Source organism: Eptatretus burgeri, chromosome 9 (assembly GCF_056783735.1).
Source record: "Eptatretus burgeri isolate ZD-2024b chromosome 9, Ebu_testis_v1, whole genome shotgun sequence".
NCBI lineage: Eukaryota > Metazoa > Chordata > Myxini > Myxiniformes > Myxinidae > Eptatretus > Eptatretus burgeri.
This window is the reverse complement of record NC_140969.1, coordinates 60985421-61057509: the sequence shown is the minus strand read 5'-3', so window position 1 is coordinate 61057509 and position 72089 is coordinate 60985421. Positions and strand designations below refer to the sequence as shown.

The 72089-nt window shown below is 43.8% G+C and overlaps 1 protein-coding gene and 1 long non-coding RNA gene across 7 annotated transcripts in view; both read right to left on the bottom strand.

Moving 5' to 3' along the window:
* Positions 1-13736: 13736 nt before the first annotated feature.
* On the bottom strand, positions 13737-49374 carry LOC147020190 (uncharacterized). Its single transcript, XR_015061692.1, has 4 exons — positions 47359-49374; positions 46092-46240; positions 22032-22119; positions 13737-14070 (listed from the first exon to the last, which is right to left on the bottom strand). It is a non-coding gene; the product is annotated as an uncharacterized LOC147020190 (long non-coding RNA).
* Positions 49375-58426: 9052 nt separating this feature from the next.
* Positions 58427-72089, bottom strand: part of LOC147020189 (HMG box-containing protein 1-like) — a 111506-nt gene continuing 97843 nt past the window's right edge. For 4 of the 6 annotated variants that reach the window (XM_085895309.1, XM_085895307.1, XM_085895310.1 and 1 more), the window contains 2 exons: positions 60390-60406; positions 58427-60095 (listed from right to left, as the gene is read on the bottom strand). In XM_085895309.1, coding sequence (XP_085751435.1) covers positions 60046-60095; positions 60390-60406 — 67 coding nt within the window. In that variant the 3' untranslated portion in view covers positions 58427-60045. Of the gene's footprint in view, positions 60407-72089 lie in introns of all 6 variants that reach the window. The other 2 variants (XR_015061690.1, XM_085895308.1) reach the window with 2 other exon arrangements.

Below are 72089 nucleotides of genomic sequence, written 5' to 3'. Positions count from 1 at the left end.
CGTTCACTTTCTCAAACATCTCAATCAAATCTTCTCATAATCACCTCCTTTCTCATGTATAAAGTAAAGTCTCCTTCAGCCGCTCCTCATAGCTAAGTCGAGCTCTCTCCGGAATCAATGTACCACTCCTACGCCGAACCCTCTCGATGGCGGCTTTGCATGTCCTTCCTCAGACGTGGTGACCAAAACTGAACACAATATTCCACATGAGGCCTCAATAAAATCCTGTCACAGTGTTAAAGCTATCTCTTTTGAATTATATAGATATTAAAAAAAAGTGTTGCCTGGATTTATACAAGTGGCAAGCATGACTGGTTTCTCAATACAAATGTGATAAAATGCTCCTAACTTGTCAGGAGACAGCAATATGGGTCTCAGCTGAACAAAATATGAAAGACAAACTTTGGGAAGGGGTAGGTGTAAAAAAATAAAAAAAATAAATAAATGAAAAGTGGAAAGGTTGCTTAGTGAAATTGAAAGCCCTCTGTGACACCATCATCAGCTCATTTCACATCACTGGACTGGAAGCCATTTAAGAGATCAAAATGACAAAGAACAGAGACATCAAATGAGATGGACAAAGTCAGCTTCTCAAACTTCTTAAAAGAAAAACCAACAAAGAGCGATTCATTACCCTCTGGTCAAAATGCTCTTTAAACTGTGCTGAATGCAGAAGGAGGAATGAAATATAGCGCTGCTGAATTAAAATGAGATAGCAGAGATAAATGGAACACCAGCAGACCATACAAGATTGATTCAGTTATCTGTTGGCAGGAGCGTCTCACAATTAAACACAGAGCCAGAGAACATTTGATCAGAGAGAATAGCACTTGAAGTTAAATTTGGGGGCAACAATCACTAAGAGTTTATAATAAGGCTACCAAGGAATTAGAGCAATGTATGGCAAGATGACATCTACCACTCCCCCAAATCACCCCCTCTCCTCCCCTCCCCCCTGTCATCCCAAGATAGATGTTCAGTGCTATGAACGTCTACACCAGAAAGTTCTCTGGCGGAAGACATAGCAGACAATCTTAGATGATAAACGTTCTGTATACTGAACAAAGGGACGGACGAGTGTGCACATGTGTACACACACCAATTAAGCGACCATACCAATTAATGTGGCAACCCTGAGATGCAGAGCCGGTTACGACCCTCCTGATTCTGAACAGTTGGAGTAAACAGGCCTTTTTACCAAACACGAGTGATACAGGACTCTTAATTACCAATCCTTAAATTCTGAAACTGGGGCAGCAGTCAGAGTATGTGAACACATTGAGATGTCACATCGAGTAAGTGATGATCGACTCGATGGTGCAGTTGCCAAAAATGTATGATGAAGAAATTAATTGTGAAGCAGAGAACAAAGTATATAGCAGAAATCGACTCTACAATAGTCATGTAGCACAGTGATGGTAATAAACAGTTGGGCAAGATGATGTCTGTGCAAAGTATTCCTGTTTAGAGTTACGTCAGCATCACCATGAGGGATCACAGGACCTTTAAGGTTCTTTTCTCGATCAATATCCAAACTTGCAGATGAGTAGCAAACCACAAGCTGTACAGACTGCATGGCACACAACAAAATCAACTCTTGAATCCTCATTCAAGAAGGTACAGGTGGTGGACAAAATAATGGAAACACCAATGTAAAGTCACTTAATAGGGCGTTGGTCCACCACGTGTGGGCAGTACGGCCTGTGTGCGCCGTGCCATAGAGTCCACCAGCGTCTGGAATTCTGCAGGAGGGAAGTGGTACCATTCTTCCACGAGAAAGTCAATCAACTCACACCTATTTGATGGAGGTGGAAAATGCTGTTTCAAGTGTTGTTCCAGAATATCCCATAAATGCTCGATTGGGTTCAGATCTGGTGAATGAGAAGGCCATGAAATAGGGATAACATCAGTGTCATGCTCATCACACCAATGGGTGATCACTTGTACTTTGTGGATGGGGGCATTGTCATTCTGGAAGACACCCCTCCCGGCAGGAAAGAAATACTGCAGCATGGGGTGAAGATGATCACTCAGTACCATTAAGCAATGATTGGCATTGACCTTGCCTTCTAAGGGAATGACTGCACCCAAACAATGCCAGGAAAATGCGCCCTACAACATTACAGAACCCCCAGAACCCTTCACTGTTGGAACCAACACTCAGGATTGTACAGTTCTTTAAGTTGGCCCGTTTGTCAAGAACATGGTGAAGGATGATTTTTCTGACCAGATCGCATTTCTCCACTGCTTGGTAGTCCAACACCTGTGCCTTTGCACCACTGGACTCTCGAGTCCGACGATATATCAATATACTGGTTATATCGATATAATTTTCCATATCGATCGACCGGTATTGGAATTTTGAATATACCGGTATACCGTAAAAAAATCGATATGAAAAAAACCCCGGTATATCACCAACAAATCGAAAGAAAGGTGTCTACAATTTTTAAATACTGTACATGATTTTAAAATCTTTGATGCGCTCGGTGTCTCGGCAAAACATGGGGCAAGAACAGTGGAACATCTGTCGTCAAGACGTAACAGGAAGTAAGTAAAGGCGCGGTCACACCTTGACGTTTTAGCCAGTGATGGCAACGTATTAAAATGTATGTAAAACGCTGGCTTACGTTGAACTTTTGATGTTTTTTTTTTAAAGATTTGGACGTATTCATAGCGACTTGGTCTTATGTATAACGCATTAGTAACGGACACAGAACGTTTTGTTGTGTTATAGATAACTTATACCAACGAATGCTGAACCTGTTGTCGGCCTACACAACCGATGCCCAACGATAGTCTAACTTCGGCATAGCGCGTTGCACGCATCGCCGACGATGTCGTGACGTAGCCTATTAAAAGGCTGACGCACAACGATTCGAATCATAACTGCCGTAGAAATGGAAGTGACAACATCGCGGTCACACCTTGGCGATCTTGCCAGCGTATGCCGACCTAAGAAAAATGTGTCTAAAACGTTGGGGCACGTCAAATACGGTATGAGTAAGTTTGGTATACGTGAGTAGAACGCTAAAGTACGCTATCATATGTCGTAGTAAGTAGAGTACATCAAGAAATTTTAAACATGTTCAAAATTTTACGACGTACTCGGCGTATGGCACACGTTCCACATGCGATGGGGATAAGTTTTACACGCGATATGTGGACGCTTACACACGTCCACAAAGGCTACTTATAAGCTACTCATAAGTCGAAACGTGTCGCGGTAATGTCTTTTTTACGCGAAACTTATTTCTAACTTATGTTTGACGTGCTTTGAACCAATTCTTTACGTAGCCCCAACACATATCGACGTATGTAGACGTATTCCAATGACGTCTTCCGGTCGACAAAAAAAAAAAAATGAACGTGTTTCTAGCTTACAACTGCCATATAAAGACGTGTTCCCAGCGGTTTTGGGAATTGGTTTATAAAAATGCTGTTCATAAAAGGGGAACCCAACAGTGTTTTCGAGTCCTTTTTGAGTCGATGTCCATGTCAGCATGAACAGTATCAGTATCAGTATCAGTATTAGTATTAGTAGTAGTTTGTTCATGTTGGCAGTAGTAGGTGAGTGTGAGGGGGAGGGTATGGGTTATGATGGATCGTCCTTGCGTCCGCGTGTCCACGGGTAGGAGATATCTTTTCACCATTGTTCGAAGTTATGGGGCTTTTTCAACAATGAGCTATAGCTTGTTTTTACGATTTAGGTCTATTCATAATGGGTTGGACAAATGCACAATGAACTAATAATGTGTATAGAGCGCTTTGATTACTTATAGATACGATATACCAACGAATAATTATCGTGAAGCCGGCGTTCACAAACTATGCCCAACGATAGCCTAACTTATCCATATCGTGCGGCAGTTTATCTTTGCCGGTGACGTGGGGTTTGCTATTCATAGGCTGCCACTCAACGATTTAAGTGGCTGCATCTCCACTATTGAAAGTAGGCGCTTGCGCTCAAAAATTTGATTTTTTTTTACACTCAACGACTTTTAAACGGTACCACTCAGCTATTTTCATTGTTTACAATGAACGATTTAAATTGCTGTCACTCGCCTTTGTTTTTTGATGCTGGAGTTTGGAAATTTGAAGCGTTTCTTCTGAACGTGTTAAAACGCTCAAACTCGACTATTTTAAATAGACGCTGCCGATGGACAATTGGAATCATAGCCAAGCTCGACATCGAAGTGTGAACATCCTCGTCATGCCGAAGAAAAGTTTGAAGAATGCTGCAAATAAGTGTCTTGGCCGTGGCCGTGGACGTTGACGCAAGGATGATCCATTATACCGACGTCTTTCAGCCTATGAGTAACTTAAAAGTAACATCTGTCGACGTGTGGCAACGATCGCGTAACGTGTCAACAACACGTTAATCATAGGTTAGAAATAAGTTTTGGGTACGCTAAACATTACCTCGGCGTGTCTCAACTTATGATTAACTTACAAGTAGCATGTGTTGACGTCTGTCAACGATCGCAGACCGTGCCTACAACTTGTGGCCAGCGTAGCGGAACGTGCGAGTCATACGCCGGCATACGTCGTGAAATTTCAAGCATGAAAAAATTTGAGGACAACCAAAAAGTACAACGTTTAAAGCCAACGTACAACGACGTATGGCAGCGTTTTTCAGCGTGCTCTCAATGTTATCAAAACTTACCCATAACGTATTCAACGTGTGCCAGCGTTTTAGAAAAAAAATTCTAAAATCGGCATACGTTGGCTAAAACGTCAAGGTGTGACCGGGCCTTACGGACAGTAGGTTTTAACTTTTAACAGGAAAGAAATGTTATTTTTGCCTTGGCTGTACCGGTGCTTTTCCTAACAGATGCCATTAAATAATTTGAGACAGGAACACTTCCACCTTGCCGCTGGAAATCACTCCCACATGAGCAATAGCCAGGTAAGAGGTCACAAGACTTGTAGAAACAGAATGTCTCAACCAAGGATACTCCAAATAACTGAATTGATCCCCACTGAAGGTGAGATTGATGGACAATAAACCTTTGAGTTCCTCCTCCATTTGAAGGAAGAATACCCCCCCCCCCAAGCATGACACAAAGCAATGCAATCCCAGCGAAGCCACTTCACAACAACGTTTCTACTGCTGTGCTTCTTCCTTTATCTCACCGCGTTCACATACCATACATTGACCTATCCTTTATGGCTCTATCTGTCTTTTAATCACTCTCAGCAATCATCTTTTATGTCTCACGTCACAGGCCTGTCCATCACCTGTCAAGGGGTAATCACACGGCTATCCTTTGGTTGAAGACTACAACTTGTTTGGGAATTATTCAACTTGTCTGGTCAAATCCATGCCCTGCCACAAAGCTGTGCCGCTGTCCAACAATGACAGATTCTGACCGATGGTGAGATGCTAGTTATGTGCAATTTTTTATGATGATTATCAACCTAATTCGTATTTCTCTCCTATTTACTTAATCATCATGGCAAATACCAAATTATTCAAAAAATAAACAATAATAATTACACATTTGAGTTGTATTCTATGTCCCAGAGCAACAATAATTACATTATCAACCACTCCACTATATCAGTAAAACATCGCCAATAAAATAGATATTTTCATTTTTGCAACAACATCTAAGTTTAGTATGAAATCCAGCTCAGTTGCATTCTGAAAAAACACAGAACCGCTCACTATTAGAACCGGTGTCAGATGCCACACCGCAGCATCGGTCAGTCTACCTACTTGCATTTGGATGTCTAGTCTTGTCACTAGTCAGTCTACCTACTAGCATTTGGATGTCTAGTCTTGTCACTAGTCAGTCTACCTACTAGCATTTGGATGTCTAGTCTTGTCACTAGTCAGTCTACCTACTCGCATTTGGATGCCTTTCGTTAGCAAATTGCCAGCCCACCTGCTGGGAAAAAATAATCAACCACAGAAGCGTTTCCAACTCCCTAACCATCGATGTTGATAAGCGGTATTTTATATTAAACAAAAACAAAAACAGAAGGTTAAAACAACACATGTACTTTGGTCAAAGACCAACACAGTGAAACAAAGTTTGTCAAGCAAATACACAAAAGTAAGCAGAAATCTGTTGCACTCAAGCAATCTTTATCCACAGATTAAAGTCTTTCGTTAGCACTCCAGAATTGTTATTCTTGATTTTGTGTGGATGGGGGCATTGGTATGTACTCTGACTGCCGCCATGTCATTGGAAAAAAAAATCTATATTGCACAACATCAAGTAACAGCTGGGTGTGAACCATTTAGGTTCTAGAAGGTTCCAACCAGTGACTTGGTAGACTCCAAGCAAGATGCCTTCGAGTCCGAGTGTGTGTGTTTTAATGACTTGTATACTAGTTCAAGTTCAAGTACAAGCAAAGGAGGTTTGAATTTGAGTCCCTAAATGTATCTAAGAAAACATAAACAAGGAATCAGGACATTATTTCAAGTTGGATGTTTTTTTTCCGATTAGAGGAGAGTTTCCTTAAACACCCTTCATCTACTGTTTACAAATGTGAATGCCTTACTCGGACGTACCTATGATTTTGTATTTCGGATACCTCTACTAAAAAGCCAACTTCAATGGGTTTATTATAGGGAAGAACCTACCAAAATTGCTAATTACATTAATCATGGGATATACCAACTTATCTTAGAGATAACGTAAATCTGCTGGAGCAGCACAATTATAAAATGCCTGCAAGAGATAAGGGGAAAAGATGTCAAAACTCAAAGCAGGCATGATATACAATAACCATTCCTTTCGTGTCGTGAGGCACATAGGAGGGCCGAGGTACTCATTTACCGACCTCGGAAAGATGATAGGCAGAGTCAACCCACCTGCAGGGCCTCCACTAGGTATGTGGGTGGCACCCCGCAAAACCACGCGTGGGGGGGCCCCTTCAATCCGAGGATCAATCAAACGACGACAGATCTTCAGGTGAAGAATATATTTATCGCAAAGAGTCATTACACGAAGAACTGATGTCCTGCAAGTACTTCCACTAGTTTGAGGAAGTACTGGAAATTTGAGGTTGAAACCGAAAAAAACAAAATAACCGATTTTCTTCAACCTTGAATTTGCAATGAATTCTTTTTTTCAAATTTACAGCACTTCCTGCAGTGAACAGAAGTATTCTGTGGCTTAAGCTCTGTGTCAGCCGTGTCATTGGAAAAAAAAAAATCTATATTGCACAAATGGACTTTTGAGATGCTTGGAAAAAATTGCAAGCCGACGTCGGGGGGGTCATCTTTGTGAGGGACTGCATCTGCAGGCTCCACAGCCACCTAACGGGGGCACCACCCACCTGGTGTTTTTTATGGCATGACAAGGGCTTGGACTCAGGGCCTTGAGATCTGCACCAGCCGCCTTAACGGTTAAGCCAGCGATATAGAGAGTACATAATTATTCGGCAGGTGCAAAAAACAAAATCGTTAATCAGCTTTCCCATCCTGTGGCTAAAGCTTCCTTTCACATGCTCACGCAGAAAATACACCATTAAGCAACAATTGCAACTTCAGCAAATTCCCAGTAATTTTCATGGAGGACAGCCAGCCACGTCTTTTCTTGATTTGGCTGAAACCAACATGCAATGTCAAATATAGGTTTTGTAGGGAACGGTAAGTATAGACTCGGTTGCATTCACAGAAATTGCTAGAAATTAATTCAACGCACATTTACTGCTTAAATGGTATATTTATTTTCCGACAAAAATATGGGGTTGAAAATTTGAGTAACGATCAGATGTAGTGATTCTTAGTTTTTGAAATTATAGTGTTGCTTCATTTTAATGATCGAGTGTGTACGGCAGGCGGATTATATATATATATATATATATATATATATATATATATATATATATATATATATATATATATATATATATCACAGTATGCAAGATGTTTTATGAAGAAGAGACATTCAAAAGACAATATAAATATTCTGCACCTTTGTTGCTGCGCGAGGCAATTCCAGGCGTCTCAAAGTGCCTGAGGAAGAATAATGAAAAGTAAAGTAGTCAATTGCAGCATCACTCATTTATGCCCCTGAGGTTCCTGATGATGTATGTGATAAAAGTATCAGCACGACGAGAGAAAACTTTTGCAGACATGAATGCGAAAGCTCATGCTTATCAAAAACAAAATGTGGCTTCATGATAGTAGTTGAAACCACTGACCACAAAAATACCCCCCAAAAAATTTGTACATAGAATCAAGGCTCGTGGAATAGTTAGAACTCTGAATGGATCAGGACGCAACACAACAAAAGGAACAGCGGAGAGAGGGGAGAAACACCAACAGCAGAGTTGAAAGCCAAGATTGAGGCAAAACTTGGACAAACAATTGGTGTGGGGAGGAATGAGGGGCAGGAGAGGATACATGGGGGTGTACAGGATGGATACAGAAGGAAACTCTCAGGAGGGAAACTGGAAATTTGGAAGGAGGAGGAATTGGAGTGGGGTTGCCAGACGATCATTTCAGAAATAGAGTGATAGTACAAGATTTGTCAAGATTGCCGGACTGCATCGAAAGCTCGCGATATGTCAAGGGAGATGGTCCTGATCTCATGTCTGACATCGAAAGCCTCCATCCATTGTCAGGTGAGTAGAAGCAGCACATCCATGCTGAAGTGACCTGGTCTTAATCCAAATTTGTGATCCGTGTTGACGCTATTGGAGAAAATGGAGGATTTAATATCATCCGCGATGATGAATTCCTTGACCTTGCTGATGATGTGAAGTGAACTCGTATTTATGTAATTCAGTGATATTGGAAATTGGTGCATCATAACGTTCTTGCAACAAATCAAAGACCGGGACATGAGAAGAGGGAGACAAATTTCCAGAGAAATAGGGAAAGGTATTAATGGGTGGAGATAAACTCAAGAGGCAGAAATGGAAGAGGCCATGACGTGCCAGTAGTGACAGTGTTGATGTCCTGGAGGGAAGAGCCCGCAACTAGTCGTTTTAGGATGCACGAGAAAATACGGCTTGCAATTATTCGAGGGAATTGGCAGAAAAAGGAACGTAGGTCAGTGTTAGATATGGGGAGGGGAACAAGGTATGGGTTTGACCGGGAAAGATGGCAGTGAGGGAAAGTGAGTGGTTGGGGTGAGAGCAGAGAGGCAGGAGCACGGGAGGAGCAACTCCAGAGGAAAGACAGTAAAAGACTGAAATGACACAAACCTACATGCAGCGAGTAAGAAGTACAGACGGACCCAGTCTCGTGTCACGATGTGCCATTGGCAATGGAGGCCATTCATTCCAAGGCCATAAGGGAAGCAAAATGGTAAGTGAAAGCACAAACACATAGTGGGAAGCCATATTATATATCACTTCCGATGAAGGTATTTGCACATCATGACAGCATGATGAGAGCTGACAAAGAGCTTTAACCTGCAGAGTATTGAGGGTCAGCTTTGGAGGCCAACATTGACATGTAATCTATCCAAGGTGGGTTGTAGCTTTCTTCACGAAGAGGAGGTGAGCTATTGCTGGCACGATGGCCAAATTCTAAATTCCTGCAATACATAACCTTAGCCAAGCGTCAGGCCTGGGCAGCCAGTTCGTGAAAGACTGTGTCAAGCTTCCCCCGGCACACCCAAGAACATGAGATGTAAGGCACGAGAGTTGATTGTGAGGCACGAGAGCTCCAATGACTTTAACTCTCCCAGAGGGTGATCATAGCATGATCATAAGGAAGCAAAAATGGGAAATATGTCACTTCCCCTCCATAAAAAGACACATTTCAGGTGTATTAACAGTTGCTGAGGGCTGGCAGGATGTCCTGAACTCTACAGGTACCCAAAGTCACCTCTGAGCCATCTAGCATGGGTTCAAATTCCGGCCCAGCTATAAACTGTCACCCTGATGTTTCACAGGCAGGGTGATTCATCAATGTGCGTGCCGTCCCTAGGATGGATGACTGGACATGCAAACTGCCGGCATTAGTTGGTGAGTGTCAAAGATCTCACGGTGTGCTTCGCAAAGAATAGGCGAGCTATCGCCGGCACCACGGACAATTCACAAATTCCTGCTCTAACCCACAGGAGGAGCTGCATCAGCATCACAGCCACGCTCACAGCAATGCTGCAAACCAGGAGCCACAGGCTGCACACATAATGAATGAATGAATGAACAGTTGCTCATTTCCTGAAGATCAGCAGACAGGGATGCTCGCTCGCTCCTTCAGCCTTTCTGGCACGGGGGCGAGGAACTGTCCCGTATATATTGAAGTCGTCCACAAAATTATACAACGCATATTTCAAATGTAAGAGGTCGTTATTGCAGACCAACAACAGGATTAGATCCAAAAAAAAGCAACAACGATGGATGTGAGACTTTTCAGGTAGAGCATGGGAGGAAATTCATTACAAAGGGTCCCACTGATTTAATCACAGAACATATGAGCCAAGGATGGAATCGTGTTAGCTGACAATTTGTAAATCAAGGAAGGATGCTCAGATGTCAAGTAGGATGGCCCTAACGTCTTGTGTGAGGTTCAGGAAATCCATTTTTCACAGAGTACACGAATACAGCTTGTCCAGAATTGAATGACCTCGGTGAAAGTCAAACTCGTTGATCAGACAGATGTACAAGAAATTAGTCTTAAGGTCTGCTGCGATGGTCAGTTTGTAATTGCTTCACTTAGGATGCGGAGAATGCTTACCCATCTGTCGTTGAGAGTCCACTTTGGAATCATTCTCTGCATTGGGGTAACATCGTTAACTTTCTAAGAATGTAGGCAGACGATTCTCAGAAAGACCAGGAAAAAAAAAGAAGAGCACAGAAAGGAGTCGACATAGCAGGTGTATAACTGGAGGTTTAAAGTCTTGATTTCATGAGTGTCCAGTAATATTGGAAGATCCAACATTAACTAATAAATTATATCGACCTTTGTGGAAGACAAGAACACATGCAAAAGGGAGTTTTCAGTTATGAGAGGGTGGAGAGAGTGGTTCAGGAGGAGGAGGAGGAGGAGGAGGGGGGATGGATATGGAGAGATAATAATGTTTTGCAACCTTGGCCTTTTCTAGAGACAGTTAAGGCAGTCGACCTTAGCCTGAGTGAGCAGTGTCTATCATAAGTCATAACTGTCCTTCAATAGTCAAAGAACAAATGAGATTAATGTACCGGAGATAGACTGGAAGGCCACTCGGTAGAGCGCATACCTCTGCCGCACAATCCCTGATCCAGTCGAGCATATTAGGTCCAATAAATTTTTGATATGTCATCTATATACATGACAGAGATGGCTGTCCTTTTGTGTGTTCGTGGTTTATGTCGATTGCATCGAACCTCACACATGCCGATGCATTTGCCTCCTGGCAAGATTGAATCATGTATCCTGCAGGCTTATTATAAAATGAGATTCGAAATCTGATTCCATATCTACCTCCACCACCGAAGGTGAAGGAGGTAATGGTTTCACCACTTTCTGTCTGTTTGTTTGTCTGTATCTTTGTTTGTATGCACGATATCTCAAAAAGTCGTGGACGGATTCGGACATAACTCAGTGGACATATTGGGCGTGTGACGCGGAAGAAATGTTTCAATTTTGGTGAACATCCGGATGTGGATCTGAGAATTTTTTAAGCCATTTTTCACCATTGAGAGATAGGGCTAAACGAATATATGGCACAATAACTCAAAAAAGTTGTGGACGGATTCAGATGAAACTTGGTGGACACGTTGAGTGTGTGTGGACGGACGAAGTGAAGATCCGAATACGGATCTGGATACGATAATTATTTAATTTTGAAAGTCATTCTTCACCATTGAGAGACGGGGCCAAAAAAACGATGTAGTTCTGTTTCGCAAGACATTTCAAAAATGTGTTGGGCTCGATATGTTCTCGTGGATCAGGCATGACGTGGAGGAGCTATGCGCTCAATGAGTGTCCTTCTAGTTTGTATCATTTTCATGGACCATACATACGATTTACAGAGAATCGATGCTGCCGAAGCAGTTTCTTGGCAAAGGTTGTACTGGGTGGTTTGTCCTTTCCTTCCCAACTGTAGTTAGAGCAGGAATTTGAAATTTGTTCATGGTGCAGGTGATAGCTCACCGACTCTTTGAAAAGGACACCATGGGGTCTTTAATGTTCATCAACCAACACCGGCAGCCAGAACGCCCAGTTTAACGTCCACCGATGGAGGATACACACATTACTGACTCACCCCACCTGTGAAAACACCAGGATGACAGTTTATACCTGGAACATGATTCGAACCCAGGCTTCACAGCTTAGAGGTGAGTGTGGTTACCTCTTGGCCATCCTGCCAGCCCTTTTTTTTTTTTCATTTCGACACAAATTCAAGACATCATAATCATGTTTCATGGAAGCATTTTTACTTCTCTCTCTTTTTTTTTCTCCCTTCTTTACATGTGCCAATGAAGGTGGACATAAGTTATGTATCCACCCTTGTCCGCCAGTCTGTCTGTGGACAGGATATCTCAAAAGGTTATGGATGGATTCGGACAAAATTTGGTGGACAGGTTGGGAGTGTGACAAGGCTGAATAGATTCGATTTTGGTGAAGATCCACATCTGAATATTAGAATTTTTAGATCCTCGTGGAGGATCTCTAAGTCTTACTCACGTTGTTGTTCATCATATTTTTCTTGTGGACTTTTTTGTTTCACAGCCTACAGTGTTCATCGAAACTTCCTGAAACTTGGCGTATATATGTAAAAATACCCTGCGCAGACAATAACCATCTCCGATTTTGAAAATTCCTCCTCGAAAAAAAAGTTATGACGTCAAAATATCTCCGCTAATGGAAATCGCCGAAAAAATTATCTCCGAAACTAGGCAAGCTTTTTGAATTCTGTTTGTGGGAATCGAACAGGGCATTAGCAGAGATGAATTGCCATACATATGATACATCATTATGACGTCATATCAATTTTTATGACGTCATTCCTATTTTTTTGACATTTTTTGTTTCACAACCCAGAATTTTCATCGGATCTTCGTGAAACTTGCTATGTATATGCAGAAAGCCCACGCGCAGACAGTAACCATCTCCGATTTTGGAAATTCTTCCTAGAAAAAAAGTTGACATCATAATATCGCCGCGAATGGAAATCGCCTATATACCATTATCTCCGAAACTAGGCAAGCTGTTTGAATTTTGTTTTGCGGGAATCAAGCCAGGCATTAGCACAGATAATTTATCGCAAACCTGATACATCACAATGACGTCATATTCGTTTTTATGACGTCATCATTAAGAGGACGAGGATCTTAGCTCATTTGAGCTTGTTTTAAGTGAATCTTCACCATTGAGAGATAGGGTCAACAACGATATGGCATGATATTTCAAAAAGTTGTCAACGAGTTATGACAAAACTTGGTGGATGAGTTGTTTAGGTGACAAGAACAAGCCGATTCGATTTTGGCTCAGACCCGGATTCAGATCCGACCTAACAGTGGCATACAAAACGTAAACTGTTCAGCCTGGCGAAGGTATGCGCGTGACCGAGTGCGGATGTAGTCTCACTTGTTTCACACTGAAGGCATGAACAGACCCATCATTTAAATTGTAAAGTAAGCCTATATGACGTCACAAATCTATCTCCACCAACAGCAAACTCAAAGAACCTCTCATATGAAGGTAATGGAACAGTTGCTAGTTTTATCGACGAATGTGGTTATCCAGGAAGTCACGTATGATGCATGGCAAACATTAAACTTCGTTTCCCACCAAATGTGGACTTTAAGGGAGCTGTTAGCCATTGGTAGTGCAATGTAAACCGAAGACTAGAAGAAATTAAAGCTAAAAAACAAGCTCCATGACAGATTTTAATTCAACTCAGAACAATCAATAGTTTCACTTGCCTGTAGCAGCGGAGCCTGTTCAGACTTTTGCAGCAATCACTCAGGTTTTGCTTTTCCAACATCTCTCTGGTCCTCGGGCCATCCACGACAACTACGTTTCCTCCTCTTAAATACCCTCGTAACGATTCTAGAACCATGGAAGTAATACTGCACAAGCTACTTGGGGCAAAAAAGTGCTGTCGATCTGCTTCCTCTATGTGGTTGCACCGAATCAAGAAGGATCCTCAGGCAGCGCAGCGGTATCTGCAAGCGCATCAAATGAAGTCATAACTTTGGCACATAATTCCAGATAACATGATTTACTCAAACTTCAGATATTCGTCTTAAGTGACATGCTCAAAGTCAAACTTTTCAGACAATTTAGATTATTCCGACGCTTCTCGAGACTCCCGAGGAGAAACATCAAAACAAGTCACAGCTTTTGCGTTCACATCTTAAACAACAAAAAGGACAAAATAAATTGAGGAATATTGTGTGTGGTGGAGTATTACATTGATGTTTTTACTTTAACAGTCTCATCGCCATGAGTGACATGAATGAGAGCGATGAACGGACCGGGATGACGTGCCTGGAACGAGGTGAGGATGGTGTTCAGTGGAATGGATCGGGTTCGTATGTTTTTCCCCAACGCACCACGATCACCATCCTGACAATTTTACTTTCATCACCAGCTGTAAAGATGCCACGTGCCCCTTCTCATCGTCCGATTTGTTTTATTCCTTTTGATGTTATTGCCCTTCTGGAGTTATGCCATCATTTTGAGCATCTGAAGATCCACATTTCTCCGTCGTACAAAAACTCACATTCCACTGAACTGATGCCAGGCCAGACAGATATGTCATCTTCTCCTCATGTGTGTTAATCTGCTAACAAGATCATTTTCACACACTCCATCACCGCCGCAGGTAGAGGCCGAGGTGATATCTCATCTTCTCAGCACTAATCTTGACCTTTTTTCCATTGCCTGAAACCAGACCCAGCTGTCCGTCTCGACTCAAAATTGATATTGAACCAAACCATGAACACCCTTGAGATGAAATGTATCATAGTACCATCAACAGCAAGGATAAGGGAGTTGGTGGGACAGAGGATAAATAAATAAATAAATAAATAAATTTTGTGTCGCAGGTTGTGACCACAGTGCGGTCATTCTCGTTCTCTTGTTTTTTTAATGCAACATGGCCAACACCAAGATGGTCATTCTCGTTCTTTTCGGCCAACACCAGGCTTACAATAGCATCATATTAATGTTGTAACAAAACAATGTAAAGATAATACTAATAATATCCCACCTCCTCAAGGGGTTTTCGCCTTTTTGGGTAAAGGCCGTGTTGAGGCGTATAAATAGCTTATCGTGGCGTTTTTCCAAAGCCGCTTCTCTTCTTCTTCTTCTTCTTTCGGCTGCTCCCGTTAGGGGTCGCCACAGCGGATCATCCGTAAGATCCGCATAGTGATTTGGCACATGTTTTACGCCGGATGCCCTTCCTGACACAACCCTGGTCGCCTCTTACGACACAGGGATATGGTACACCTATTTTAACCGGGGTATACACCGGCCCAGTACACTGGTACTCATTTCGCCGACCTCGGAAGGATGACAGGCTGAGTCAACCCCCTGGTGTATTAATTCAGTGGCCCAACGGGGCTTGAACTCAGGACCTTTTGGATCCCAAGCCGCTACCCTAACCACTGCGCCAACACCAGGCTACTTTTCCAAAGCCGCTTGTAAAAACAAAATTAATAATAATGTTAAAATAATTAATAACGACTAGTTAGTAAGTAGAGCACTTACCTCGGCCAGGCTGAATAGTTTACGTTTTGTACCACAATGAAAGGCAGGATCTAGATCTCGACCTGGACCAAAATCGAATCAGCTTCGTCTCGTCACCGAAAGCAACTCATCGTCCAAGTTTTTTTTTCATAACTAGTACACAACTTTTGAAATAGCATGCCATATAACATTTTTGGCCTATCTCTCAATCGCGAAGAATTACTTCAAACAATTATAGTATCCGCATCTGGATCCGGTTCCGGATCTTCACCAAAACCTAATCAATCGGTCCATGTCACACACGTAACCTGTTCACCAAATTTCTCCCAAATCTGTCTACAACCTGTTGAGATATCCTGCTCACAGACAAATAGATCGAGGTGAAAATATTCGGTGGGAGCACTACACTGGCTTGCACGACTATCCGCGGTCCACCGTCGACCAATAATGCTACATTTCGATGAACTAGTACGTGCCCGTATGTGCAAAAAAAAAAGAAAAAAAAGGATTGTGACGTCAATCGTGATGTCATAGCACCGTGTCCTGTCATTGGTTTGGTAAATGAATGGCCATAATGTGGGAACCACTTGTCGGATTAATATCAAACCTTGAAAAGGCACATCCTCAGGTCCCCAGCAATATACCTGGCAAGTTTCGATTAGATCGGACCAGTGGTTGTCGAGAAACAGCGGTCACAGACAGACAGACAGAGAGACAGACACACAGAGATTGCTGGAATTATAGATAGATTACGAATTATGTTGAAATCCTTCTTTTTTTTTCCAAAGGAATTTTTAAAATTCATAACTGAAGACGTCAAACAAAACACCGTCATAGTTGAAAGAGGTTACATGTCAGGAAAACCTGCAAAAAGGACATTCAAATCGAAATCCATTGGTTGTAAAAGTATTCAGCCCCTCAGGTCAGGATTTGGTGGAAGCACCTTTTGTAGCATTGACTACTACGAGTCGTTTTTGGTAGGTGTAGGTCTCTACCAGCTTTACACAGTGAGATGGTGACATCTTCACCCATTCTTCACGTGAAAATTGCTCGAGTTCCGCCACGTTTGATGGGGATTGTCGATGGACTACAGTCTCGTCATAAATGTTCAATTGGGTTCCAGTCAGGACTTTGAGTGGGCCACTCAAGATCATTGATTTTATTATTATTCAGCCACTCCAGTGTGGCTTCAGCTTTGTGCTTCGTGTCGTTGTCCTGCTGAAATGTAAATCTCATAGCCAGTTTCAAATTCACGGCTGACTCAAGCAGGTTTTCATCAAGGATTGTCCTGTACTTTGCACCGTCCATTGTTCCTTCTATCCTGACAAGCTTGCCAGTCCCTGCTGATGAAAAGTAGCCTCATAGCATGACTCTGCCACCACCATGCTTGACCGTATCATAGGTGTTGACTGGTGATGTGCAGTGTTCGGCTTGCACCAGACGTAACGTTTTGAATTTAGACCAAAAAGTTCAATTTTTGTCTCGTCTGACCAGAAAACTTTTCTCCATATGCCTGCAGTATCATGAAGATGCTTTGTTTTTTTTGAAAACTCTATGTGAGAGCTTTTAGATGTGTATTTTTCAGTAATGGCTTCTTTCTTGCCACCTGTCCATCGAGGCCAGATTTGTGAAGGGAATGTGATATTGTTGATTTATGAACAGTGACCTCCATCTCAGATTTATGAACAGTGACCTCCATCTCAGATTTATGAACAGTGACCTCCATGCAGATCTTGCAAAGTCATCGTTGGGTTTACATTGACATCCCGAACCAGCTTCCTGCTTGCCCGGCTGCTGAATTTGTATGGGCGACCTGATTGGGGTAGAGTCTGGGTAGTATGATCCGTCTTCCACTTCTTAATGATGGATTTCTCCGTACTCAAAGGGATAATGAGTGACTTTTTAAATATTTTATAACCCTCTCCTGAACGGTGCTTCTCCACCGATTCATGTCGGACTTCTTTGGAAAGCTTCTTTGGAAAGCTCCTTGGTCTTCATCTTTGCCTTGTTGGTTGACCAAGTGAGTTGCACCTTAAAACTCCTTAGATAAGTGTGGGAGCTTCATTTCTAAGTTAAACCACTGATTACATACAGGTGAAACCTGTTACACTTATTTTGTAAACTTTCAAACAAATAATTTGCCTCTGAAGTGATGTAGGGTGAATTTGACAAAGGGTTTGAATACTTATGCGACTGAAGAATCATCTGATTTTCTCTAGTAATCTCACTTATTCACATTTTGAGCTCTTTATCACTTTGGAGTGGTTTGTGGGACATCGACTCGCAGTTTTGGAGATGGAAGCATTATTGATAGATGTCACATGACGTCACACATCTGGGCACTTCATATAATATGCCGTCATCTTTATGGGCAAAAAGACCAATCGATAACACGATACATCTATATTTGTAGCCGCAAGAGATCGTTAACAATGGTGAAGCCACGCAGTGTTGTTAAGCTGTCACAACAGATCTAATTGGGACAATAAATCGCATTATTCAATTCGTGCCATGATCAGCCATCAAAGAGAAGTGACCGAGAGGTTGTCGGAACATCATCTTGTATGATCTTTTGGAGGAACAAAAAGGAACCTTCTGTATCTGTGATATCCATTTCATGGGACAGAATGTTAACTAGCTTAATCTCATACCCTCAGTAACCTGGGGCTTTCACACCGATTCATTATCAATAGTCGAGAAAGGGTTCATGGCTCATACCAACCCTGAAGGGTCACTCGATTGAAGGTGGCAGAAATTTTGTAATTTTTCAGGATGCCGGCGATAACTCGCATCCTTTTCGGGAAAGACACCGTGGGATGTTTAACAAACACCAGCTGGCACCAAATCAGTGCTGGCAAATGGGTTACCTGGCTTCGAGATGTGAGCCTAGGTTAGATGGTTAAAAGGTAAACGCACTTACCATGAGGCTTTCTTGTGAGCCCACTTTCATTTTATGTAGCTTGTTCGGAGTGCTGGCGATAACTCACCGACGTTTCACTTAAGATAACATGGGATATTTAACATCAATCAAGTAATGCTCGCAGATGGAACAACCAGCTTAATCTACATCAAGGATTGTGCCTTTTTGACCCAAACCCCTCTTTTGGAAACGCTCAATTAACAGTTTAAATTCATGTTGGGAATCGAACCTGGACTAGACAGCAAAAGTAAGTGTGCTACCCACGCACCATCCTGTAGCCTGTAGGACATCTATCTATAATTCCAGCAATCTCTGTGTGTCTGTGTGTGTGTGTGTCTGTGTGTGTGTCTGTGTGTGTCCGCTGTTTCTCGACAACCACCGGTCCGATCTAATTGAAACTTGCCAGCTATATTGCTGGGGACCTGAGGATGTGCCTTTTCAAGGTTTGATATTAATCGGACATGTGGTTCCCAAGTTAGGGCCATTTATTTACCAAACCAATGACAGGACACGTTGCTGCGGAGGCGTGGCCGATGGGGAAAGGGCACCATTTAGTTACCGTGGCATAGGAGTGCCAATGCTAAATGGCAGCGAATGTCATGGCAAGCAAAGACAGGGAGGTAAACTTGATTTTAATTAACTCTGTGTGTAAGTATCACAGCAGTTGTTACTTCAATGCAAGCGATAATTCGTGGAATGATGTGAACATTCCGTACGGGCACGCACCACTTCCGGATAGTGATGACTTTGTGTATTCTAATAATTTCTCGATTTCTTATCCGCATTTATAGATAAACACAATGCCCCAATTCAGTCGTCGTTTACGAGAGCGAAGGAACGGCCTGTGTGGTTGTTTGAAAGTTTTTTTGGGGGGGGGTTTGCACATACGGGCACGTACTAGTTCATTTTAAATAAGTTGTTCCTCCATCATAAACTGACAAGACAGACGGACAGACATAAACCAATTATTTTACCCCGCTTTTCACTTCACGTGTGTGGGGTAATAATCAATGGCAAATTAATATTAACACGCCACCGTCCATATAATACATCGCGTGAAGAATCAGCCGGACATCAAGAATTTCATCTTTGGAGGACATTTTTTTTCCATTCAAAATGCTGCATCGGAAATAACGAAAATAATAATATTATCAACGTTATTGCAAATAATAATATTGCAGCATCGACGGCTCAACTAAAGTCGAGCTCGTCGCGGTGGAAGATTAAAGTCCCACAATGTCCGAGCGACTCAACTGAGGAGATGTTCCGAATTAATGGCGGACAACGTGCGTGTGGGTCGTGAGGACAGACACGAAAACCTTGCAGCTTTTACCCCAACGGGTTTATTTCCCGAAGTACAACCAATGAAACCCAGTGGTGATTGAATCATGAGGAGAAGGCAGCGGGTTGGGAGGGAAGGAATGGAATGCAAGTAATAAATAATTACGTACAATGTGGTAAAAATGAATAAAACAAAACTAAGGCACCACACACAGGACTCAGACGGGGAAAAGGGAACAAAAATCAGGGGACTCAGCTCTGGCCGCAGTGGGGACGAGCAGGTGATGACGAGAGATGAGGAGCAAGATGGCGAGGCAAGCAGATGGTGACCAGGACAATGAGGAGACGAAGCACATGGGCAGGTGGACGAAAAGGGGCAGAGGCAGGTAGGCAGGACAAACAGGCACAGGACGAAGACAGGTACAGGCAGGCAGAGGCTGGAAGACTTCGTGAGAGAAAGCTCAGTCTGGATTCTCATTAGCAGTCTTTTTTTCCCCGTTGTGTTCCCCATTCTCCTCAGACCAACTCTCCTCCTCAGGCTTTTCCTCAGAAGTTGACGGTTCTCCTCGGACTTAATCTTTCTCCTCCGAACTTGATGTACCTCTCTCACGCACCTCCAACCACCCTGTTCTCCTCAGACCAGACTGCGACATTTTTCCTCAGGCCCACCAACTGCCCGATGAGCTCCTCCCTTTCCTCTCTCTGGGCAACGCTCCACCCCTCCCAGGTGATCCATTCACACTGCCCCTCGGGAGGCGTTCACAGCTCCACACCCCCCTCCTTTTGTGCCAAGTCTCCTAGCGCCTCCGGTAGAGGTTGACACAGAGGTTATACACATGATTTCCTTAACCATAATCCCTAATTATTACCTCGCATCACCCCCTGTATGGTGCAAATGCAAATAAGACAATCCTTTCAGTGAACATTTCCCTAATTATACATCGAGATGGCAACCTAGCCGCATACGGACCATTCTACTCGATACATTCCTACCTGCTCTATGGGAATATCTACCCCCCCACAAGCTCCCCCCTTCCCCAGAGTAACAATATTATTGATTTTCTATCTATAATTCCAGCAATCTCTGTCTGTCTATCTGTCTGTCTGTCTGTCTGTCTGTGACTGCTGTTTCTCGACAATCACTGGTCCGATCTAATTGAAACTTGCCAGGTATATTGCTGGGGACCTGTGGATGCGCCGTTTCAAGGTTTGATATTAATCGGACAAGTGGTTTCCAAGTTATGGCCATTTATTTACCAAACCAATGACAGGACACATTGCTATGACATCACAATTGATGTCACAATTTTTTTCTTTTTCTTTTGCACATACGGGCACGCACATACGGGCACGCACGTACAGGCACGCACTAGTAATAATAATAATAATAGTAAGGATAATGCCACCACCACACTCCCACTTATCCACCCCCCACCTCCTCCACCAACCCCCCAGATGAATCAAAAGCATCACACATTATAGTGCTCTCTGGAGTGCAGCCTTCCATGCGGAGTGTCCAGCATGCTGTTTTTCCTGTCACTTCCTGGTAGCCCATGCCTTTTATAACCTGCCGTATCAGCATCACGGATGACAATTTATACCCCTCCCCTCAGCTTTTCCATTGGTCTCAGCCCCGACCGGTGGGCTGGGCTTACACACTTACCATCACGAATAGGGTTCCTTCATATCCAGGACTCTTTTCCTGCCTAAACTCAGGGTTTATGGCCCACTGCAGCACAAAAATGATACACTTACACAAAAAAGAGGTCAAACTAGAGGGGGAGCACTTGGTAGAGTGCAAAACCTCCACCGCCAATACTGCAGGGTCACTCAAATGAACCTGATATCCCATTCATTGTCGGTCAAAACGGATCGGACTCCACTGAATCACGATTGAATAAACTAAACTAGATCGATGTACATGTAGAAATGCCAAAAAATCGAAATTTTTTTGAAAAAAAAAGGTGCAATTTTTTTTTCTCTGACAATTTTTTTTTTTTGGTTGGAAATCACTTAAAACATGCAGAAATGCAAAAAAAAAAAGATTCAAATATTTTTTCAAAATGGCCGCCAGAGCGGCCATATTGGACTTTGGACCAAGTCCAAAATCTAATGACATGATCCTTGGACCATACCAAATCCCCCCACCAAGATTCGTCGAAATCCGTTCAGCAGTTTTTCCGTAATACTGTTCACAAACAAACAAACAAGCAGTCATAGACTGGTACTTACGAAATTGTCAACTTGACCTCTGACATTGTCTAATAAAAGCTGTCTCCAGAGAAGGTAGCGATGCAAACCAGAAGTTTCTACGAAGATTCTGTACAAAACCATCAAAAATCGTAACGTCGACCGAAGCAAAAATCTCCATTTCTCCACGCAATTATTTTATCAAAGTCACAAAACCGTAATATTCGGCCATCCACCAACAATCTGTACATAATCCGACGGCTTAGCGTGTCAGGCATGCGACGATAAACTTTATTGGGATAAAAAATGACTTTTAAACACCATCTTTATCGAAAACACCGTCAGCGCGCACACGCAAAACCTTTATGTGATCAACGCCGCCTCTGCTCAAGTGCACTGCACCACGTGACGACCCGTGATGCGCAAGTGAAATATTTTTTATACAATCTAAAAACGTCTCCAAAACATCCAATTTTTACCAGAATTTCGACAACCGAGTTTTAAGCGTCCTAAGCGATCGCAAAAACCGAAGACAAAATTAAAATGGAAGTTAAAACGAACTCATAACGTCGAGTGAAGCAAAAATCTCCATTTCTCCACAGGAATTTACGGAATTATGCTTGACCTCACTGTGACCTTGACCTTTGACCGATTTTGACCAAAATCTATTCAGCACTAGCCATCACCCTCCTGAATCACGTGGTGTAATTTGACATTGGTAGCTTCTTCCGTTCTCGAGTTATCGTGCCTACTAACAAACAAACAAACACACAAACAAACACACAAACAAACACACAAACAAACACAAAAACAAACAAACAGAAATGGAAGTGATCAATATACTTACGAAATCTTTAGATTTCGTAAATAACAAACAGGGGTGAAAACAGTAACTTCCGTCCATCTTCGATGGCGGAGGTTAATAAGGGCTTGCAGGAATGAGGAATTTTGGAAACACACTGGGGTCTGATGTTTCGAGATAGATGAAGTCGCAACACATATCCGAGATGACATTTAATTACATCACGTTTATTCGAGACACTAAAATATGGGAATAACAACACTATATTAAGCACTTATTAACCCCTAGGAACCATTTCCACAACAAAATAAAGATTTTTTTTTCAGAGCAAAATGGGTTTAATATAAACCACACAAGGATGGGAATGTTGGGCTAAATGCCAAAACATTAATCATTCATTCATTTTGTATGCAGCCTCGGCTTGCTGGTTGCATCATTGCTGGGAACGTGGGAGTGTCGCTGATGCAACAATGCCCCCTGGAGGTTAGAGTAGGAGTTGGTTCAGGGTGCCGGCGATAGGTCGCCAACTCTTCGCGAAGGACACCGGGGAATCTTTAACGTCCACCAACTAATACCAGCAGATGAGACTCCCAGTTTAACGTCCATCGGAGGGAGAGCACACACAATGATGAATTACCCTGCCTGTGGAATACCGGGATGACAGTTTATCGCTGGGTCAGGATTCGAACCCAGGCTAGACAACTTAGAGGTGAATGTGTGCTAAACATTCACGAATTGAGCAGGTTTTCTGAGCAGAATGTATTGAACGCCACAAGCAATTGGGAAAACAACATCTGGTAGTTTTCCATATTTTATTGCCAAACTCACCAAAGTACCATAAGGTAATCTTTAACATTAACCTTTATGCTCCGCTGATTAGTCTGATCTTTCCCTCTGAGTTGGGTCATATCCCAATATCAACAACTACATAACACACACACACACACACACACACACACACACACACACACACACACACACACACACACACACACACACACACACACACACACACACACACACACACACACACACACACACACACACACACACACTCGAAGGCAATGGTGTATGTTCTGCCTGGTTGAGATTGAAATGGATTGTTACATGCGGTGTCATGACAACCACATCCCCCTTCTAAAAAGCCAATGCCCTGTTCACAAATATGAGCAAGAAAGACACACTGCAGTGGAAATAAGACTGGAATCACATTGTACTCAGTTGGGAATACTAAAGAGGCCACACTTCAAGATGCTCAGACAACAGCTTCAAATCTCATATAATGTGTTGATTTTTTTTTGCCTTCATACTGCAAATACACTTACAACTCAGCTGAAGCTGAAATTTTTTTCCTACTGCCTTTCCTACGAGGCGTGTTCAAAATTTAATCCCTGAGAATGATGTACTCAACATAGTCTACGAAATACTGATTCTTGTTATATTGTACTTTTCATCTTTAACGATTTTTAACGTCCACCGGCTATTATAGGGACGGGATATGCAGGTGAGCATCCATCGAGGATACACACGACACACACATTGATGCTTCGTCCTGCATGCGAAACACAAAGAAGAAAGTTTATAGCTGGGTCAGCATTCAAACGCAGGCTCGTGTGCAAACATCTAGGCTATCGTGCCAACCATTGATGCTAACGCACTCAGTGACCGTTGACTCTTACTCTCTTTCCTTAATGTCACAAGAGGTCATTCTCAATGACTATAGGTTTGACTTTTCTCCTGTACTTCCAAAAAAGAATAATAATAAAATCTTCTTTTTCACAAGGTATGCACAAACATTTATCAATCAGTCCCTGGTTCCAGGTATCTCGAGGCGCAGCACTCCCACCTAATCAAATCCACATCCAAATTCTGTACAATAACAAACTATCATCAAATGGTTTAATTTTATCAGCCATGTTGCTCAATCACCCTTGTATAATCTCAGCCTCCTCCTTAACTTGCCCTCATACCTCACATCAGAGTCATTGCACGCAGTGCAAAATGTCACATTAGACTTATCACCGGTGGTTGCAACTACACATTTGCTTTGTGTAATGATGCTATTGATTGTGGCTTGTCCGCCACCTGGATCGACATTTGCACTTCGAATTAGACTGCCAATTATGTCAGGAGAGGTCGACGTAATAACAAAAGCAGGTGCTCCCTAATACGTTGTTTCCTGTGGCTCTCTCCATATTGAAGATGTTGTAATAAATCAATCAATCATTTTTCTCATTATCATCATCACTTGTGAACGTCACATCTGCTTTGATGTGGGAAGCTACTTTAAATCTGCCGTGAGGTCGAAATTACATCCTGGAGTGAACAGCAACTGGAATTGGACACCAAAGTGACAGTGATGAATTGTTCAACGCTTGCACTCCAGCAGGTATTCTCAAACCCCAGTGAGAGTACATAAGCTGTGGACAACCTTTAACCCTGAATCTTACTCTTACCTCCGCTTGTACATTCAAGGACCTCGCTAACACCACCATCCAAATGATGTCTGGATAGTAACAGTTTTCCAGGGAAAGCAACTGAAAATTCAGGAAATATTTATAACTAGCCGAGTCCACAACCTGCGGTTGGTGGAATTTGCGCATTACTTGCTGAACAAGCTCGAATGAGCTAAGATCCTCATCCTCTTAATGATGACGTCATAAAAACGAATACGACGTCATTGTGACGTATCAGGTTTGCGATAAATTATCTCTGCTAATGCCAGCCCGGCTTGATTCCCGCAAACAGAATTCAAAAAGCTTTCCTAGTTTCGGAGATAATTTTTTAGGCGATTTCCATTAGCGGACAAATTTTGACGTCATAACTTTTTTTCTAGGAGGAATTTTCAAAATCGGAGATGGTTACTGTCTGAGCAGGGTACGTTTACATATATACGCCAAGTTTCAGGAAGTTTCGATGAAAACTGTAGGCAGTGAAACAAAAAAGTCCACAAGAACAACAACGTGAGTAAGACTTCGAGATCCTCCACGAGGATCTAAAAAGTATTGTATGTGTTTTGCGAGAAGACTCGATAGATGTCTGTGTGGTGTGCATCTCAATCGGTCGAACAGATCTAATGCATGCAAAGGTTTAAAGGATCTTGAGGGGTCTAAATTGTAGAAAGGGTCTAAGGTGTCAAAAAGGGATCGAAGGGATCTTAAGGGTCTGAAATGCAATTTGTTTGACTTTTTGGTTTTTGATATTCTCTGGTATAGGTGATGAAATATGGTTACAAATCTGGCAGCCATTTACACACAAACAGACAGCAGTCCCCGCAGTTCAGTTATTTCGATAAGTATGTGTTTATAGTCAGGGTTCCCTAATTCTGTCTAATGGGTTAATTTCATGTGTGCGCTGCGGGTTTCTTTTATAGTCAGGTTTTTTTTTTACATTAAATCCCCCCTTCGCTCCATCATCGCCATTACGCACGTGTTTGGGGCCACGGGCATAGGCGGGGTGAGGTCGACTCCGCTCAGCGAGATGGGTGTCCCTCGCAACCAATGAGGGATAGCAGTACCTCAGAAGCCACCGACCAATCCAGAGACGAGTTACCTCAGGACGGCCCCGCCCAGCCAGATGGGATGTTCACCCCCGACCAATCCAGAGACGAGTTACCACAGGACGGCCCCGCCCAGCCAGATGGGATGTTCGTCCCCGACCAATCCAGAGACGAGTTACCGCAGGACGGCCCCACCCAGCCAGATGGCATGTTCGCCACAATCCAATCAGGAGGCGAGTGGCCAGGGGAAGAAATCCCTCGGACCTCGCGAAAGGGAAGAGTAGAATGGTCAACAAGAGGAGAGTAGAGCAGTCATCGTGGCCATTGCTCTTGGTGTGCATCGTGGGAGCCGTCGTCGTCAGCGGTCATGGTCTTCGGTCTTTTGCGGGGCTCCTCGTGGTGGTGGTGGTCGAGCAACCAGGATCGTGGGTTCGTGGATTTTGGGTCATGGTTTCGAGTCCCACCATGGTGGGTTGGAGTTGGTGTGACCGCACGATGCGGAAAGGTACCCGGCCAGGCTCTGTTCCCCCAGCTGAACTATCGTCCTCGGCAGGAGGACTGAATAAAGCCCCGAAGGGGTCCATTTCTTTTGGGTGTGTGTGTGTGTGTCCGTGGGTCCCGTCCTTAAGTAGAAATTGCTAAGTGTTTGTTTGTATATAAATTGCATTTCTGATAGTTGGTTTAACTCTGCTCTTTGTGCTCCCCTGCCCCATTATAAATAAACCCCCAATTGTTCAATGTGCCAGCTCGTTGTCGTGCTTTCTATTATTGACCCAGCACGGTTCGTGCTTGAGAACCAGTAGGCCAATTGGGCTGTAAGTTGTCGTTTGGACCTACGGACTTTGGTAATTCCACTCTGTTACACCGGACCGAGGTCGCTAGAGCGACCCGGTTCGACAGAGTCCGTCGAGAGTGTGACTTCCCCAGTAATTTGACGAGGTGGGTACATAAGTATATTGAAATTTGGCTATTAACCCTACCCCACGCCGTAAGAGAATTGGCGATCACGGTCCTTAAGTGACCAGTGACCTTCGGAGTTGTCTGAAGGTTACGAACTGCAATTTCGGTGGGAGACAGCTCTACTGCTCCAGCTGGCGGCCGTTCCTCGCTACCGACCTCCAGCCCACAACAATATCACATCATGCGGTCGCTCATGGGAACTCTCATGAAGGGGACGCAATTTCATTTTGGCTTGTACATGCGTAATAGGAGTTCCTCATCCTATTTATTGATAATCCTTGGTCTCAGAGTAGTTACCTGACAGTGATGGGACTGGTCTGCCACAATGGAGAAATAACCCAAAGAACACCTATGATCATTTTTTGAAATATTCTTGAAAATGATGTCATGGAAAACCGAAGTAGTGACAACCTGAGTATCTATCTATAATTCCAGCAATGTGTGTGTGTTTCTGTCTGCGACCACCGTTTCTCAACAACCACCAGTCTGATCTGATTGAAACTTGCCAGGAATATTGCCGGGGCCCCGCGGATGTGCCTTTTCGAGGTTTGATATCGATCGGACGAGCGGTTCCCAAGTTACGGCCATTTTACTGCTTTTTCAGTGTTGAAAAGGTGTATATATGGCAGCTGAAGGTGTTGTTCCACCTTCTCACCTTATCATGCCAATTTTTTCCCAAATTATTAATAACCGGACGATTACCGGTCCGATCGGATTGAAACTTGCCAGGAATATTGCCGGGGACCCGCTGATGTGCCTTTTCAAGGTTAGATATCAATCGGACAAGCGGTTCCCAAGTTACGGCCATTTATCTGTCGACCAATGACAAGACACGGTGCTATGACATCACGAATGACGTCACAATTAATGTTTATTTATTTATTTCTTATTTTTATTTTATTTGCACGATTGACGGTCCGATCTGATTGAAACTTGCCAGGAATATTGCTGGGGACCCGCGGATGTGCCTTTTCGAGGTTTGATATTAATCGGACGAGCGGTTCCCAAGTTACGGCCATTTATCTGTCGACCAATATCTGCGAGAGAGATAAGAGGGGGACGGGAGAGGGGATGAGAGTGGGGGCGAGAGAGGAGGGGGAGAGAGGAAGGGCGAGACTAGTGGGGAGAGAGGTGGGGGCAAGAGAGGGGGAGAGAGAGGGGGTGAGAGAGGGGGTGAGAGTGGGGGGTGAGAGTGGGGGACGAGAGAGGGGGGACGGGAGAGGGGGACGGGAGAGGGGGACGGGAGAGGGGGACGGGAGTGGGGGGACGGGAGAGGGGGACGGGAGAGGGGGACGGGAGAGGGGGACGGGAGAGGGGGGGGAGTGGGGGCGAGAGAGGAGGGGGAGAGAGAAGGGCGAGACTAGGGGGATAGAGGGGGGCGAGAGAGGGGACGAGAGAGAAGGGCGAGAGAGAAGGGCGAGAGAGAAGGGCGAGAGAGAAGGGCGAGAGAGGAAGGGGAGAGAGGAGGGGGGAGAGAGGAGGTGTGAGAGGAGTGGCGAGACTAGGGGTGAGAGAGGGGGGAGAGAGAGGGGGAATAGAGGAGGGGTGAGACTAGGGGTGAGAGAGAGGGGAGAGAGAGAGGGAGAGAGAGAGGGGAGAGAGAGGAGGGGCAAGAGAGGGGGTGAGAGAGGGGGAGAGAGATGGGGGCAAGAGAGGGGGCGAGGGAGGGAGGGAGAGAGGGGGAAAGAGGGGGTGAGAGAGAGGGGGCATCACAATTCAAGAGAGGGGGAGAGAGGAGGGGCGAGAGAGGGGGGTGAGAGTGGGTGCGAGAGAGAGGGGCGAGAGGAGGGGGAGAGAGGAGGGGCGAGGGGAGGAGGAGCGAGGGGGGGCGAGAGAGAGAGGGGGCATCACAATTCTTCTTCATTTGATATGAAGAATGTGCAGGTGTGGCGAATCTGCGTTGAGATAGCCGGCCATTAGCCTCACCGCAGGGGCTGACTGTTGGGGCGCAACAGCATTGAGGAAGTCGGTAATTGCCTCATCAAGGGGGCTCGTTCATGACCCGGCACGCGGCCAGATTGGTGGTTGATCTCGCATGTGGTTGTTCTGAGAATGGCTGGTTTGAAGAAGAGCGAGATATTTTGAGGTCAGTTGATGACGCAGATGACAAAGACAGGCGGTTGACCATTACAGCTGGAGAGAAAGAGAAAGAGAAAGAGAAAGAGAAAGAGAACGAGAAAGAGAAAGACTGAGACTTGGAAGCCAAGATAGCAAGAATTACCCTGAGAGGAAAGGCAGCCATTTGACGAATGGCAGGAGAAAGGAGAACGCTCGAGTTTCTGAATGTGCGGAGCGGTGAACATTTTATCCCCAGAGCAAAGAGGGCTTTGATGGAGCTTGAGGAGTTTTTACGCCAGGGTACACCGGAGAGCTGCCGATAACTCTACTTCTGGACCCCGGCACAGCTTGCCTCCGGGTTTGCAATCGACCTGTCGGCCTTGTCATTTGTATTCCCTGTACTGTGTTCTTGTCGAGTGAGTGAACAGCTGGAATATGAGAACTGCAATTGAAGTGTGTGACATTTGGGTTGTTCAAGCTGTAAACGGGTTTATTTACTGATTCATTTATATTTGTTTATTGCATACTGGCTGTTGTTATTGCTTTATGTTATCCTTCTCCCATGCCATTTAATTGTTATGTAAATGTGCCTGGTCTTGGGGTTGGATTCTTGCTCACTTGGTTGTGGTGATCTCATTTAGTGATTTCGCTATCATTAGACGAGCTGGCTCAATCCGGCTCAGAGTGCTCCTGACCTTTGGTTGCTCGGCCAGATTAGGAGGTCGCGAGCGCCTATCGGCACATCACTTGCTTAAATGCACAGTCACAATGACTATTGTAACACGACAAACAAGTCTGGGGCTGTGAACTCCGCTCGTGGCCGTGAACTTTGCCAGCATTGTGGTCGTTTTGCCAAGACCTGCGGAACTTGAACCAGGCTCTCGTACTATAACAATGTTATGTTTAAGGAAAAAAGAAGATACTTAATGAAACAGTTTGGCATATTAAGGAAAAAAAAATGTGTCGGTTTTGAATGCAATGTGAATCACAGTTGTGATAAAAGTGATAACATTCTTCCACAACCTCTTATATGTGAAATTCCTAAAATCCAGGTTTACTACTCACCTCTCTGCTCCTCCGCTCTCTCCTCTTCTCCTGCTTGTAGAACCTCCTTCCAGTCTGTGAAGTCCCACTCTTTCCTTCAAGACTTCAACTTGGCAGTGCACCACTACATCAGGCCATCCTATACCCTGACCCCATGATATTTTCTCTCCTCATTGAACACCATAGCTAACCTAAAGGGGTCATCCACCCCAACCTCTCCCCTTCTACTTGTAGGTTGCGATGTTTCCTTCTCTCCTCATGTTTGTTCACCCACATGTGTCTAAGTTGCCCGACTGTCCATGAACAATATGTGTTGATAATTAAGTAAAAGGAGTGAATTTGGTGATCATTGCATTCAAACATTTATGTTGTGGATCAAGTCTGACAGAATGATGCAGAGGTACTTACTGTACTTTCAGGGAATCAAGTTGTGCCTGGGTTTGATTCCCAACCGAACCACAAACTGTTAGACCGGTGATTCACAAACAGGGTGTTGCATCACAAACCTTCCCTTGACTGGACCATCTCTTGGCATCACAAACCGTCCCGATCTGATAGTATTAGTCGGTGAAGTGAATGATCTCACATTCTCTCACGAAGAGTAGGCGAGTAGTGGGGCAGATAACAGCAATTTTTGAGAGGAATCGTGAAAATGATGATACAAGCATCAAATTTGACACATTTGTTCTCCAGGGGATTCTAATCAAATCTGCCTGATTGGCCATTGGAAAATCCAAATTTTGAAAAATTTGAAGAAAAAAAAAAACTTCAAAAAAGTCAAGATCACGAATCAATGTTGGATGCTGGCTGGGATTGGTGAATGTTTCAGAAACATCATCAAAGACGTTCCAAGTCTGCCATGCAGTTTTCTTCCCTTTACCGTGGAAGGCAGACACGACGTCACATCCAGTGAACGCATGGAAGTATGGGATCCCTCGAGCTTTCTCAGGCCCTATTACAGAAACTACCTCATGGACTGGAATCCATCACGCCTTGGCTCCTTGGCCAAAGGCAATCCACATGTTCTCAAGACCTAGTTCCTGTAAGGATGGCAGTACAGATATTGCTATGACTAGTACGTCCGTGTTATTAGCCTTAATGATAATTGACTTGCTACCATCCGTCGTTGCATGCCTGGCGGGTACAAATATTCGAGTGTCAGCTTCTTCATGACAACATGGAGACACAGCATCCAGTGACCTCCTTGTGTTGCTCATGGCATCTTCTCCTTTTGTGACAATGACTGTGCTTGTCGTCTGTGCTTCACACATCTTTTCCGCAAGGAAGTGAAACAGCTCAGTCTTGTTGCTGTCATCTCGAAGAAAGCTTCTCCAGTTACTTGGGGTCTTACTGGTTCCTGTCACTCTTCTTCTGATTCCTTGCCCCCTTTTCGACCTTGCCTCTGACTTCAGACTTGACTTCTTGTACACATCAAACACTACGTCCACCCTCTCATACCTGGCACCATAGGATTCCACCTTTGGGATGATGTCTTCTTTAGCATAGTCATCAAATATCTTTGAAGTGTGTGGAGGTAGGGCGTTGATAAGTGCTGAGCCATCAATGATGACTGCATATTCCCTTGGTTCTCTGTCTGGGATGTTCACTTGCGCTTCAAGAATTTCAGCCAGCTGTGACTTCAAATCTTTTTGAATTTTTTTTCAAATTTTTCCAACTTTGGATTTTCAAATGGCCAATCGGGCAGATTTGATCAGAAAGCCCTGCAGAACAGAAATGCCAAATTTGATGCTTGTATCATAATTTGCACGATTTTTCTACGATCTACTACACTAGAGTTACAATCAACATCTAAGAACAAATTCAGCTTTGATCAAGTTTCACCTTATATGTTTGGCTTTGTCCATCTGCACTAAAATATGAGGGATAAAGAGGCCAATGTGGCCAGGGAGGAGGTTTGGCTTTGAGATCTCGTTATGAAAGGAATCACTACTTTTATTTTATTTTATTTATTTTTTAGGTCATTGTATTGACATTTACATCATTAAAAAACAACAACAATTGCTCTTTGTTTTGTTTCCCCAGCAGTTTTGGAAGGAATTTCTACGTGTGCCACCTCTTGCTGCTAGTGTATTGGTACTGCAGCATAGCAAACCAATTGTTCGACTTTTCATAAAAGCACCAAAATTGGTACATATGTTGACTAATGTATTCTGAACAATTCTGGATATGGAGCCACTCGAGATTTTGCCTTGGTCAGCTTTGTCGGCCATTTTGGAAAATGGCTGCCATTCTACTTTAACAACATGGGATATCTGTCATTGTTATTCTCTTTGTAGGTTTACAATGATCTACAATGAGTTTAAGGCAGGCCACTTCACAGTGCAAAAGACCAAGAGGGCATTCTCACCAATTCCTCTTGACCAAGCGCATGAACAAAACAATGCCCGTGTCAAGGCTGACAGAGGTGCCGTTGGCCTGAGGGACAATCCCAGTGCTCTGAGGCCCTGGATGATCGCCGGACCCGAGGTGGCCAGAGTGATCATGGAGTTTGAGGAGGCGAACATGCATCCAAATGCCAATGAGGAGACGCGTCACCATGAAGAAACACCGCGTGCACAGGAAGCATTTGCCAAAGATGTACAATCACTTGTGGCTGTCATTGAAGAGCTGGGGAATCCCTTTAAGGAGGATAGTCCAGATTTGCTGGTCCTAGACACCAAGGAGATTGCTGATCCTGCAGTGATTGAAACAGTTCGCACTGCCAAGCAGATTGGACAAGAACAGTTTCAGGCATACTCAAAGGATTGCCTCATTGACAGAACCAAGACTATTGACGAACCTATAAAGAGGAACAAACTCCCCCTCTTCGGAACAGACAGAAGACCAAAAGCACCCAAAAGGAAAGGAAGCATCTGTGAAGAATGATATGGCCTTATTTGCAAGGCCCTACATAATAGAGAGCCTTTTCATGGTCAATTTACTGAATTTTACACTTTCCTTATATCTACGACCAATACAATAAGAAAATAAGAGCATATAGCCAATTTCGCGAAAGTAGAATGGCGGCCATTTTGGAAAATGGTCGCCGAAGTTGACCAAGGCACAATCTCGGGTGGCTCCATATCTGGAATTGTTTGGAATACATTATTCTACATGTGTCCCAATTTTGGTGCTTTTATGCAAATTTGAACAATTGATCTGAAATATCAGACTACGCTGCAGGACTATATATAGATTAATTTGTTTGTGATTTATCTGATGCTATGCTTGTGTTTGGAATGATAAAAGGAATAAACTTCAGAGCCATTCAGTTGTGTTAACTAACAGCAAAAGTGATGGGAACCATATACCACTTCCGGAAGGACAGCTCATTTCCACTGACATTGAAGGTGGGCAGAGGTAATGTTTTCACCCCTATCCGTATGTTTTTCTGTATGTCTGTGAACAGGATATTTCAAAATGTTGTAGACAAATTCGGACGAAATTTGCTGGAGAGGTTGGGTGTGTGACAACGACGAATCGATTCAATTTTGCTGAGGATCTGGATACGAGAATTTTTTAAAGTCATTCTTCACCATCGAGTGTGAGCTCTAACACCGACATACAGTATACTATTATATCTCAAAAAGTTATGGACGACTTATGACAAAACGAGGTGGATGTATTCGATTAAGTGATGATAACAAGTCAATTCGATTTTGGTTCAGGTACGGATCCAGATCCGACCCATCAGTAGGATTAAAATCATAAACAGTTCAGCCTGGCGGAGGTATGCGCTCTACCGAATGCCGTTAGAGTTGGCTTTTGTATTTCAATTGGAATTGTTTAATCCGTATCTGATTCATGAGAAATTGCCCAAAGTTATCATCTTAATGATTTTCAGATCGGGCATTGGTTTGCATCAATCATCCTGTCCTTCAAAGGGAGAGTTAACCCGGCTGTCTCATTTGCTTGTACTTTCTTGTGGATACCAAATAGCTGAAGGTATCTTTTAAAGGAATAGGCCTTTTGTAAGCTGCTAACAAGGCCAAGTTCTTAGATGCCTTTTAATGTACGACTGACCAGAATAAATTACCAGGACACTCTCAGTTCGAAACCACTTCAAACCTTACACTGTAATAACAAATCAATAGCATTTCTCATGAGACCTGAGCTGGCTGTGAACAATAATGTAATGAATGCTATAATTGTGCATCCTTCTGTAGTCGAGGTTTATGAATACTTTGTACCATTTCTCCAAATCCCTGACTTGCTGCAGCCCTGTCCTTTCTCAAAACAACACATTTCCCCCCTGACTCCCCTCCCCTACGAAACATTACTGGTGAAGTGGAATGTATGAATACCCCTGACCTGAACTCCAACAACAGCAACAAACTTTCCCTGGAGGTTTACAATAACGTAGTTGTTGGACGATCATCTGGAGATGATGAGAAAGCTAAAAGTAATCCCAGCTGGGGAAGAAAAATCCATTTGCAATAAGAAATTAATATCCCGTGGATATAGGAAGGGAGTGATGTTTAGACAAAGAAGAATTTGTTGTTACACAGTGTTAAAGGCACTATACCCTGCCATGCATGCCCAATGAGCTGTTTCAAATCCATAAATATTCCATAAGCAATGAAAATTCAAATTTGTTTGTGTGGAAAGCATGGGAAGCCAGCCGGACAGTTTGTATAATTCTCAGCATGACAGCAGCTGTGCCAGTTGTCCCATATATTCCAATCAACCATTTTCAGATCTGCGGTCGCGCGGTGAAAAATTAATCATCTCACGTGTCTCCGAACAAGTCACAATCATAGTCTTTTGACAGTACCAATCGAAAAATGATGTCGCGATCAATGCAATGCATTTTGTAACAATAATCACGTGGGATTTTATTTATTTATTTATCTATTTATCCCACTCATATTACAAAACCACGCAGATTTTTGCAGGACACATGTTTTGTTGTGCCTGCAGTGTAGGCCAACATCTCATCTGAAAAAATGCGTCATCTTCAAGGGGTGAGAAGAGCGTGCAAGGCAAAGCGGCCGAAGCTTGTTGAGAATATTACTCATCGCCCAACTGCCACGAGGCGTGCATGTTGTTCGGAGATGGAAGAATTTTAATGGGGGAAATGTCCCGCACGACCGTCAACCAAAATCTACAAGAAAAGTTCTTCCACTGACAGGGCTGTCACTACCATGCAAGATCTCTGCCTGTTGTGTCATTGTAGAACGAGATTTAATCTGCACCCTATGCATACCGCACGCTAACAGAAAGTTCCTTGTGCTGACAGTTGTTTTGACATCATTCCCAATGAGCAGGAGCAGCACGAGATCTTAATGAGAATGCACATTTGCTGCAGGAAAGGAGTTATACAGAAAATCAAGGCTCTATTTCCTTTTTTTTTTCCATTCTATATCCTTCACTGCAGTCAACAGCACATCCGACGGAAAATGTTCGCTTGAAGAGAGAGGTCGCAGGTTGAAAGATTCTTCAGTCGATGGGGTTAAGTTGATGCCGATATGGTGGATTTGTTCATCTTAACTGTCCCCCTTGTTACCTCTGTTACCGAAGGTGAAGGAGGTTATGTTTTCACCCCTTTCTGTTTGTTTGTTACTTGCAAAATTGAAGATTTTTCAAGTGTATTGGTTAGTCAATTTTGTTATTCTGTCTGTTTGTCTGTTTATCGCCGACAGGAGACACTTCTAAACCGATCGTCATGAAACTTTTTCCAAGTTGTAGAGGTGGTCTCAACTGAGAAGTCTATTGATTTTGAGGTGAAAGGTCATCTTGTGGTCAAATTTCTAAAAGTCATTTTTCATCTGAATGATTTGAAATTTGAACAAGATTTGCATATTGCATCACTGAACTGGGAAACCAACTATTTGAGATCAAACGGTCAAAGGTCAACTCAAGGGCAAACATAAAAAAAAAATCATCAAATTTTCAACTGAAAAATCACCAATTTACATCCTAGTAACTTGAACATTAAACAGCAATTGCATAGTCCATCACTGAATTGGGAAAGCAACTATTTTTGAGGTCAAAAAAAAAATGCATCCATGGCAACATTTGGAGAGGGCGGTGGATTTTGCAAGTATCATGCTCTGCACGACGTCTTTTTCTTGTTTGTTTGTTTGTCTGTTTGTGAACAAAATATCTCTTGGATGAAATTTGGTGGAGAACTTAGGTATGTGACAAGAACAAAATGATTAGATTTTGCTGAAGATCCGAATCCAGATCCGGATCCAAGAATTTTTTTTTTCACCATTGAGAGATTGGGCCAAAAACGACAAATAGCATGATATCTCAAAAAGTTGTTAACAGATCTTGACAAAACTTGGTGGACAAGTTGGTTATGTAACAAGGAAGGATTGATTAGATTTTGGTGAAGATCCGAATTGGGATCTAATAATTTTTTTAAGTGTTTCTTCACCATTGAGTAAGAAGGAGAAAACAATATATACCACGATATCTCAAAAAGTTAGAGACAGATTCGGATGAAACTTTGTGGATGAGTTGCTTTAGTGACAAGAACAAGCCGATTACATTTTAGTTCAGGTCCGAATCCACATCCGGCCTCCCTCCACCACTCCTCGCTCTTACGTAAACGAATCAGCTTTGCGGAGATATGCGCTCGACCGAGTGCACTTCTAGTTTATAATGAACCTAGTCAAGTTCACATCATTCTTTCAAAAAGAATAGTAAAATTGTACCAGTAAGTACATACCAAAACAACAATAATTTAATTTTCAGTAATAGGCTTCCAAAACCATCCTCGACCATATTGTGGAAGGTCAGCAGAGGTCCTCACTTTTTCACCTTTATTGGTTCACGAGCACCAGAGCGCCAGCCAAAGTGACCACTATATTCGTTATGGGTGTGTGTCTGTCTGTCTGTCTGTCCCAAGCATAGCCCGTGGGTTTTGATCCAATCCTGATAAAATTTGGGTGGGAGGTTTATATCATGATCTAGTTGTGTTTTCCCGAGAATGGGCGTGCTGCGCCCATTATGGGCTGAGCCACACCAAAAAAAAACATGTGTTTTTAGGGGGTAGCCAATTTCAAGTTACGTCTTCTCCGAGGGGGTTTGTCGAATCTGGCAGGGGTTTTAATATTTGGTTAGCCCAATGGCACCTGCATAGTCCCACGGAGCTCGATTTTTCATTTTCGTCCCAAGGTCAAGGTCACAAGGTCACGAACTTAGAAAATGTCAAAAAAATCAATAAATTGGGCATCTAGCTCCCAGGGTTTTCAACTGTTTCGAATGAAAGTTGGTATGCAAGTAGTGCTCTTGGAGTACTACAACTTTCATCATTTACGTTTTTCCCGATTCCCGCCAGTTTGCCCGTGGCGTCCCTTCGAAGGTCAAAAAATAAAAAAGGCGAACCGTGTACATTGCTCGTGAACCATCGCCGTCTCCAGACTCGTTCGCTTTTAAAATCGTTTTCTCCACAACCGCTTGATCGATTGACACAAAACTTTAAACATAAGAGCCATACCTAATCACGGATATTTTTTTTTTAGTCACAGTTACATTATGATTGGATGGAAAATGTGGCCGGCGTTCCAAAAATGCGTTTTCTGCAGGTATGTGTTGCAGGGTGTTTCATGTACCATGAATAAACAGCGTCGATCTCACTTCCCTCTGCCTTGGCTGAATAAGCAGTTATTATAGTATACATAAAACGAGCTCTCTCACAAGGAACTTCGAAAAAAGTAGGAGGCCATTAGGTTCATCAAGCCAACGCAATGGTTTCCAGTCGATGGTTGTTCGTCTGTGCTCTATCCTTTTTAAATGTTTGGTCCATGATTGGTGGAACTTCCAGGTCTGTGATTGGTCTGCACCACCTCAGGGAAGATAACACACAAGGGATGAGCTGCCATCTATGGGTATGCATGATGGTGATTGGTCCACTTCCCCCCTCCCCCCCCCCCAGAGCGAGAGACCATATTTGATCTGTTCCACATTTAACAGGGCATGGAGATGCAGTGATTGGTCCAATGCCAACAGTCTGCAGGAAGGATGGTTGGGGGGAGGGGGACTGACCATGAAAGCACACACTCCCTCCATGCTTGGGATTCTCAGACCTTATGCTCTTGGATGATCTCGCCTCCCTCCTGCATCCCTCGCTCTTGCAGCTCTCCACCTCGTGTTCCACTCCTCGTTTGAGTACAGCAACCTGGGTTTTCTTTTTCCTTTTCATTTTCCATTTCTCTTGCCCGGTTTTGTGTGCATGAACATTTGTGTATGTGACGTCACAGCAAGTTTCGTTTCTCTGGTGTAGCTTTTCTTGTATAGTTTGCATCTGTGCATTCGGGATTCCGTTACCGTCTCTTGTGATTAACGTATGTATTTACTTTTTTTAAGAAACTGTGTGTGTGTGTGTCTCGTGATCCTGCCATTTTCCCATGCTGTCTGGATTGAAGTGGGGTCTCTGGAAGGCTAAATTGATGATAATAATAATAATAATAATAATAATGATAGACCCCACCGGATCATGAATTAGGTAACTAATCTAATCTCGAGATCAAAGAAAGCAAAGCATGACTACAATCAATTGCTGATTATTTTATCAATGCACTGCAGCTCTCTCAGAGTATCTATCTACTCGTGTTCAGTGATCAGGCTTCATTAATGTACATTCTACGATCTTGTAAAAGCTGACAGTTGGATTGGTTTTATGGCAGCAAGCCAAATACAAGCAGTTACCATGTTTGTGCATGACCAGCAACAAAAACCAACCGAGCACTATACATAACATGTGCTTAAGAATCCAATAAATCAATCAGATTGCTTAACACATGAGCCAATTAGATCAAACAAAGGGGCGAAATAACATGTCGGGTTGAACCTTGCATATTAATCAAAGAAAAAACTGTTTCTACTTGTAATAAATAGACATTCCCAAGTGAGATCTTTGCTTTACTGAAATTTTTTTCAAAAGCATTGCATGGTAAACTGGAACGGCACTCTGTGGAGTTGCATAGTCTCGCCTCACGTGCTTATTCTGAACAAAAATACCTTCATTAGCTGAACACGCTCCTATTATGGCCCGTTTACCTATATGCACCCTATTATGTCACATACATTGGCATTATCTGGAGCTTTATTGATTATTAGGATATTTAACGACTTCTGTGCACATTAATGCTAAATTTCATCAATGAAGGCGAATATGAATTTTTTTTTTCAAACTATATTCACCATGGCCAATCAATCATATGTAAGAAGTTTCACATCTATCCATTAAGGCCGAGGTCACATTTGCCACGGCGGCCGTGGGGTCTCAAAAATCTGATGCCACTAGCAATTCTACGGCGGCCGCAGTATTTCCACGGTCACACAATGTAGCAGTCACATATGTTTTTATTTTTCGGGGAGATGCACGGCGTATTTATAAATTGTGGAGACCGAAAACGTGGGGTTGCCGTACGGTCTTTGATTTCATGTCGTACGGTGACCTTAAGGGGGCCCTGCGGTGGCCATAAAATTTTCAAGGCAGACGCAAGGTAGCCTCAAGGCGACCGCAGGGGGACCCTAAGGCGAACGTGCGGCCAGACGGACGGTAACGGGTGGGTATATATACCAGTCCTTTTTTTTTACTGAAATAAAAAATTACCAGTATATATAACTGAATATACTATAACTATAATATACCGTGATCCCCCAGAATCCAAACGGCCAAGCTCTTTGAACAAATTGGAATCCAAACAATTTTTTCGACAAAGTTTGGCCCAAAAAACCCAATACATTTTAAAAAACCGAACAAAACGTAGCGTTCATGTTTGTTCACGTGTCTCCCCCACCTGTTCGAGCCGCATCTTCGCGCTTTGTTCATTCAGTTCATCGCTGGAAGTACTCAGTCACATTTGCTCTCCGGCGAGGATAAAGCGGCCGTACGCCCTCTGAATTGACACAAACGTGCGGCGGCCGCAGAGAAAGTCAGGTGGCCTCAGGGTGGCCCTACGCCGTTTGGCTATGTTTTACAGGCCGTAGGGGCGCCGTAGAATTATAACTGCGGAGTTGTAACTTTTTTAATTTCTACGCTCGCCGAAGCAATTCGACAAAGCCAAGTTATGAAGTAGATGTGTTCCACGTCGACCGTACGTAGGGCGTGCCGTGGGCTTGTGTTTTCCGTGCGGCTGCCGTAAGCTCTTCTTAGTGAAAAATGAATTTTCCTAACCCCCAAAAAATTACGGCACCCCCACGTTTTCGGTCTCCACAATTTATAAACACGCCGTGTGGCTACCTGAAAAATAAAAACATGTGTGCTGCTACATTGTGTGACCGTGGAAATACTGCGGCCGCTTTATAATTGCGAGTCTCCGTACATTTTGTAGACCCTCCGGCCGCCGAGCCAAATGCGACTTCGGCCTTACCTCGTGTTTTCACCTTCATTTTTTTTTAATCATCTTGTGTTTTAATTATTAACAAAAAAGCAATCCAATCACGTGGTGTGACGGACTGTCGGGCAAGGATTGAATTTCACAGCAAAACCGGTTGTAATTTTTAATATCCATGATTACGTCAGCCCGATGCGTTTGATGAAAGTGATTGTGGTTCTGGGGGCATCGTGTTTGATGAGCTGCCCTGGGGGCAGTGCTCTCGCAGAGTGCGCGAGCGATCGGAACCCAGGACGGAGCACGAGCCTGTGTGGACCTTTGAATGTGGTGATTTTCCCAGTTTACATACAATACACCGCCACCGAAGGTCATTTACCCATCGTATTTTACCTTAAACATGGGGAATTTCAGTTTAACGTGTCTTGAAAGTGGGTTTTCTTTGGGTCCACGAACGGATTAATTCACTTTCCATTATTTCTTATTGGGAAAATATTTTTTGAATCCGAACTTTTTGCAATCTGAACAGCCTCCTGGAACGAATTAAATTCGGATTCTGGGGGCACCACTGTGTATAGGCAAACACCCATACTCCGATCTCTAGCGGAAGCGCACGGTGGATGCACGGTTGACGCAGACTGCCACGGAGGTCGTACGTAGGTGCACGGCGGGCGTAGGGGAACCGTGCGTCGACCTTGCGTTGCCCACAGGTAGTCACACAGACCGCAAGGCCACCGTACGGCGACCGTGTAAATAGTGCGGCCGCCGTAATTTTTTTGATGTCATTCATCTTCTTCACGACAAGAATACTTCACTGATGATGTCATTGTTATCATGGGAAATACCCCATGGGGAATTGATGACACATGCCAAGTATCAATTTTTTTTCGTTGAGCGATTTTGGAGAAAATGATGTCCAATTTTTTTTTCATTCAATCCAATGTGACTGCCATACCATGTGACCTATGATGTCAGAGTTGTCAATAAAAGATTCTCCATGGTGGGTCTCTCCTTTGTTTAAAATTTCACATCGATCAGACAAGCAGTTCCAGAGAAAAAATAATTTTCAACCAAAAATATATCGACTTGAACACGGAGACACACATACCTGGTAATCTCCTGAAACCCACCTATGTGTGGAGATAGCAGCCAACAACAGTAACTTTCGCACGCACACACGCGCACGCACGCACGCACACTTCCCACTGCGTGGGTGGATAGGCTAACTAGAACGGCACTTGGTAGGGTGCACACCTCCACGGCCTGAACAAGAATAGGCCATGAGTCATAACCGTCTTCCGTGAGTAGAAATAGACTTTCGTTGGACACCTCTGGGGAACACATGAAAATATGATTTTCCAAATTAATTCAATGTGCTGAATCTGAATATCAATGTTGGCACTGCATCAAAGTGGCACACAGGCCTCTATTTTGCTCTTAAAGATGCACTTTCACCAAAATCATGTTTCAGGTGCGGATGACCCTCCTCAACTCGAATACATGCTTTTTTGAAGGAATCCAATTCATTGAATCCAAAGATGACTTTTATAATTCCAGTAGGCATCTATAATGCTACTTCAGTACTGGAAGCAGGAATGCTTCCTGGATTGTTTTCCAAAACGAGGTCAAAGCACCCTCAAAAATGTGCCGGATTGGCTTTGAGTTAAATTTAAAGGGGTAGGAGATTTTGCAATGAATACAATATGAACAGAACTGTACAAGTCATCATTCATTGATAAACAAATATCTTATAAGAGCATGGTGGAAAATGTGACGATCAGTCAACTCGGCGTAGAATCAAAATGAAGCTGTAGGTTCCCCCAAAAAGCAAACATATAGACATACCACTACTATCACTCATCCCACACTGGAGTATGCATGCAAAGGCTCTGAAGTTTACTCCGCAATGTATAAATGGGGAACAACAATCTGATACAAAGCACTGCAAGGCAATTTGGAATCATATTTGTGGAGCGAGGCAACTTATTGTTCATCGTCAGAATCATTGTCCTCAACCTCCTCCTCGAAAGCGATTTTGTGGATCGTCGTGACATTGTTCTGGCAACCATTACAATTGCATAGATCGGTGCATGGACAGCCATTAGATCGGCAAGAACAAGTGATGTCCTTCACATTCGGTCTTTGCACACCTACACTGCACTACCTTCATGACGTCAGTCAGAGCCTGCTTTTTCAGCATCCAATGAACCCTGATCTGTCTATCTTCTACAATCGAATCATGATCGTTTGGATTTGGAGGTTCGATGAACTGATCCAAGGCATGTTTGAACATAACTTCTTGATAATTGGCCCACAGTATATGCTGATACAGAGCATCTGCCAGAGGAGGCAGACTCCGCACATCAAAAGTGGACGACGAGCAAAATACTCTGTAGCAAGCCTCGATCACAACCGGCTGGCCATAAAGATGAGTCATGACCCCTCGAGCATCAGTAGCAGCGTGTCGGCAACTAAGAAGACCGAGTCAAGGTCAAAGAACGCCTGCACAAATTTCTCTCCACCAGTTGGAAAGCTTTCTTTTTTTTTCCCCCCCTTGTGACAAAAACAACTTGTGGAGTGGGAGGAGGCAGGGGAAGGGGTGCTGTGGGAGGAAGGACCCGACGTTGCCGGAAATGCCGAGTACCCCCTTGCGAGTATGAAATAAAGAAGACTGTACATCAGACATACAGCAGTCCAAAAATCAAACTATTCCTTATCAGTATGTTGAACCCTGTGACTGAATTTCTGTTTGAAATATTGTTTCATGAACTTGGCTACAAACTCAATCCACTCCAGGAAGAATTGATCATGTAATGTCTCATCACCGAACTCCATCTTTGGTTCCGGCAGTCATAAGATGGTTGTGTACACGTTTCCCAGTGACGGAAAAAATGCTCTTTCTTCTGACATCATGCCAAAGAAGCCATGCCAAATTGGAGTACAAGTAGATACATACGTCGGATAGGACCTGATCAGTTCTAGCCAATTCACTACTCCTGCTGGATCGCACATGCTTCATCGGTGGCAAATCTCTACCGTCACTGCTGATGGAAGACTCCGGCCTCGACTGACTTTCAGCAGCCTCAGCAACCCTTCCAACTGCACAGGTTATATTTGTGCGATTATTAAAAAAAAGCATGTAACATTTCCTGTCATATCCCTATCCATTATCTTGGACGGCTTCCACGGTAGCGTTCAACCAAAAATCATCACCGACTGCTGCACGTCGGTGGGGAACGTCCCGACATTCTCCGTCCAAGTTCATCCATCACAGGGCAGATTGGCGAGTTGACGCCCAACTCTTCAGGGAAAATGGTACAATTTTCTGTTCAGCGTTCTTAACATGGATCAAAAACTCCATGAAATTGTTTTCCAAGGTTTGTTGGTGAAAATTGACAAACTTCCTGGTTTGGGGTAACAAAACCGAATGTGTGACATCACTCAATTCTGGCATTGTGATTGGTCGAGAAACTGAGTTGAAAGATCTTCCTGCATGGCTGGCACTATGTAGTAAAAATAATTGGACTTTTATCATCAAATTTCAGTGTTTTCGCCACTTTTTGCTCGTGCCAACATTCACCATAAGATTGGTTCACACAAAATTTATACGTTGTAACTGGAATTTTTCATTCCCGAGATGTGTCCAATGAAAGTGCACGATAGACGGTGAAGCCTCATGGCCGACAATCTGCTTCTTCTCATCACCAACTCATCCACCAATTTTTGTCATAACCCACACACAACTTTATGAAATATCGTGCAATGTATAATTTTTCTCCCTTTCTCTCAATGGTGAAGAATCACTGAAAAAATTATCGGATCCAGATCCGGATGTTCACCAAAATCTAATCAATTGGTCCTCGGCACACATCAAGCCTGCCCACCAAGTTTTGTCCGAATCCTTCCATAACTTTTTGAGATAGCCTGTTAACAAACGGGTGAACCTCCGGCCACCTTCGGTGGTGGAGGTAAATACGAGTAGGTCTTTTAGATCTGGCCACAGTCACAGACATGAATCCTAAGATCCTAAAATGTAGTTATTGAGATTTCTCTTTTTTTTTCTGTTCTCCTTTCACTTGGAAAGGTTGGAGCAGCAATAGTATTGGGGGTTGGAGGGAGATTGGGGAAATAAACTAACACTGTTGCAGGATTGGCCCCTATTTAAATGTGTGTAATGGCAATATAGGTGGCTTCTGACCACAACGACACTATTGCTCCAAGAATGGAACTTTTACTCATGGACCAACGGCGAGCAGACATCGGTCCGTGCTCAGCACTTCACTGATGATGTCATTGAAATGAGCACACGAGAGAGAGAGAGAGAAGAGAGAAGAGAGGAGAGAGGAGAGAGGAGAGAGGAGAGAGGAGAGAGGAGAGAGGAGAGAGGAGAGAGGAGAGAGGAGAGAGGAGAGAGGAGAGAGGAGAGAGGAGAGAGGAGAGAGGAGAGAGGTGAGAGGAGAGAGGAGAGAGGAGAGAGGAGAGAGGAGAGAGGAGAGAGGAGAGAGGAGAGAGGAGAGAGGAGAGAGGAGAGAGGAGAGAGGAGAGAGAGAGAGAGAGAGAGAAAAAAAAAAAACACACAGCGACATGGATTGAAATGCTGAGAGAGGGGGAGAGAGAGGGGAGAGGGGGGAGCGCAGTCTGGCACTACACCAATGATAAATCAAAATTCCATGAACTTTCAATTTAGCCCTCCAGAGATACCAATTAAAACCCAATGGCAGGGCAAAATGGCAGGATCATGAGATGCATTGCCTCTTAGGAAATAAATCATTTATTATAAGTGAGGACACAGATTGAAATCCCAGAGACAAAAATAGACAGACAGAAGGAACTTCACCATTCATTACGTCTCAATTGGAAACATTTGTGTCTTCGACCTCAATCCCTCCCTCCCACGAGGCTAAACAATACATGGTGGCAATGGGGCCCACTCTGTCCCCATCACCTCAAAGCAGTCATTGAGCTGGCAGTTCAGCCAACCATAGACCAGTAACAGTCCAAGGCCTGCCTCCCACATGCTGAAGGGGCCTTCTCCCTTTGTTGTGGAAGGGAAAAGTGACATCTCACCCTTTTCGACGTCAGGAGAATACGTGGACAGGACATATTAAGCTGTTTAGCCTATAAAATAGACAAGGCCTATCCTTCTGGCGAGTCACACAAAAGACCTTACCTAATCCCATGCACTTATACATGTTACAAACTGGTGAAGACCTTAAACTAGCAACTGCCCATTACCCCACAAATGTAACAATACCTGGCAGGTGGAAGAGTCAATTTGAAATTCCCAAGAAGCCATGCCAAATTGGAGTACAAGTTGATGAATAAGTTCGCCGAAACTTCAATTAATCTCAGACAATGGATTTGTAGTATGAAGTATATTTATGTGCACATGGTAAAAACATTTTACAGGCTTAACTTGCCAGCAAAAGGCAGAATACGTGACACGCTACCTGAGAGTGTCTTCAGATATGAGAGCACCGTCTGGGCCAATTCTCACATCAAAAGTAGTCATGTGATGGAGGGAGATCTCGAGGCCATCAAAAGTAGTCGAGGTGCATCGAGGGAAAGTAGCCACACCTCTCTCTTTAAAGAGAGAGATCTGCATGTATGTGTGAAAACAGCATCAACAACCATCACCAACAACAATGAGAAAATAAATACACAATATGAAAGAGCTCAAGTAAACTAGATGACAAATTTAGTTTACAACCCCCCCCCCTCCAAGACTTCAAATTGGTGGTTCACCATCATCTCGAGATAATGTTTCATTAACCCTCCTCAACGTCTCCTGATGTACAGGGTGACCCCAAAAAGGTGGGCCCTGGGAAAAGTTTAATAACTTTCACAGTTTTCCATTCAATTTCTTTCATTTTTCAAGAGGTCTGAACTGAATTACGGGAGAGTGTATGAGCCAAGTTTCTTGACTCTGTGACATCTACACGCCATGTTGTGGACACCTGGAGAAAAGTCATTTTCTACAGAAAACTATCTGTGGACAAATTCGTTCCGACGGATAAGATGCCTGTTCTGCAAACATTTTGCAACAAGGAAAGCACCCAGCAGGTCTCAAATTCCCAGGTTTGTGAAAAAATTTCAACAGCAGGGCACAGTCTCGAATATGAATTCACCGAAAAGAGGAGGCCACTCTGGCAGACCAAAACCAGGAAGGTCACCCGACAATATTGCTGCCGTTGCTGACTCAGACACCCTCGGTCCCAAGACATCAAGAGCTCAACATCAGCAAAGAAAGCTTGAGGAGAATTCTGATAACAGTGCATACAAGTCATCAATAACTTTGCTCAACGTGTGGCCCTCTGCATCGAGTGAAATGCTGCCCATTTGGAGGATATCATCAAACATCAATGTCGTCAGTAATTTCATTGTACAATTGTCAAATTCCATTGTAGACAACTGAATTTTTTACTGGTATCTCGACTCTGAGTGAATAATATGATCTGCAAATTTTGTTAACTTTGATCGGATAATATTAACGTTATTAAACGTTTCCCAGGGCCCACTGTTATGGGGTTACCCTGTACTTGCAGGTCGCTACATCTCCTCCACTCTTCCTTCTCTCTCTTCCTCCTCCTCCTCTGTTTCTTCATCCATGTTTTCAAACCTTGTCACCTCATCAACTGCGTCTAGATTTTTTTTACTCAATAAAAACTTGTGCGGAAATCTCCATCAGGAAATATGTTTTGCTTGTTCATTGTGTACCTTTCAATGTTCTCCCACAAACCCAGTCAATGAGCATTCGGCTATGCTGACAAGTTGCACCCTCATGGGAGCTGACTGCCATTATGGTTCATTTGCTGACGCCTCCTAAAAAGTGCCCAGGCAGTAATCAATGACTGTTACAATGAAGTGCAAACATTGAGATTTACTTCTTCTTTTTTTTTGTTTTTTTCAATGTCATAATATTGACAAAATTCAACAAAACAGAATTCCCTGCACATCAAATGTTAACTCCAAGTGTTGCACAACGGCCTTTGGTGAAACGACTCGATACAAAGTAAGGAATTCTTCATCAACAAACACAAAGTCTCTTAATCAATATGCCCATCTGAGGCTATGGATTTTGTACTTCCCCATACAAGTTCACGTGGTTACCTCCAAAACTTTTTGCTTGGGTGAGCAAAGTGAGGCAAAGTGCAAAAAAGAAACAAAATCAATTAGGTACATAACTGACTCTTTATGCCGATAGGAAATGAAATGATTGAGGTGCTGAAGTTTACACAGTTGCAAAGTGAAAGTCCTGTGGCAGAACCAGAATGCCATACTGGAAACTACATTATGGCTTAAGACATAATAGAGCTCCAAGAGTGCAGCTAGTCCGGGCAGCTACCACTCCAGTCATGTGACTGCAGATACGGGTTGTATGGATGCATCAGACTCTGACATTGACCCCGCAGACAAATTCCTTGGCTCTCGTTCCAAACCGCCTTTGCCCCAGAGATCCAGCAACACCCGTCTCTCGCTTTGCGACACAGGTTCCCACCTTAGATTGACAATTAATATTGGTGAAGGTAAGCGCTTCAGCCTCACCTCGTTTCCCACAGCATTAGACTTGTGCTTCCACAACTCGAAGAAAATCTATTGTTACTCACAATCATGACTCACATCCAGTGCCTTTAGAAACTCGACACCCCCCCCCCCCACCCCTTTCACCTTTTGGTGCCTTGCAGTCTGGAATGAAATTCCATTAAATCAGACTTTGTCTACATTTATTTACACATTGTAACCCACAACTTCCAAGAGAAAAACAATTTCTACAAATTTAAGGAAGTTAATTAAAAATACAAAACTTGAATACATCTTGGTTGGATAAGTGTCCACCCCCTTTAAAGGAGCAATTGTAAATTAGCGCAGGTGGAACCAATCACCTTCAAAATCACACACCAACTTAATTGGCCTCCACCTGTGTTAAATTGTGATTCTGATTATTTTAGAATAAAATCAGTTGTTCCTGTAGTTTTTTTTCTCTGTTGGGTAGTGTATTTCACAGTAGACTCAACCATGAGCACCAAGGAGCTTTCAAAAGACCTCTGGAATAAAATTGTGGAAAGGGACAGATCAGGGGATGGGTATATAAATATTTCAAAGGCCTTGAACTTGGAGCACAGTCAAGCACATCCCTTGGAGCACAGTCAAGACAATCACTAATTGGAAGTCCAATGGTACCACGAAGACCCTGCCCAGATCAGGCCGTCCCTCCAAAATGGATGACCAAATGAGGAGACTGATCAGAGAGGCCAAGGGCAACTTTAAAAGAGCTACAGGCCTTTATGGCAAAGACTGGTCACTGTGTGCATGTGACAACAATATCCCAAGCACCCCACAAGTCGGGCCTGCATGGTAGAGTGGCAAGAAGGAAGCCATTACTCAAAAAAGTCCACCTTGAGTCCCGTTTGAGGAATGCAAAACACCACCGCGGAGATTCTAAAGCCATGTGGTAAAAGGTTTTGTGGTCTGGCAAAACAAAGATGAACTCTTTGGCCTAATTGCATAACATCGTGTTTGGCACAACAACAACAACAACAACAACACAGCACATCACCCAAAGAACACCATCCCTACTGTGAAGCATGGTGGTGGCAGCATCATGTTGTGGGGATGTTTCTTATCAGCAGGGACTGGCGCACTTTTCAGGATCGAAGGGAAAATGGATGGAGCAAAATGCAGACAAATCCGAGGAAAACCTGCTGCCCCTCTGCAAGAAAGCTGAAATTGGGACGGAAGTTCACCTTTCAGCATGACAACGACCCGAAGCACACAGCCAAAGCTACATTGGACTGGCTGAAGAACAAAAACATAAATGTCCTTGAGCACGACGAGTCAGAGCCACGACCGAAATCCAATCGAAAAGCGGTGGCATGACTTGAAGATTGCTATCCATCTACGCTTCCCAAGCAACTTGACTGAGCTTGAACAGTTTTGTAGAGAAGAATGGGCAAATATTGCCCAATCAAGGTGTGCAAAGTTGGTAGAGACCTGTCCCAACAGACTCACAGCAGTAATTGCGATCAAACATGCTTCCACCAAGTATTTACTCAGGTAGGTGGTATTTACACTTTACAAGAAACCAAGTATTTACACTTCTAGATATTCTAGATATTACAACAAGATATTCTAGTTTTGTATTTTTAATTAATTTTGTGGAATTTGTTTTTCATTGGAAGTTGTGGGTTACAATATGCAAATAAAGGTGGGAAAAGTCTGATTTAATGCAATTTAATTCCAGTCGACAAGGCAACAAAAGGTGAAAATTTTGAAAGAGGGTATCGACTTTCTTTCGGTACTGAACATTTCTGCGATTGTTCACCTCTTCGAAACAAGATTTTGTCAGGTGATCCACATGAAGATTCAACCGAGTTGATCCTTCCCAAACTCAAGAGTGGATAAAGCAGCATCATCAGCTTCATCAAGAAACCCGACTCCATTAAAAACATGGAACATTTCATATCATTTGAAATTCCAGAAAGACGTTGGCACCAGGGCAATGTATGGAATGGCAGAAGATATTCTTGTCCATAATGAGGAGATCTGCAGATGATAATATTGAATACAACCTTTTTTATTCGTTCTACCAGAGATTCCATGACTTCTCAGCAATGGATTTTCAAAAGGCATACATAATGCAGAACACAGCCATGAAAGACCTGGATATGAAAGAATTCTGGCAATCTCAAATCAATGCAGCAGATATAGGCCGGGGACCAGCTGGACAAATTTGTCAAGAAAAGACTGAATGGGGAGAAGATGAGGGTGCGGCTTACAAATTCTTCCATTATCGGATCCAACGGCGTAAATCTCCCATATTCAACAACCTGTCTGTCAGAAAGGAAAACAAGGATGAAGGCAAACTCATGATAATGAAAGTCGACCATAATCTATCTATAATTCCAGCAATGTGTGTGTGTGTGTGTGTGTGTGTGTGTGTGTGTGTGTGTGTGTGTGTGTGTGTGTGTGTGTGTGTGTGTGTCCGCTGTTTCTCGACAACCGCTGGTCCGATCTAATTGAAACTTGCCAGGTATATTGCTGGGGACCTGAGTATGTGCCTTTTCAAGGTTTGATATTAATCGGACAAGTGGTTCCCAAGTTATGGCCATTTATTTACCAAACCAATGACAGGACACGTTGCTGCGTAGGCGTGGCTGTTGGGGAAGAGATCCTTAGTTACCAATGACAGGACACGTTGCTGCGTAGGCGTGGCCGTTGAGGAAAGGGCACCATTTAGTTACCGATGACAGGACACATTGCTGCGTAGGCGTGGCCGTTGGGGAAGAGATCCTTAGTTACCAATGACAGGACACGTTGCTTGGAGTTTTGCACCCAGCGCGTTCCCCATTACGGGTTACAACGTACGGACTTCCAGATAGTGATGACTTACTGTATTCTAATAATTTCTCGATTTGTTATGCACATTTATAGATAAACACAATGCCCCAGTACAGTCGTCGTTTACGAGAGCGAAGGAACGGCCTGTGTAGTTGTTTGAAAGTTTATTATTATTATTATTATCATTATTATTATTATTTTGCACGTACGGCCACGCACGTACGGGTACGCAAGAACAAAGGAACAGCCTGTGTGGTTGTTATTTCTGGCACGCGGTTTGAAAGTTTTGTGCACGTACAGCCACGCACGTACGGGCACGTGAGAACGAAGGAACGGCCTGTGTGGTGGTTGTTTCTGGCACGCGGTTTGAATTTTTTTTTTGCACGTATGGCCACGCACTTACGGGCACGCACGTACGGCCACGTACGTATGGGCACGCACGTATGGCCACGCGAGAGCGAAGGAATGGCCTGTGTGTTTGTTTCTGGCACGCGGTTTGAATTTTTTTATTTTTTTTTTGCACGTGCGGGCACGCACTAGTATTTCAAATTTCTGGATATGCAGCTGGGAGAGAAGTTAGTTCCCCTTGGAGTATTCTTCAGCAGGAACTGATGCCAATGCAGATTTCAATCCTTTTTGAAACCAACTCTGACCTTGGTGGAGACGGGAAATTAAAATGAGCTCCGTCTAAGCACCGATCATCCGTCCGTGCACATTTGGGTGCATGACATTGATTCCACATGACATTACCACAACCTCATTAGATGACAGTTGTGATTGGCAGAATCATGTTTCCATGGCAACCATCAGTAATTTGGCTTCTGTACAATATTTATTTGTCTTGTTAAATAGTGTTGAGTGAGTGAGTGAGTGAGTGAGACAGAGGGGAGAGAGAGAGGGGGGGAGTGAGAGGGGGGGTGAGAGGGTGGGTGAGAGGGTGGGTGAGAGGGTGGGTGAGAGGGAGGGTGGGAGAGAGGGTGGGAGAGAGGGTGGGAGAGAGGGTGGGAGAGAGGGTGGGAGAGAGGGTGGGAGAGAGGGTGGGAGAGGGTGGAGAGAGGGTGGGAGAGAGGGGGGAGAGAGGGGGAGAGAGGGGGAGAGAGGGGGAGAGAGGGGGAGAGAGGGGGAGAGAGGGGGAGAGAGGGGGAGAGAGGGGGAGAGAGGGGGGAGAGAGGGGGAGAGAGGGGGAGAGAGGGGGGAGAGAGGGGGGAGAGAGGAGGGAGAGAGGAGGGAGAGAGGAGGGAGAGAGGAGGGAGAGAGGAGGGAGAGAGGAGGGAGAGAGGGGAGAGAGAGGAGGGAGAGAGAGGGGAGAGAGAGGGGAGAGAGAGGGGAGAGAGAGGGGAGAGAGAGGGAGAGAGAGGGGAGAGAGAGGGAGAGAGGGTGGAGAGAGGGGGAGAGAGGGGGAGAGAGGGGGGAGAGAGGGGGAGAGAGGGGGAGAGAGGGGGAGAGAGGGGGAGAGAGGGGGAGAGGAGGGAGAGAGGAGGGAGAGAGGAGGGAGAGAGGAGGGAGAGAGGAGGGAGAGAGGAGGGAGAGAGGGGAGAGAGAGGGGAGAGAGAGGGAGAGAGAGGAGGGAGAGAGAGGGGAGAGAGAGGGGAGAGAGAGGGGAGAGAGAGGGGAGAGAGAGGGAGAGAGAGGGGAGAGAGGGGGAGAGAGAGAGGGGAGAGAGAGGGAGAGAGAGAGAGGAGAGAGAGAAGAGAGAGGGGAGAGAGAGAAGAGAGAGGGGGTGGAGAAGAGAGAGAGAGAGAGAGGGGGGGGAGAGAAAAAGAGAAAGAAAGAGAGAAATAGAGAAAGAGAGGGGGGGAAGAGAGGTGGAAAAGAGAGGTGGAAAGGAGAGGTGGAAAAGAGAGGTGCAGAGGAGAGGTGCAAAGGAGAGGTGCAAAGGAGAGGTGGAAAGGAGAGGTGCAAAGGAGAGGTGCAAAGGAGAGGTGGAAAGGGGAGGTGGAAAGGAGAGGTGGAAAGGAGAGGTGGAAAGGAGAGGTGGAAAGGAGAGGTGGAAAGGAGAGGTGGAAAGGAGAGGTGGAAAGGAGAGGTGGAAAGGAGAGGTGGAAAGGAGAGGTGGAGAGGAGAGGTGGAAAGGAGAGGTGGAAAGGAGAGGTGGAAAGGAGAGGTGGAAAGGAGAGGTGAAAAGGAGAGGTGGAAAGGAGAGGTGGAAAGGAGAGGTGGAAAGGAGAGGTGGAAAGGAGAGGTGGAAAGGAGAGGTGGAAAGGAGAGGTGGAAAGGAGAGGTGGAAAGGAGAGGTGGAAAGGAGAGGTGGAAAGGAGAGGCGGAAAGGAGAGGTGCAAAGGATAGTTGGAAATGAGAGGTGGAAAGGAGAGGGGGAAAGGAGAGGTGGAAAGGAGAGGTGCAAAGGAGAGGTGCAAAGGAGAGGTGGAAAGGAGAGGTGGAAAGGAGAGGTGGAAAGGAGAGGTGGAAAGGAGAGGTGGAAAGGAGAGGTGGAAAGGAGAGGTGGAAAGGAGAGGTGGAAAGGAGAGGTGGAAAGGAGAGGTGGAAAGGAGAGGTGGAAAGGAGAGGTGGAAAGGAGAGGGGGAAAGGAGAGGTGGAAAGGGGAGGTGGAAAGGAGAGGTGGAAAGGAGAGGTGGAAAGGAGAGGTGGAAAGGAGAGGTGGAAAGGAGAGGTGGAAAGAGAGGTGGAAAGAGAGAAGGAGAGAGTAGAGAGAGGAGTGAGGGGAGAGAGGGGGAGAGAGAGGGAAAGAGAGGGGAGAGAGAGGAAAGAGAGAGGGGAGAGAGGGGAGAGAGAGGTGAGAAGAGAGCGGAGAGAGAGAGGGGAGAGAGAGAGGGGAGAGAGAGAGGGAGAGAGAGGGGAGAGAGAGGGGAGAGAGAGGGGAGAGAGAGGGGAGAGAGCAAAGAAGAGAGAAGAAGAGGGGGGAGAGAGAGAGAGAGAGAGAGAGAGAGAGAGAGAGAGAGAGAGAGAGAGAGAGAGAGAGAGAGAGAGAGAGAGAGAGAGAGAGAGAGAGAGAGAGAGAGAGAGAGAGAGAGAGAGAGAGAGAGAGAGAGAGATATAGAGAGAAAGAGAGAAAGAGAGAAAGAGAGAAAGAGAGAAAGAGAGAAAGAGAGAAAGAATCGAGGGGAAAGAGAGGGGAAAGAGAGGGGAAAGAGAGGGGAAAGAGAGGGGAAAGAGAGGGGAAAGAGAGGGGAAAGAGAGGGGAAAGAGAGGGGAGAGAGAGGGGAAAGAGAGGGGAAAGAGAGGGGAGAGGGAGGGGAAAGAGAAGGGAAAAAGAGGGGAAAGAGAGGGCAAAGAGAGGGAAAGAGAGGGGAAAGAGACGGGAAAGAGACGGGAAAGAGACGGGAAAGAGACGGGAAAGAGACGGGAAAGAGAGGGGAAAGAGAGGGGAAAGAGAGGGGAAAGAGAGGGGAAAGAGAGGGGAAAGAGGGGGGAAAGAGAGGGGAAAGAGGGGGGAAAGAGAGGGGAAAGAGAGGGGAAAGAGAGGGGAAAGAGAGGGGAAAGAGAGGGGAAAGAGAGGGGAAAGAGAGGGGAAAGAGAGGGGAAAGAGAGGGGAAAGAGAGGGGAAAGAGAGGGGAAAGAGAGGGGAAAGAGGGAGGAAAGAGGGAGGGAAGAGGGAGGAAAGAGGGAGGAAAGAGGGAGATTGAGAGAGATTGAGAGAGATTAGAGAGAAAAGAGAGGGGCAGAGAGAGATGATAGAGATAGAGATGATAGAGATAGAGATGATAGAGATAGAGATGATAGAGATGGAGATGATAGAGATGGAGATGATAGAGATGGAGATGATAGAGATAGAGATGATAGAGATGGAGATGATAGAGATGGAGATGGTAGAGATGGAGATGATAGAGATGGAGATGATAGAGATGGAGATGATAGAGATGGAGATGATAGAGATGGAGATGATGGAGATGGAGATGATAGAGATAGAGATGATAGAGATAGAGATGGAGATGGAGATGGAGATGGAGATGGAGATGATAGAGATAGAGATAGAGATAGAGATAGAGATAGAGATAGAGATAGAGATAGAGAGAGAGAGAGACAGACGCACAAATCTACCCAAAAGGTGGGAGACCTAGAGTATCAAGACCTTGGTTATTTTTTTTTTTTTAAACAGGATCTTCAAGGCTCATGGTGGAGCTACTGTACACACGCATGGACATAAAGACGAATATACAGGACAACTCAAGCCAGTTCGATGAGACAAACACAGCCACTGAGCTTTGAGAAAGTGCCATCACTTCCCAGGGCACTCTGGGTACCAGTGGCGTCACAAAAATGGCACCACCATTTTCAAGGCAGCCAACTTGGCATTTCCAAAAGAATAATTTCCTCCTCTCCATGGACGAATTTCCCATTAGCTCCCTCCCCATGAATGCCAAGCTTTAGGGATTGTCTGTGCTGTTATCCATTTAAATGCTGAGCTTGCTGAAGTAAATGGAGCTTTGAGGACTGCTTCCAAGGCAATTCTTGCCGAATGCCTAACGATTAGATTAATGAATCTCCAAGGTACATCTGGTCTCTTCATTAATGGACAAGCACTGCTAATTGCAATTGGAAAACCATTTGAATGCAAAACATTTTGAGACTTGGCAGATTCTTTTGTCAAAAACGTGGGATCAGCAAGTGCTAAGTGTGACAGAATTTCAACACTGTTCTTGATCGACACAGAGATTATTTCGTGGCATTGAAGAATAAAGATGCACCAGGAGAACTCGGCCAATTTTCCATGTTATTGAAAGCTGCGATATCTTGCTGTCCATTAACTGGGCTAACATTACAGCCCTCTCTGTAATATTAGTAAAGCAATGCGTGAAGACGCAGACAGGTGGATAAAGTTATGCCGACAAATGTAACCTCAACGAGGGGCACAGGCGTCCTGCTGCTCCTTCTAGTTGCACAAGTTGAGTAGATGTGCTGCAATGAACTCCGGATGGAAGTGGGTACAGTTAAGGAAGACTCGAGTTCATTCCTTCAAGACGGGTACACGTCAAGCTTCTGCAGGGATTGACACAAAGGCTCCTCTCCTTCCATGCATTGACCAGTTGCAACGCATCATTCCTAGTTGGTCACAGGAAGAAGACAATTTGAAAAGTTTTCAAGGATCATCAATGAGCGAGCTACTCCTGTGTATAGGAGTGGGTAAACGTATGCTGACACCATTGCTGGTGCAGAGAAATTCCTGTGCCAAGTGTGAAGTGTGCCAAATCATGCAGAGACAGCCAACGAGGTTCGCTGCTTACTATCCTCCAAAGCAGATAAACCCAGAAGCGTTCACACCGAATGATGCCTCGAGGTGCCACATCATGAGGACACATGAGCAAAGCATGGCTTAGGGACATGCAAACTGTGCAAAAGCCAAGCCTCCGATGCAGACTGGCAGTGAATGGAAACACGACGAGCAATGGAGACACGTGCTCATCCTGAGGGTGCACAGTACAATTCCCAAAGGCTGCATAGAAATGCTCACATGCCAGTAGAGAAATGGTCCGTGCATTGCAAGTAGGGTAAATGAGAAGTGTGCCGCACACAGTCATGGACGCATATGGACCACACCGATACCACTACTGCATGAATATGACGAAATGCCAATTAGAGCTCACAAGATGGCTCACAAGGAGGGATTCAATAGCTCATTACTAAAACAAGTCCAAAAGTTACCAACTTTGACTTTTCTTCAACAAGTTACATGTTATAATAGGAGGAAATGAACAACGGTTTGATGGCAACATATTACTAGCATTTGTGATTTTCAACCAGACTCTATGGTGGAATGGTTGGAGTGTCTGCTCTGAGTCTGGGAGGTCTGTGGTTCAAACCCTGGCTGAGTCATACGAAAGATTTTTTTTAATGGTCTTGTGAAACCTTAAGAATGCTCCGTAATTGTCGATGTACCATGACAGAGCCAAAGCAGTCTCATGGCAAAGATTGTGCTGGGTGGTTTGCCATTGCCTTTTAACCTGGTGTGGGCTCAACGCTCAAGGTGGCTGGCTTAAGATCTTAGGGTATCGAGTTTGAGGCAGTCGTTCCGTTAAATAACGCCAGGTGGATTGACTCAGCCTGTCATCCTTCCGACTCAGCCTGACACTCCCGGCAGAAACGGAAGGAATTTGCAATTTGTCTCGGATAACTCGGCATCGTATAATCTATAACGTCCACCACAAGGAGGGAAAAGCTCAACCCTTATAATGAAACAAACGGCTCATCAAATGAGGCCATGCCTCAAAGACACTCAATGTCATCAAGCTGAATTAGTGCACAATTACACCCCAAAGTGAACTTTCAACAATCCCAATCTATTAAAACTGTTGGTAAGCAATGCAATATACTCTTTTTGAACACAGATTAGCAGTTGGTTAACCAAGGAGAGACATCAATTTACATTATTCACACCATGATTGGTCCAACCAATCAATGAATCGATTGAGAAGCACATCCTGTTTGACTATTCTTGTCACAACAACTGCTCAGACACAAAACCCTTCATTAGTTTGCTTTTTATTCCTAATGTTACTCCCACACGAAGCTCAAAACTTAATAATTAATTAAAATGAGACAAAGTTAAGATAGTTGACATTGTTGTTGTTGGGCTGACAAAATACAGGTAGTGGACAAAAAAATAAAAAAGGAAACACTGGGTAAATGAGGGACATAAAGCAATGGCTTACACAAAGGTGTGGCTCATGTGTTAAACTAATATTATCCCAGCATGCTTCGGGCCATGTATACAAATGCTGTGCAGGCCTGGTTGCCTGTGATTATGGCTGCAAGAGGAGACCCCCCCACCAACCCCCCATCCACAGAGCACACGTGATCGCCCAATGGTGTGATGAGTACGACACTGATGTTATCCCTATGTTGTGGCTGTCTCAGCCACCAGATCTGAACCCAATCGAGCATTAATGTGATGTTCGAGAACGACACCCGAGATGGCATATTCCACCTCCATCAAACAGATGTGAGTTGATAGACTATCTCGTGGAAGAATGGTGCCGCATCCCTCCTGCAGAATTCCAGACACTGGTGGACTCTATGCCACAGGCTGCACATGGTGGTCCAACACCCTATTGAGTGACTTTACATTGGTGTTCCCATTTTTTTGTCCACTACCTGTAGTTCAGATAAGAATTGGCATACACCTGAGCTGTCAATTCTGGTTCTGATTTCAAGCCCAAATATAAAAGCTGTCATTAGTCTAGTGCTAATTGACATGCCTGACTTTGCTTCACTGAGGATGCTGTTCTTTGGAAGGGAAATAAAGCCAGCTGCTGACTGCTGGCATTCATGGTGGATGTTAAAGATCACATGACATCTTTGAAAGAAGTAGGCTGAATTCCAAACAAACATCCTGGTATGCAGGGTACACAGCATCAGTGGCATAGCTATGGTCCCAGAAATGATGCAAACTGGCATTCAAATGCTGCACAGCACAAAACAATTAATTAATGCTGGAAGTAGTGACAAACAGCAACTTTTAATTTCCACCACAAAAGACTCAGAAACAATAGAACTAAGAGATCTTTATTCAAAGTGCTGTTATAATTCATGGAATACGTAAAATTTATAGAAGTCTGGTGCATCAGAAAGAGCAAGAAAGGAGGAAATAATTGAAAGCAACTTGAAAGACAAATGCACAAACACGTGCTCAGGCACCGATAGACAGACAGACAGACAAACAGGCACGCACATGGACGCACACAGATAAAAAGACATGCACACCCATGTGGACAGGCACGAGAGTGGCCGCACACAGACGCGCGCGCACGCACGCACGCACGCACACGCACACACACACACACACACACACACACACACACACACACACACACACCTTTTTCCTTTTCCATTATATGGTGAAAGCACCATGCAATACTACAAGGTTAACAGAATCACGCCGTTGAAGGTGCTATATCTTGCATATAGGCTGATCCAAGTTCACAATAATGAGTCTCTATAAAGTGCAAAGACCTTTGGCATAAAAAGCCGAAGAAAAACGCAGCAATGGGATTGGCTTTATATTCCGAGTCCCTTGTCTTTTCTACAAAGCGATGACACTGCTCACACAAAAGTATGCAGCCCAACATGAATAATATACTGAGAACTCTGGCAGCAATCGCCCTGGTTTAAAATAAAAGGAACTCCAAAAAAAAAAAAGATCAACCACAAGGTTGGGGGCATCCCTTGTGCCACCGAGATCAATGTCGAACATGCTGAGGCTATGGGATGAGTATTGCAGCCTTCATCAAAAGACAAAAAAACAAAATAAACATTCAATCCAACAACCTGTGATACCAGATTGAGGTTTCCTGCGATTGCAGATTGGTGTAATTTCAGGAAATATAATTTCAAGAGTCCACAATTGGGTTTGACAAGGGACCAGGCGATTATAGATATGAGGTATATTTACAAGACGCCTTCCGCAGTGCTTTTCTCGATTGGAATGGCTAGCTCTAAAGAGACTAAAGACGAAGATGACTGGCATTATTACCATAAGTGAGAGAGGACAACGGTATCATTGCAGAATTGGTGAGCAACAAGACGATCACTAAATCACACAAAACATAATACTGAGTAGTATCGGTGGTATTTGCAAATGATATCTAATGCTTTGTTGTTGTTTTTTTGACTGCCATGATAGGATTAAGCAAGATTCTGCAACAATACTTAAGGGGGGGGGGGGGTTAAAACAAATCAACTATTCAGTATGGACGAGGAAAAAAAAAGAATATATATATGTAAAATCGTATATATGATTCGTAGCATACAAGTAGCTTGTAGGCAATAGATTTGAAAGTGGAAAGCAAAGTTCCAAGCAAAATAAGTATTACAGATATAAACAATAAGCATCTTGTAAGATAAATTTATCACCTGTATCAACATGAAAAAAATATATATACATATACATTATTATATATTTTTTAAGTCCTGCTAAACGTAACAAAGTTTCCAAGCTGATAGATCAGTTATGCTTTGAAAATCAACTTCATAGTTATCATAAATTTAAATCTTAATAATCTAAAATACTTTTCAAAATTATAAATGCTCAATTGTGAAAGTAAATCAACAACAAAACAAAACAAAACAAGGCACTATGTATATACCAAAGAATCTCGGACAACTTCAGAGTTAGGCAAAGATAAGGCAATACCGTATTCTCTTGGACGTTAGCACCGAACCTGAAAGTACAAAGAGCACACACAAGGCACCAACCAGGCTTCATCAGGCACTTGATGGGGAGTATAGGCATCATCGACATAGAAGGCAATTTCATTCACTAACCAAATGCTCCAGAATCCATGACTCTACATGAAGAGGTCCACTATTTGCTGATTAGCAACAAGGCGAATGATTTTTTTTTTTTTAAAGAAAAGTTTTCATTAACGTGCAACACGTCCGATACGAGATGATGGTTTGGAAAAGGAAAACGAGAGTAGAAACAGCCTTGGGCACGTTCTCTTGAAGATGTTCACCTTTCTTGATGGCTCGCCTGAAAAACAACCAAAGAAAAGACATACAAACTCACAACGATCTGGATGTGGATCCCTCTTCATCAAATTGAACATCAACATTGATGTTGAAATGACTGCAATCTCCAATCATGTAATACGAACGTAGGAATTTACAAAGTGATCACGTGATGAGACTTGCAAACACTTATAAGTTAAAATCGAGTACAATTTCAGCAAATGAATTTCAATAATCATTCCAGCAACAGCTCTTTTCATGTCTACGTGGCTCAAAAACCACTACATAGTGTTACGATACTCAGCAATAAAGCTACGTCCCAACTTAACTGAACGTTCCTTATCAACTTGACCTTCTGCATGTTCCAGAACATAGTGAGCTGAAGCAGAACAAAAGCAAAGTCTCTTGTCTACGTAGTTAGGGAATCAAGTCTGTTCCAGTCTGTCCAGATAACAGATATATATTTGACACTCTTCCATCTGCAGAAGGGGATTATCAAACTGCTTTTTCACTTTTTATCATAAGATAAAGCATACCCATTGCCTGGGGCCTTCATCATTTTCTTTGAAACTCCAAACATATGACTGACTAAAGTTTTATGTTAAATATTCTGCAGAGAAAACAAAATAAAGTAAATAATACAGACTATAAATGTTTAGAGTATATTTAAAACAATGCAAGACAGGTGATCACATGTAAAACCATAAGTAGATAAAAGGATTGAAATTTTTTTTTTTTTTAGAAACATGGTACAGGCTAAAGTTGCAACCTGCAGTCGATGGAGCCCATGAAAGACAGAACCACCCATAGCAAATAAGCAGTGTCAGCTGCTACACTGTGGCCTGCTGGTCAACCAGCTAACTTTCCCTTTTATTTTTTAAGCAATGCCAGCCCATCATTTGGGAATAAATCAATGGACACATTTCTGGCTCACTAGCCTGAGGAGACTACTCTTAAAAAAAAAGAAAAAAGTTTGCAACAAAGCTGAAGGTGTGAACCTCATTGTCCCATGGTCAAAGCACAGTCCAAAAAAGTTTGACAAATGAGTGTACTCATAATATCCTTCTGCCCGAAAGCTGCAGCACATGGACAAACACATACATCCATCCCAGACCACAGGGCGAGAATGCAGACAAAAACAAATACGTACATCCATCCCAGCCTAAAAGGCTAGTTTTATATATATATATATATATATATATATATATATATATATATATATATATATATATATATATATATATATTTTATATAGGGTGTCATCTTAGGGTGGCTTTAAAATAAATAAACAATGCATTGTCATACAATAAATGAGGTCCACTGTAATTACATCAGCACCTTATTTTTTTTCTTCAATAAAAAACAAAATTTTAATAAAGTAGTGGACATGCAGTTTGGTGCCACAGCCAAAGTACACAGTCGAACAACGCTTCTCAAACTAAAATGGCACTCGGTAGAGTGAGTGCATACCTCTGCCAGGCTGAGCAGTTTAAGTGTTGTATCCAACTAATAGGACGGATCGGGTTCCGGATCTCAACCAAAATCGAACAAGTAGCGGTACATTCAAAGTATACTGCCCATGCCAAATAAATAAATTACAAATCCTCCAGTGCGTGACATTGCGGGTGCCTTTGGCACCTGGCGATGCCACTGTGCAACACCTGGAGACAGAATTGGGAGGGAGCTGCGTACAACAATTGATCGATTGATTAATTGCATCATGAAAATAAATAATAATCGTTAAATAATTAATTTCTTAATCAATTCGCTAATAGCATACCAAAACCACCACCGTTTCATCCGAATCTGTAACTTTTTGAAAATAAAGTAATTAATCCAAAAATGAATAATTAATCAAACAATTGATTAATCAATAAACCAAAAATACCCTTTATCCCCAAACCACTTGTTCACTGTCATGTCCAAATATCAGCTTCCTCACTCAAACATGTGCCTGAGATATTGCTCAGATGAAAAAGAAAATAATTAATTAATTAATTAATCAATAACAATTAAGCAATTCATCAATGAATTGATTAATCAAAAAATAAAAAATATCATTTTTGCCAAAGCACATCTTCACTTTTGTCCCCAAATTTCAGCTAACAGCTCAAAGGATGGCTGAGATATCGTCCGGACAAACAAACAAGAAAACGAGGAGAGTAAAAACTGAGTACTCCCTTCCTTCGACGCCCGCCGATGACATCATGCATCACATGGATATGGAATTGGGAAGGAGCGGTGTACTATTAGCTTGTTCTTTTCACCTAACCAACTCATCTACCAAGTTTCGTCCAAATACATCCATAATTTTTTTTAAAGATATTGTGTTATATATCGGTTTTGGCAAAATCACTCAATGGTGAAGAATCACTGAGGAAACTAGATGGTATTCATAGAATACTTACCTCCCACAGTCTTGAGGACGTGGTGCGAGGCAATTCTTCTGGAGGTAAGGCAAATTTATAATTACCAAAATTAAATTAAAATAAAATAGGGACTGTATTGGAGTCATCAGAAGGAACCCAAACAAGCAAAAAGCAAAGATGAAGTCATCAGGAGGAACCTGGATAGGGCTTGGGTTTCAGCTGCTGCTCCTCTACCCACAAACCAATCCACGCACAGCCAAGTGAGACTTTTTCAAACAAACAAACAAAAAAATCAAAAAGAATGCAGATTCAAAAAAATTTAACAATTCTGGCTGCCAGACCATGCGTCTGATCAGGTTGAAATTTAAAACATACTAGATGACCCGTGAACCTGTTGGGTTCCCGTTGTGACAGCGGTTGATGACAAAAATCATTTCAAGAAAAAAAAAATAGATAGCTCCAGTGAACTACACCGCTGAGGTTGTTTGCATTGATCAAATACTCCCGAAGAGTACTTGACTGAATCGGGAATTGATTTTTTTCATAATTTTTTTTGTTGTCCGATTTGAATGAAACTTGATACTGCACACCGCAGGCGAATGGTGAGCAAGATGGGCCTAAAATGTTTGTTCTATCGTGTACCGTTTTGGCTGTATTTTGGGAACATACATATATACAAGATGAGAGTTTTAGTAATATATAGATATTTCCCCATCACCACGAGATCATAATTTAGAAGTTTCATGTCGATTGATAGAGCGGTTAAAAAGATAATTATAAAAATATTTTCCTTCAATACAATATGGCTGCCAAACCATGTGACCTATCAATTATTCAAACACCTTGGTATCCCCAAGGCTTGCGGAGCATTGTGTGAAGTGCTTCGATCTGTCCTACCATTCTGGAGAGGATTATTTTTAAAGGCTTAAGGGTAAATCCAAGATGGCTGCCAAACCATGCATGTTACCTTTGACATCATAGGTGGGGAACTTTTTGTTCCTCATGGATAGGCAGTCATACCTGTAAAGTTTCTCCTCAATGTGTTCAGCTGTTTCGGAGAAGAATATTTTGAAGGTTAAAAAACAACATATGACTGCCGAACGACGTGACTGATGACGTCATAATTTTTTCTGTTGACCAATTGACCCCGAGATGACCCTCAATTTTCACACAGATTGGATGTAGCGTTCTATGTATGCAATTATGACATCATAATGAAGGCACCTATGATATTCTTTAAAAATGGGGGAAAAAAAATCACACATTCCCCATGGGGGAGTATTTGCAATGTGCCGAGTTTCAATTTTTAACATGGAGCAGTTTCAGTTACAGGGGTCCAACGTTTCTCCTCTTTTCCAAAACGTGGCTGCCGTACAACATGGCCTATGACGTCATAATTATCATCAAAATATTCCACACGAGTAGTCGCACCCATGGTGAAAATTTTGTATCAATCCGACAAGAGGTTCCAGAGAAAAGGGAATAATAAAATGCAGACACGTACGTACGAAAGTACGCACGTACGGGACTGATCGCTTAATCCCGCTTTTTGCTTCGCGAGCGTGGGCCAATTAAAAAAAATTCGGATCCGGATCCACATCATCACCAAAATTAAATAAATTCGACCTTTTCACACACCCAACCTGTCCAACCAGGTTTTGTCCAAATCAGTCTACAACTTTTTGGAGATATCCCGCTCAGTAATACATACAGACAAACAGACGGGTGAAACCATAACCTCCATCCACCTTCGGTGGCAGACGTAATGTGCACATGCATCGTAACTCACAGGGCCAGAATTCAGTCAAAGAATAACTGTAAACCACTCATCTTAGGAGAAATAAAGCACTCATATTTTTCATTAAAAGGTTTACAAAAATGCAAACATTTAAACAGACCTTGGGACATGCACTTTGACCGCGGAGCCAAAGTACACGGCACAACAAGCCTGTCCCATGAGCATAGACATGCACGACAGCCTGAAGCCTGAAGCCTGAAGCACACGGTCAATTAAACAGATGCATTCTCATCCAAAGGGCCAGAATGAATGGGCATACGGGAACCTGGGGTCCACTGGCCATCCTCGGACAAAGTGGATTCCCCTCACGAGTTGAGCTGATGAGCTGTACACTTCATGACATAACTATCAAAGAGTCCCTCTTCACTGGAGTGGTGACCATAAATCCTTGTCTTACATCAGAGATTGCTGCAGAGACTGATGATGGGTGCCTTCCTAGGATCGACCCTCTTTGGGAATCCATTACACAGTTTACGAGGAAATGAGCAGACGGGAAATAAGATGTTTACAGTTAAAAAGGCGCTACCAGCTTAAGGTGCAGTTTGCAGTCGGCGGAGCCTGTGAAAGAACCACCCTCGCAAACAAGCAGTGTCAACCGCTACATTGCGGCATGCAGGTCAATCAGAGAAATTACATTTAGCAATGCCAGCCCATCACTTGGGGATCAATCAATGGACATTTTTCTGGCTCACTGGCCATCACAAGCATCGATATGGTTACTTTTGAGAGTTGAGCTGGCACTGCTCGTTTGTAGTAGGCCGTTCTGTGTCATTCACATGCTCTACCCACCGCAGACTGCAACTTCTTTTTAGTCTTACCAGTAAGTATCACACGTGACACGTCACTTCGCTGATGGGAATATTAAGAGAAAAGGTGGAGCGAGAGAGAGAGAGAGAGAGAGAGAGAGAGAGAGAGAGAGAGAGAGAGAGAGAGAGAGAGAGAGAGAGAGAGAGAGAGAGAGAGAGAGAGAGAGAGAGAGAGAGAGAGAGAGAGAGAGAGAGAGAGAGAGAGAGAGAGAGAGAGAGAGAGAGAGAGAGAGAGAGAGAGAGAGAGAGAGAGAGAGAGAGAGAGAGAGAGAGAGAGAGAGAGAGAGAGAGAGAGAGAGAGAGAGAGAGAGAGAGAGAGAGAGAGAGACAGAGACAGAGAGCTTGGGGGGGGGGGGGGAGGTGTTGGTTCATATGCAGCCTATGGTTGCGAGTTGCATCATTTTCTGGAAGCATGGCTGTGCTGCTTTTGAAATTTCCCGATATTTCATAATCAGCTGATGCTGGTGATGATATTTCCCGTGAGGAGTAAGTTGATACTCATTTTTCCGACTTCGGAAGGAGGACAGCCCGAGTCAACCCACCAGGAGGACAAGGGCTCAAACTCAAGACCCTAATATCTAAAGCCAGCCACCTAAACAGTTAAGCCAACACCAGGTTTACCCCTCAGTTAAAATGCAGCATTTGTCATCCTCCCTGACCTTGCACCGGCCCACTCACCTCAGACTCACTCCCACCCAATATCAATCCTCACCCCTGTCCCTTCTCTCTCTCTTGTGCTCCAACGAAGAGTTAAATGCACAAAATGTCAGCTTCTCCTTCCTTCTCACAGCATTTGGCATATCTCAGTCAACATCCTGTTGATTTCATCGATTGAACATTCAAAATAGGTTGCATCAAAGCTACAAAGAACAAGTGTTGAAATGGTGAAAAAGATGCAAGATTATGTTTGGATTTATAGTCAAAAACATACTTCCAGCTTAACATGCAGTCTGCAGTCAATGGAGCCTGTGAAAGACAAAGCACTGCCCACAACTTATACTTTGCAATGCCAGCACACCACTTCAGGATCAGTGGTGGGCTGGCTTTTTTGTTTTTTTTTGTATACATTGTCGAGGCTCGCATGAGAGCGAACACGCAACGCACAACAAGAGGGGCAGGAGAGGGAAGGACAAAACAGTGGGGAACAGAGACATTATGAGATCTGTGGAAGGGAGAGGGATGGGGCGGGGAACACGGGGAATACAAGATGGACATTACAGGGACTTTCAGGAAGGAAAGCAGGGAATTTGAAGGAGGTGGGTTTGGGGTGGATTAATGGGGGTAGAAAAGTTCAAGATTTTGGATGGGGGATGATAAGAGGTGGTGGTGAACAGCTGTTTTGAAAGCCTGGAGGGAAGAATGGGATTGAACAGAGTGAGGGAGTATATTCCAAAGGTGGGAAAAAGAGGAATGGAAGAATGAAGGTGAGCAGTGGTTCGTGATTTTGGTAGTTCTACCAGAAGGGGGTTGCTGACGGACATTGAGCGCCCTGCGGAAATATGGAGGGGGGGACATATCGCAAACAGAGCGGGAGGGGCGAGACCGGAGAGGGTACGGTAGAAGACAGAAAGACCACCGACCTGTCTGCGGTGAGAGAGTGAGAGGCCCAAAAACTCAGCCTCATTGCGGGAGATACCAATGATCCGAAATGCCTTGGTTTCCACAGCATGAAGCCGAGAAAGTTAAGAGGCAGGAGCACCAGCCCAGAGGGGAGAGCAGTACTCCATCAGGCTGTGAACAAAATCTTTGTAAGTGGTCAGGAGCTCAGGTGAGCCGAGGAAGGACTTTGCACGACGGAGGATTCCCAGTCGGCGACTGGCTTTGGAGGCGAGGTTTGAAATGTGACTTTCCCAGGAAAGATCATGGCAGATCGTGAGACCCAGAAACTTGAATGAAAGGACTTCTTCAAGAGGATTGTTGAGAAAGTCGATGGAGGGGTTTTCCAAACGGTCCTTTCGGAGAGACATAGGCATTGCTAAAAAAAAATCCAATTGGCTGGTTGATTTGTGGACCGCAGTGTGCATGCGGTTTTGCAGTCCTGTGCTTTTCACAGAGTCCACCCACTGCAGAATGCATCTCAATGCAGAAGTACCTTATTAACTCAAAAAATCCAATTTCCCAGCTGCCAAAATCCTCAAACTGTGTAATGGATTCCCAAATAAGGTGGATGTGTGACCAGCACCCCTGTTGGTCAGAAACCTTTCAGCTTTTGCTGGTGTAAGATACGGGTCCATGGTCACCATTTGAGACCAACTCCACACATCACACACCTACACACAAATAAATCAAACAATAATCTCCAATAATTCTAAAAATGGATCAATTTCTACAAATGGTGCTCACAAACAATTAGTATCCAAATTTGTTTTTGGTCAAATCTTGCGACAACACAGAAAGTCAATATCCAAATGGTTTATAAACCGCCCAGTCAAGTTCATCACAATGCATCGGGAATGGGAATGGGTGCAAATAGTTAGAGAGCTCGCTGAGCTTCATTCTCAAATTTGCGCCCAAAAGGTTTGTTGATCTCATTGGCCAGTGATGACCATCCGATTTATAAAAAGTGATTTCTTAAGTGCGGCTTTCTTGGGGTTAAGGATTATTTGATCCTTCAAGTAGACCCTTCTAGCCCTTCCAATCTAAACATCGCGCCCAAACTGCCCCTTCGGTATTTGGACACATAGTGTGAGATGTGTTTTAATTACATTTGTTAAGAAGTTTTAATCCCTGGGGTTAATAGATAAGAAAGGGCTAATTAAGGGTTCATTAAGAGTTCAATCTCAAATTGGCACCCAACACCCGTTCTGATCTCATAAGATTGCTTCACCCACCCACTAACTAAATTCATCACTTAAGAACGATTTTTGTCTGGGGTTTATGAACAAGAATACAAATACAAATTTGTATTCATCTGGAATACAAATTACAACCACATTCCGAATGCCTGGTTCCATTGCGTTGTCTTCATTGACAACCGTTTAATGAACGTAGAATACGCTCCGGAGGCGTAGTTATAAATTAGGAAATAGATGAGAAAATATAAATTTTTGGGACAGGGTTAAAATTTTTCACTTTTTTGAGATCCACTTCTACCAGCACAGGTAGCATTTTCCGGACCGACCTTGACAACGAGATGATTCGCAAACTGAGAAATCCTCCACTCATCCGGTATATGCTTAAAGTTTATATGAACTTCGCCGGTGTATCACCGTTGTGATGTTGATAGGGCATATGATGAATATACGAACCAAACTCTTGAGGGCACTCAGGGACCAACACCTCAGTTCTGGATGATGTATGTGAAGCTTGTCGAACTCTACCGTATCGTTGACCACGCATGGCGTGAAAATGACGTTGAGCTATTCACCATGGCACTCACTGAGAAGACCGATTTGTTTTTCGCCATGAACCGGCAGAACTACGCGAGATGGATGGCCAAATACTGTTTGGATCTCATGAATATAGAAATTACGCATCCAGGATTGACCAACATACTGAACGCTGGAGCGTTCTCGGTTAGAAGGACCAACAACGAGTTTGCACGCCTTCCAGTTGACCTCACATTAGAGCAGACAGTCAATGCAGATGCAGCATCGAGGATGACTGGATTCACATCGGCGACAAACAACTACACTGCGCGCGTTCGTTGGCGTGTCACGAAGGGCAGTCGTGCAGCAATAGCAAGTGAGGCCTTAAGCCTGTATCTCACTGGGCTGCGACAGCTCGCGACAGGTTGGAGACACAAAATAGCGATAATTTTCACTTGGAATCACACTGAATTTATTTTTGCGTACGTCTCACGAATATCTCACATTTGCGTATGTCTCGCGTCATTGAGAACAAATTGCGATATAATTACGAAACTCTCAGGGGTCCCAGGACAGATTATCATTTTTTTTTCTCCAATCAGTCACAATTTAGTTTCATAGGTCGCCAATCCCTCAGAAAGTTGCCACACATTTGTCGCACTTTCTGACTCACGGAAACTAAATTGAGAAGGGTTCGAGACCGGTTCGAGACAACCGCGACGATTCTGCGACTATTTTGAGAGAAAATTTGTTGCACGAATTTTTTGAACATGTTCAAAATTCAAGCGACACCAGAGCGACGTCCTGTGACTCACGCGAGGAAATTGAGAACCACCGCGGACGTTGAGACATTTTGGAGAATCCCTTTCGCATTTTGTCGCGAGCTGTCGCAGCCCAGTGAGATACAGGCTTTAGCTATGGCCGGACTGGTACATCATAGCGACACTCAAATGCAACTCGGTCCATCGAGAATCAAACGTGACAACGAGGATCTCAAGCGAAACACCTCAAGCATTGTCTCGTCGGTAAATCCATTCGCCATCGATACCGATGCGCCGCTAATCAATACCAGCACAGGGAACAGTGTCCCCGTTGCCATCAAGAATTCTCTGCTCAGTGTACCGCAGGAAGGTCGCAGGATGCATGAGAAATTCGTTCACGAATGCCTTGATGATCCAACATGCTTTGAGCGACCTATTACCCACAACAAACTTTTGACATTCGCGAAACAGTGCGTAACCAACCGACGTGCCCCACAGAACTCAAAGGAGGCAGAACTGAAATGTACAAGCCAGTTACTCGGAAGACTAGCCTTCATCGCGGCTAAGGCCCAAGTGGACCTTGAATTCCTCTTCACATTTCCACTCACACCTGTGCCGCTGTCTATGTGTAAGCGCGATGGTTCAATGGTGCATACAGCAAAGAGCGCCCTTTTCGACAAGCTGGAGAAAACAGTACCTGATCACGGCCATCCGACTGATGTGAAGGTACATCTGATAGATGGAAATTTTCTCCTTCACTGCCTACCACCAAACCTACCCCCGACTTACGGTGGTCTGTCACGGGGTATCCTCGTTGCAGCCTTATCCCACCAGTCAAAACGTATGGACATAGTGTTTGACACTTACGAGGAACCTTCTATTAAAGACTGCGAACGGGAAAGACAAGGAGCCTAAGAGCAACGTTACGTTATCTGTGGCCCAGACCAGATAAGACCGAAGAACATTGAGAAAGCTCTGAAATCGAGTTCCTTCAAGAGAGGTCTACCGGAATTCATGATGGATGACTGGGCTGGGGAGCAGTACTGACACATTCTGGAAGGAAGAATCGTTTTCCTCGGTGTCAACGGTAAATGTGCCAAGTTTTCTGTCGTGAATGGTGGAGTGCAGAAAGAATTTATTCAAGATCTGTTCTGTAATCACCCAGAGGCAGACACGAGATTGTGCTTCCATTTGACAGTGGCTGACCTTGATTGTCAAGATGGCGACATTGTAGTACGTGCCTTGGACACCGACATGCTGGCGATTCTCCTTCACCATGTTCATCGATTTACATGTACAATTTGGATGGAAGTTGGGATGTCCGGTAAGGATAAATAATCGATGCGACGTGAACGTTACAAATGCAGCAGCGCAAATCGGTCCGGATGTGTGCGCAGCTCTGCCTGGCCTGCATGCATTCACGGGATGTGACTACACATCAGCATTCGCAAGGAAAGGGAAGAAACGGCCGTATGATACAATGTGTGCCCACGACAAGTTCATTCAGGGTTTTACATCCCCCAGCTACAAAGAGCCGGACGATGAAATGTTTGTGTCCTCGAGGAGTTCGTCTGTCTCATGTACGGTGCGAAAAAGACCACGACGCTGAACAACTACCGATTCGATGTTGTCAATGGCACGTATAACCGCAAATCGAATTCCATGCGATCGTTCGACAAACTGAAGAGCATTGAAGGCAGTGGGATCCCGCCTTGCTCAGCTGAGTTGCGGCCACATAGTGTAGTCTCTGATATGACTGGTTTTGTGGTTACAATGTGGGGCAGTTCCCACCTGGCTACCATACCGAAATCTCCAACTGTGGGATGGGAAATCATTGATGGTCACTATCGAGTCATCTGGTTTGATGGACAGCAACTGCCCCAGGTGCTTGTTCCAGAAATACCAGTTGAAATGGACGCTGACGGTAATCCGTCCAGAACGGATGATCTGATGATCGATTCATCATCTGAAGGTGAAGCAAGAAGTGATGATGATGATGATGATGATGATGATAATTCTGAAGGGTGAATGAGCCAAAATACCTGAAATCTCAAGCTTGTTTAGGTGGGCCGAGATCCTCAAAGTTATTTTTACTTTGTAATGGTCAGTCATTTTTATTCGTTATAGTCTCTGATATGTAGCACGTTTAGTTTTTGATAACCTATCATATTATTCGTATAGCTTGCTCTGATTCAGAGAACAGTTCAGAAGTGGAGTCGAGACACACATCTGGAGTTTGTTTAAAAAATGCATCTGTTCGTGTACCAGACGTAGAAATGCATCTGTTCGTGTACCAGACGTAGAAATGCATCTGTTCGTGTACCAGACGTAGAAATGCATCTGTTCGCGTACCAGATGTAGAAATGCATCTGTTCGTGTACCAGACGTAGAAATGCATCTGTTCGTGTACCAGACGTAGAAATGCATCTGTTCGTGTACCAGACGTAGAAATGCATCCGTTCGTGTACCAGACGTAGAAATGCATCTGTTCGTGTACCAGACGTAGAAATGCATCAGTTCGTGTACCAGACGTAGAAATGCATCCGTTCGTGTACCAGACGTAAAAATGCATCTGTTCGTGTACCAGACGTAAAAATGCATCTGTTCGTGTACCAGACGTAGAAATGCATCTGTTCGTGTACCAGACGTAGAAATGCATCTGT